Source organism: Denticeps clupeoides, chromosome 15 (assembly GCF_900700375.1).
Source record: "Denticeps clupeoides chromosome 15, fDenClu1.1, whole genome shotgun sequence".
Lineage (NCBI taxonomy): Eukaryota > Metazoa > Chordata > Actinopteri > Clupeiformes > Denticipitidae > Denticeps > Denticeps clupeoides.
Genome location: NC_041721.1, coordinates 16,792,039 through 16,864,127, shown reverse-complemented (window position 1 = coordinate 16,864,127; position 72,089 = coordinate 16,792,039). Strand labels below are relative to the sequence as shown.

General features: G+C 44.2%; 1 protein-coding gene across 1 annotated transcript; it reads right to left on the bottom strand.

Moving 5' to 3' along the window:
- Positions 1-34,410: 34,410 nt before the first annotated feature.
- Positions 34,411-53,224, bottom strand: LOC114765224 (zinc finger protein Dzip1-like). Its single transcript, XM_028955302.1, has 9 exons — positions 53,221-53,224; positions 48,438-48,739; positions 45,449-45,533; positions 45,249-45,364; positions 45,005-45,157; positions 35,996-36,128; positions 35,555-35,893; positions 35,016-35,090; positions 34,411-34,734 (listed from the first exon to the last, which is right to left on the bottom strand). The coding sequence occupies exons 1-5, from the start codon at positions 53,222-53,224 to the stop codon at positions 45,008-45,010; spliced, it is 657 nt and encodes a 218-aa protein (XP_028811135.1). The 3' UTR covers positions 34,411-34,734; positions 35,016-35,090; positions 35,555-35,893; positions 35,996-36,128; positions 45,005-45,007.
- Between the last annotated feature and the right edge of the window lie 18,865 nt (positions 53,225-72,089).

The window sequence follows — 72,089 nt, the reverse complement described above, 5'->3', positions numbered from 1 at the left end:
CACTCAAAGAGTTGTTGCTTTAATTCTCGAAGATAGATTCTCGGAACAGTTGGCTCAACTGTAAGTCACTGGGGCTCCATGGTCATCTGAAAGCCCTCATCATGGTTTTTATTTTCCAAAAGTGGGTATAACTGTGTGGGATCAACCTCCCAGGGTGATAAGGCCGTAGTGATGAGACGGTTCACAAGACTGCGCAGACAAGGAATACAACAACATCCACACAAGGTCAGAATTGCTGCAAATACAGCCATAGAAGTTAAAACAGATTGAACTAGGGCTTTGTATTTCCCGAATACATTCATCCAGGAATCCCACATCGTAGTTTCCACCCCTGAATACTCCTTCATCTTCCGGTTGAGGGTGCGCAGGCTGTCAATGGCCAATGTCAGACTGCCTCCTGCAGCTGTGTTGTTTGGTATTAACGAGCAGCATTGCTCTCCAAACATGGCGCAAACCCCATTTTTCTCAGCCAAGAGCATATCAAGCACTATTCTGTTCTGAAAAGCCATTAGGGAAGTGGCGGATAATTGCCCATGCACGGCCTCAAAACCGTCTTGTGGCCAATTTCCTAATTTCTGAACATTGTAATGGATGTAGTTGATCCTGTCTACGTTCTTATTAATCGTACACCACCAACACAAGGTTGATTTGAATCCCGCTGCTATTTGATTTGCTATTTTATATTCGTCAGGCACCCCCCTGGGAACCCCAATTGCATCTATGTAAGTTGGATCTGTTAGCTTCTCCCAGGGCGGGATTGACCGCTTCGTCTGGTGCCAGTCTGCAGGCACTAGGCTGTCTATTTTGAATAATAGGTTACTTATTGTTGTTGGATATATGGACACTGGTAATAAAAGGGTTACTAAGACACACAACCCGGTGGTGTTTGTGGGCAATCGATCAAACAACCTGATCCCAAACTTGATCCCAACTTCTGCAACGACTATCTGGTTGAGTTTTGCTGGTTTTACCTGTAATAATATTCGTGGCCCCAAACAAACCACGCAGTCTTGTTGAGTGACATTAGCTGCTTGCTCCACTAAAAGCAGCCAATTGTTGTTTTTACCACATCAAGCATGTATCAATTTTTTTTTTTTTTATATAGGCTAAAGTCATATGTAGTTGTACCAGTCCCACCATCCCCCCTGTTGAGACATGTGTTTTCCCATGGCTCAAAATCGCAGCCCATTTGTATGTAGATATGTACATATGTTTTTTTTTTCCTTAAAAAATTTGTAAATAATATAAAATGAAATTAACAGTTGTCAATAAGGTAACATCCAAATTGCATCAAAACCCGCGTAGAAACACATCCTCAGTCATGCTGAAAATCCAAGACTACTATAGCAGTAACATCCAACATCCGTTACGCACCCGATTCGTCTTCACTTAAAAATTTGCCCCTCCCAAAAATAAATAAACAAAAGAATGCACAAAAAATCAGCTACAGGACACAGTGAAGGAGAACAGAGGTCATACGGCCACAATGTGGGTGGGGAGTCTGTTTAAAGCTAAGAGGGCCTGCTCTGCATCAGGGTTCCACAGCACCTGAGAAGACATCGATTTATAATGAGTGAGGGCAGTTTAAGGCTTGCCGAACCTTGGAAGAAATACTCTATGGTAGGAACAAAAGGCAATAAATAACAACAACTGTTTTACAGTAATGGATGTGAGGAGTTTGGATTACAGGTCCTTGTCATTTTCCACTAATAATGTGACCCAGAAATATAACGGAAATGTAACAGCAAAAATGCAACTGAAATCCAAACCAAAACTGAGACAATAACCCTATTGCTGCAAATAATAATAATAATAATTATTCTTTAAATGCTCTCGGTCTGGGTTCAAGGAAACAAAAAGTGCACAGCGCAAGTTATAACCAGAATAATGTAGTCATCCTAATGCCACCATTTAAATAAAAAAACAATACAGCATCATATTGGTCATTGGCTGGGGCAACACAATGAAATGAAATAAAATCCACAGTACAATATAAATGTGAAGCATTTTTTTTTTTGGGACAATATGTCTTCCACTGTGCTTCTTTAACATGGCTGCACTAGAATCAACAATGAGAAAAGAAAAAAATTGCGTATCAGTGTGTTATGTCTTCGTATTCAGCGTGAGTGTCAGTGTAGGTCAGTGTAGGTGTGATAGACCTTATTCAAAGACACAGTAACAGAGGCAAACAGTGCAGCCGTTGGGAAATCTCCCTTCTTAAATAAAATAAAACAAAACAAAACCCAGAAAAAAGAACCCAAAGTGTACATACAATGGTACAATATTCATTTAAAATTGCACAGTTTAGATGTAATGTATATATTTTCCCCAGCTTTCAACAAACTTAATTTTAAAACTCTCAGAAAGAAAAGAAAACAAACAAACAAAATACACAAAATGTAAATTCAAAATATTTCCCATATTCCCTTTAAATCTGAATAAGGTGGAGACCCGTTGTAAATCGCTGTGCTGATGCCCAGACGGTAAAATATATTGCTAAGAGTTCCAAAACAAAACGAGAGAGAGAGAGAGAGATAGGCCCCACACACACACATACACATACCAGAGAGATAAGGTCTGCCAATGCGTGTAGACGCACATACCCACACACACACACACACACACACACACACACACACACACACAGAGGCTGGAGTGTCTCATCAGAACTCCTGTCCTCCACTTGTATACTTTGTCCTGCTGCTTGTTTTGCTATCCGGTCAGCAAAGGCATTTCCGACCGCTACTTTGTCTTTTGAATTAGTGTGCGCTACACATTTACATATAGCTAATTTCACAGGTAAGTGGACAGCTTCTAATAGTTCCCGTAGTAATTGAGCATGGGTCACCGGTTTTCCTGTAGATGTAACCATTCCCCTATTCCGCCAGTACTGAGCAAATGTATATTGGCTATCAGTATATATAGTAACATCTTTCCCTTTCATTAATTTACAAGCCTCAGTTAGAGCAATTATTTTGGCTGCTTGCGCTGAAAAAGTCGATGGTAAGTTATCAGCTTTAATCACTGCTGTCACCCGGGCGTAGCCCGTTTGTGTTTTTCCCAAATAATTTTTCTTTGAAGAGCCATCGATGAGTATTACCTCACCCTGAGGCAAGGTTGGTCACTTAAATCTAATCTAGATTTAGCTGTGTGTTCTGTGAGTGCTTGGCAGTCGTGTTGTTCTCCGTCATCAGGTAAAGGTAACAATGTGGCTGGGTTAAATGTGGTGCATCGTTTGATAGTGAGATGTGGCTGTGACAGCAACGTGGCCATGCAGGAGAGGTGCCTTGCAGGTGATAAAAAGATCATATTGGTTTGCAGTAGTAAAGGGTCAATGGGTGGAATAAAACTATTCCGGCACTTGCTTCTACTGCAATCGACGCCGCTATCACAGCCCTCACACAGTGTGGCAATGCGCGGGCTACATTATCTAATTTGGATGAAAAATAAGCTATCGGTCTCAGTTTGTCTCCATGTTGTTGGCCTAGGACAGAAGTCATATATTTGTCTTTGCAGTCCACCATTTGTATAAACGGTTTACTATAATTTGGCAAGGCTAGAGCTAAATTGGAGGTCAGCGCCTGTTTAATATCACAAAAAGCTTTTTCTGCTTCTGACGTCCAGTTTAGCAGTTTGTTTTTTAGTAATTGGTTTTGGCACCTGTAGGACCGCTGTTTTCCGTTCTTCTAGAATAGTTATGCCACCTGCACTGAGGTGGTGACCCAGGTATTTGACTTGTGGTTTCCATAATTGCAATTTGTTTTTACTAACTTTGTGCCCCTCTTTAGCTAGGTGATTTAAGAGGGCCACAGTGTTGTTTTTACATGCTTCTAGACTCGGAGAAGCCACTAATATATCATCAACGTAAAGTAGAATCTGGCTTCCCCCAGGTGGTTGAAATTTGGACATGCTGGCATGCATGGCTTGTGAATATATAGTAGGGCTTTCGCAATAGCCCAGGGGAAGCCTAGTATAGGTGTATCGTTTCCCCTTAGATGTAAAAGCGAACCAAAATTGGCTGTCTGTGTCTATGGGAATGGAGAAAAAGGCATTACTAATGTCGACCACAGTAAATATTTGCGCATCTGGTCTGTAGAATTTGGAATTTAGTAATGTGTGTATATTGTCTTATGCAAGGCCAAGGCCATTCTATTTTGGGTCTGACTTGTACCGGCAAAATTCCTTTTATCAGTCCTACATCAGACGGTTCTTGTGACCACAATGATTGAGGGATTTGTGCTAGTTCTGATTCATCTTCTTCAGTGAGCAGAAATGTCTGGTTTCTGGAGTCCATATGTACTTGTGGTCACAAGGACCGTCTGATGTAGGACTGATAAAAGGAATTTTGCCGGTACAAGTCAGACCCAAAATAGAATATTGGCCTTGCATAAGACAATATACACACATTACTAAATTCGCTTTGGATAAAAAAGTAAAGATGTATTGTCCAATACAGCCATTTCCAAATTATGCTCTAATTTTTCCCACATGTCTGCCCAATCCGTTGCGCTGTCACCTTCTTGAACTATGGTGCCCAACGACTTCCAACTCCTCTCTCTTTTTATACAGTGTGATGTGCGGTGGATACCAACCCGGAGCATTGCTAGGTAAAGCGACCCCCGCCACCACGTTACCTTGCCCGTCCGAGTAAACATAAAGAATGACTATGGTTGTTGGCGTGAGTCGTGACAATTTCTTTTTCGTATATTGGATCAGGCCAAGGAGAGTTTTTATACCACATGGTGACATGTAGTTCGTCAGAGGGCATGAGCTCCACACCTGTTACGGAGTGGAGACGAGTGCCAAACCTAATTTAATAAGCCGTCTCTTCCCAGCAAATTAACAGGGCATTCTGGGATAAAAAGGATGGACACGTTTTACATGATGTTCCTTTGGGGTCTCTCACCCAAACTGGTTTAGAAGCAGTGACTATTGTTGTACCCCCATTTGCTGATCTCCCTACTACTCCCTACTAATTCTTCTCCTCCAGTCATGCCGTGTTATCTCCCGGCCCTGCTAGACAGTCTCTGGCTATGTGCCCAGCCTTCCCACAGGACCAGCAGCCTGCTCTCCATTGGCCCTGTGTGTTCCACCCTCGTCCTTGGACACCCCCTCTTCTTCTTCCCCTGCGTCCTCCCTGTCTCCCTCTACCTCCGCCTCCATGGTAAAATGTGTCTGTATCCCGCATAGTGTTTTCCCAAAAGGTGTCAGTTTTTTTTATAGGTTTGTCTTTTCCCTTTTTAGTTCTTATCAGTTTGTCTATGTGCATGGCGTGGTCAACGTATTCCTCTAAGTCTTTAGTGGACATGCCTATCATATGTTTATCTATCCAGCTCCGCACGCTGTCCTTTGATCCGTTATGCATAGCATTTTTTAACTGCTGACAATATGCGCCCATAGCCAGACCATCATCCTCAAGGCCACTATGTTGTTTAAAAACTTTTTCCTTAACTCTCCCTATTTCAGTGTAAATTGCTCTTTTCCTGTACTTCTCCCGTATCCGTCCCAGCAATGCCTGAGTTCTGGTTTCCAATTCTGACCCATCGTGACTCAGAGGCTGTCCCCCATGTCCTAAAGGAGACCAGTCACCTTCTACATGGTGCCAGTCTCGTCCCATTATATCCTCCTGCGTCCAGGTCCGATATACCAAAATGGCAGGAGGATGTCCCCGTTCACCCGCGTTAGGAAATTTGGAAATGTGGGGGGACTTTCAAACAGTACACCCATAGTTTTAGACCAGCGCCCCACCTCCCCTTGAGATCTAGAATTCGGTCTGGGACTAGGATCACAAGTAGGGGGTTCTTCCAATTTACTGATATCCGGATACAGGGGAGGAGCTGCAGGCGCAGAGGGAAGCGCTGGTCGCTGCGCTAGCGGCCCCATCGCCTCCTCCTCTTCTACTTTTTCCTCGTCAGCCCTACACACCCCTCCCCTCTGCCTTTCCCTACTTCCAGTTTCTTCATGATCTTCTTTGCGGTGAAACAGAATAGTTTTCTCCGCTCCCATCACTTTAACTGCCTGATCCTCTCTCTCCCTTTCCTCCTCGCGTGCTGCATTCTCTCTAGTTTGTCTTATCTTTCTCTCCCTCCTGCTATCTTTATCCACTGTATTAAAGCCTCAACCCCTTCTCGCTTCATTTGCTTCTCCTTATTTTTACATGTATGTTTTATGACTCCCTGTAACTCAATTAGGCTTTTTACTCTCAATTGTCCATCAAACCTGTATTTTGTTATCCATTTATCTAACGGCTCGACGTAGGCTTTGTTAATCTGCTCTACACATTTCCAGTCTTTACATTTTAGTTCTTCTTTCGGTTCTGGTTTACTGGATCACTTACCCATTTTGACCTAAATTTGGGCCAGTGTGTTGTACCTGGGGTATCCTAAAACACTGGTATTTGTTCACAGGACAGCGTATCAAAATTCCTCTCGTGGTGTATTCCACTTGTACCTCAAATCATTTGGGGTGGAAATACCTTGCCTCTGCGTCCACGAGGGGTCGCTGTTTCCTTCCCTGTGAGGTTTTGCATGGAGTGTCCGTCTAGTGACTTTCACCCCCACTCATCCACACACTCACACCCACGCGCACGCTCATACACCTGTATGAGTTTTAAATTATTTATTTTACTATTGAACGTTCCTTTTCACTGGCAGAGGAGTCCGTCCTCCCCGCGGAATTTAACCCTTTACGGGAGGAGTCCGCCTTCCCCACGGAATTTAACTGCCTTCGTTACCTGCCAGAGTCTAGAATACCCAGGGTTTGTTTCCTTTAAGTAACCTCTTGTTACTCTTGTTACCTCTTGTAACCTCTTGTTACCATTCATTCCAATTCTTTTAAACAGAAGTCAACTTACCCCCGTGCCTTCTCTCACTCGTAAGATTCCGTCAACCTCCAGATCCCAACCGACGGGTCGGCCTCCCAGTCCCCAAAGGGGTCTGTCTCTGACACCTCCTAAGGAGTCAGCCTTGGCCAAGGAGTTCCTGGTATCCGTCCCGTCCGCTGGAATCCTTTGGTGTCTTGGAATCCGGCTCGAAGGACCAATAAAATGTTAGAGTTATCCGTCTTATCCAACACTTATAAAACAGAGAGATATGACACGAAGCAGTTGAGCTCTCTTTTTACTTGCAAGGAGAGCGATCAGAGACGACCATGCCTCCAAAAGCTCTGCCATCTCTTCCGCTTCCTCTCTTTTTATTTAATAAAGGGCGGTACATTCATCACAGGATCACACCATATAAGCTTATAATTTGCATGTAGGGTTGTCTCTTGGTAGACGCTCCATCGCAAGGTCTTCTTGTTTTCTTGCTTCGCTGCAGCTGCAGGCCTCCTCTTATCAAGTCGTGGTCATTCTGTTCTGCAAACAACCTTTAGCCCACCAGTTTCTCATCCAAGAGACTAATGATTAAATATAGTGCGTATATTAAAAAGAATAATACAGTTTAATACATGTGAGATATAAATGTCAAAAAGGAAATAAAAGGTAATTGCATGATAAGTTATATATATTTTCCAACAAAGAGACTGTTGGAAAGTAAAACATTTCACACAAAGAATTCAGTATTGTATTTTTAGGTTAAAGGAAAAATGTCTGTTGTGTAATCTATTCTCAACAAATGAGTCGTCCTTTCCGTCGTCTTTTGGATTATGTACACAGTAAACATGAAACGACATTCCTCTGGAACCAGCACAAGAGCAGCACCAAACAAAAGTAAGTCAAAAGCAGGACGAAACAGGATATCAAAAAAAAAGAACACAAGTGCAAACAGGAACAATTAAACAATACAAATGCAGTGTAAATAGCACTACTATGCTACATTGAGGGTAAATAAAATATTTTGACCAGTAAAGTATAGATGTTTAAAGAGATTCTTTGAACTCTTACTTTGGAAAACTTTATTGTATTCAGGGATTCCAATGTTAGTTGTCTTCCAGGCATGTTTTTTTTTTTTTTAATGTATGAAAAAATTTACTCAATAAAGAAGTTAATAGAATAGACTAGTTTGGGCCAGTGAATAAAGAAATTCTTGTCTATTCACTGGCCAAAACTAGTTCTTTAGAGAATCCTGTTCTTTATGAAAAAAAACTTTAATAATTTGGCTTATTTAAACTATTCAGTATAAACAACATCAATAGCAGTATATTCAGTATAGAAATGAATGAGACAAAGAGACAAAAGAAACACCAGACCATAGGTAAAAGGTTGAAGAAAATGTCAGCCAAAATTAAAAGTAATTTGCACAAGCATCCAAACACCTCAAATGCCACAGGAGACAGTGAGATTCCTGAAAGAGAAGAGCTCCGCAAAGACCTGGAAGACAAAAGATGCCTTCAAGATGAAAATACTCAACTACACATGAAGCTTAAGGATTGTGAGGATAGACTGGAGGAAGTGCAGTCCAATCTTATAGACCAATTCAGGGAAAAGCACCAGCTCAGAGAAGAGCTTGAACAGGAGCTCGAAATTGAAAGACAGACAAATACCCAAATGCAAGGGCAAGAGCTGGAAGCCAAAAGGTGCCTCAAAGAAGAAAATACTCAGCTGCACACACAGCTTAAAGATTGTGAGCATAGACTGGAGGAAGTGCAGGTCAATCTTAAGGACCAATTAATGGAAGAGCAACAGCTAAGAGAATAGCTTGAACATGAGCTGAAAATTGAAAGACAGGCAAATACCGAAATGCAAAGGCAAGAGCTTGAGGCCAAAAGGTGCCTCAAAGAAAAAAATACTCAGCTGCATGTAAAGCTTAAGGATTGTGAGCATAGACTGGAAGAAGTGCACGTCAATCTTAAGGACCAACAAAGGGAAGAGCAACAGCTAAAGGAAGAGCTTGAACGTGAGCAGGAAGCAAAACAATGCCTCCAAGAAGAAAATACACGGCTGCACATGATGGTTAAGGATTGTGAGCATAGACTGGAAGTGCAGGTCAATCTGAAGGACCAACTAAGTGAAGAGCAACAGCTAAGAGAACAGCTTGAACGTGCGCTCCAAAATGAAAGACAAGCAAATACCCAAATGCAAGGGCGAGAGCTGGAAAATACTCAGCTGCGCATGAAGCTTAAGAATTGTGAGCATGAACTGGAAGTGCTGGTCACTCTTAATGATCAATTAAGGGAGAAGCAGCAGCTAAGAGAAGAGGCCAAAAGGTGCCTCCAAGAAGAAAATACTGAACTACACAGAAAGCTTAAGGATTGTGAGGATAGACTGGAGAATGTGGAGGTCAATCTTAAGGACCAACGAAGGGAAGAGAAAAAGCTAAGAGAAGAGCTTGAACATAAGCTCCAAAATGAAAGACAGGCCAATACCCAAATGGTGGGGCTTGAACTGGAAGCCAAAAGGTGCCTCAAAGAAGAAAATACTCAGCTGCACATGAAGTTTAAAGATTGTGAGCATAGACTGGAGGAAGTACAGGTTCATCTTAAGGACCAACTAAGGGAAAAGCAACAGCTGAGGGAAGAGCTTGAACGTGAGCAGGAAGCAAAACAATGCCTCCAAAAAGAAAACACACAGCTGCTCACGATGGTTAAGGATTGTGAGCATAGACTGGAAGTGCAGGTCAATCTTAAGGACCAACTAAGTGAAGAGCAACAGCTAAGAGAACAGCTCGAACATGCGCTCCAAAATGAAAGACAAGCAAATACCCAAATGCAAGGGCAAGAGCTGGAAGCCAAAAAGTGCCTCAAAGAAGAAAATATTCAGCTGCACATGGAGCTTAAAGATTGTGAGTATAGACTGGAGGAAGTGCAGTTCAATCTTATGGACGAATTAAGGGAAGGGCACCAGCTAAGGGAAGAGCTTGAACGTGAGCAGGAAGCAAAACAATGCCTCCAAGAAGAAAATACTCTGCTGCACATTAGACTTAAGGATTGTGAGCATAGACTGGAAGTGCAGGTCAATTTTAAGGACCAACTAAGTGAGGAGCAACAGCTAAGAGAAGAGCTTGAACATGCGCTCCAAAATGAAAGACAAGCAAACACCCAATTGCAAGCGCGTGAGCTGGAAGCCAAAAGGTGCCTCAAAGAAGAAAATACTCAGCTGCACGTAATGCTTAAGGATTATGAGCATAGACTGGAAGAAGTGCACGTCAATCTTAAAGACCAACAAAGGGAAGAGCAACAGCTAAGGGAAGAGCTTGAATGTGAGCAGGAAGCAAAACAATGCCTCCAAGAAGAAAATACACGGCTGCACATGATGGTTAAGGATTGTGAGCATAGACTGGAAGTGCAGGTCAATCTGAAGGACCAACTAAGTGAAGAGCAACAGCTAAGGGAAAAGCTTGAACGTGCACTCCAAAATGAAAGACAAGCAAATACCCAAATGCAAGGGCGAGAGCTGGAAAATACTCAGCTGCACATGAAGCTTAAGAATTGTGAGCATGAACTGGAAGTGCTGGTCACTCTTAATGATCAATTAAGGGAGAAGCAACAGCTAAGAGAAGAGGCCAAAAGGTGCCTCCAAGAAGAAAATACTGAACTACACAGAAAGCTTAAGGATTGTGAGGATAGACTGGAGAATGTGGAGGTCAATCTTAAGGACCAACGAAGGGAAGAGAAAAAGCTAAGAGAAGAGCTTGAACATAAGCTCCAAAATGAAAGACAGGCCAATACCCAAATGGTGGGGCTTGAACTGGAAGCCAAAAGGTGCCTCAAAGAAGAAAATACTCAGCTGCACATGAAGTTTAAAGATTGTGAGCATAGACTGGAGGAAGTACAGGTTCATCTTAAGGACCAACTAAGGGAAAAGCAACAGCTGAGGGAAGAGCTTGAACGTGAGCAGGAAGCAAAACAATGCCTCCAAAAAGAAAACACACAGCTGCTGATGATGGTTAAGGATTGTGAGCATAGACTGGAAGTGCAGGTCAATCTGAAGGACCAACTAAGTGAAGAGCAACAGCTAAGAAAACAGCTTTAACGTGCGCTCCAAAATGAAAGACAAACAAATACCCAAATGCAAGGGCGAGAGCTGGAAGCCAAAAAGTGCCTCAAAGAAGAAAATATTCAGCTGCACATGGAGCTTAAAGATTGTGAGTATAGACTGGAGGAAGTGCAGTCCAATCTTATGGACGAATTAAGGGAAGGGCACCAGCTAAGGGAACAGCTTGAACGTGAGCAGGAAGCAAAACAATGCCTCCAAGAAGAAAATACTCTGCTGCACATTAGACTTAAGGATTGTGAGCATAGACTGGAAGTGCAGGTTAATCTTAAGGACCAACTAAGTGAGGAGCAACAGCTAAGAGAAGAGCTTGAACATGCGCTCCAAAATGAAAGACAAGCAAATACCCAAATGCAAGCGCGTGAGCTGGAAGCCAAAAGGGGCCTCAAAGAAGAAAATACTCAGCTGCACATGGAGCTTAAAGAATGTGAGTATAGACTGGAGGAAGTGCAGTCCAATCTTATGGATGAATTAAGGGAAGGGCACCAGCTAAGAGAAGAGCTTGAATATGAGCTCCAAAAAGAAACACAGGCAAATACCCAAATGCAAGAGCGAGAGCTGGATGCCAAAAAGTGCCTCCAAGAAGAAAATACTCAGCTGCACATGAAGCTTAAGGATTGTGAGCATACACTGGAGAATGTGCAGGTCAATCTTAAGGACCAACTAAGGGAAGAGAAAAAGCTAAGAGAAGAGCTTGAACATGAGCTCCAAATTCATAGACAGGCAAATGCTCAAGTGCAACGGGAGCTGGAAGCCAAAAGCTTCCTCCAAGAAGAAAATACTCTGCTGCACATTAGACTTAAGGATTGTGAGCATAGACTGGAAGTGCAGGTCAAACTTAGATACCAGTTAAGGGAAGAGCAACAGCTAAGAGAACAGCTTGAAAGTGAACACCAAGATGAAAGACAGGCAAATATCCAAATGCAGGAGCGTGAACTGGAAGCCAAAAAATGCCTTGAAGAAGAAAATACTCAGCTGCACATGAAGCTTAAGGATAGTAGACATAGACTGGAGGAAGTGCAGGTCAATCTTCAGGACCAATTAAGGAAAGAGGAACAGCTTAGAGAACAGCTTGAACGTGAACTCCAAAATGAAGTACAGGCAAATATACAAATGCAAGGGCGAGAGCAGGAAGTCAAAAGGTACCTCCAAAAAGAAAATACTCAGCTGCACACGAAGCTTAAGGATAGTAGAGATAGACTGGAGGAAGTGCTGGCCAATCTTTTGGACCAATTAAGGGAAAAGCAACAGCTAAAAGAAGAGCTTAAACGTGAACAGGAAGCCAAAAGGTGCTGCCAAGAAACAAATACACAGGTACACATGAAGATTAAGGAATATTGGCACAGACTGGAGGATGTGCAGGCCTGTACTAATCGTCTTAAAACAGGCTGTTACAAGGAGAGGTGTGGCTTAGATTTGTGATGAAAAAATCGACATTACCCATAAAACAACATACATCCTTTGAAGTCATTATCTATCAAGATAAATTGATAGATGCAAGAACAACAGCAAAGTCCTGTTTGACACAATATCTAGAATAACTCAAAGCCATGAAGAAATCTCACACCAACTCCCAACTGCTTTTAACCATGAGGACAAAATAAAATCAATACACGAAACAGTGCAAACCTGGGTTTTGTTTGTTACAAATAAATGAAACATGATGAAAGAACAAAAAAGTAGAGATTTAGGTAGTTGATTTAAACAAATCCAAATTAAATATCAGGATATTTTAGTTTAATTAATTTCTGTTGAATAAACACATATCAAATGATTTGATGTAATTAAAGATTTGACGTATGCTCACTTACATTTACAGCATTTATCAGACACCCTTATCCAGAGCGACTTACAATCAGTAGTTACAGGGACAGTCCCCCCGGAGCAACTTAGGGTTAAGTGTCTTAGGGACACAAGGGTAGTAAGTGGGATTATAACCTGAGTCTTCTGGTTCATAGGTGAGTGTGTTACCCACTAGGCTACTACCACCCTACACCTTAATGTTACTGTACTCAATTCCGGTGACGTCATCATCGCGAAAGTGCTCACGTTACATAGATGTTGGAAAACTGAGCCGGAAGAATAAGAATCAGAATTAGAATCGTATTTATTGGCCAAGTAAGTGCAAGCACATACAAGGAATTTACAAGGAAACAACAATAACAACAACAACAACAATGTGCAAGGATGTGGTGTTATTGTACAAGTTGTGGATTTGTTTGTGATTTATAAATAACTATATCTACTTTTTATGAAATAAATAGGCAAAAAACTAAATCTTTTATACAAGTGTACATAAAGTGCATTGTGCAATGATGGAGGTGATTTACAGTATCAGCTGTTTAGGAGGGAGATGGCAGGGGAAATTAACTGGTAAATATCCTACATACTTTATTATCTACAAGTAGAATATACGGCTGGTGCTAAGTATATTGTAATTTTGTCATAAGTTTGACCCAATGTTTATTTTTATGTCATTTTTAGTCATATGTTCAAATGGCTAACCAAATTTACTCTGCTTAATGTAATTAAACTATGTCTAAGTCACAAAAAGTCCTGTAACAAAGCACGAGTCCGAGCAATGCAACACACTTCACATTAGAGCTGTAAATCTTGGCGGGTTCAGGCTCAATTTTTATAGGTTTAGGTTGGGTCGGGTGGGCTCAAGCATTTTTCAGGTGATGTGTTTCCATTACATTCTACCTTACATTTACTGGGGTCAACAGCCACGGGAGATTTTGCACCCCAGTGACTGATCGCGTGGCTAATTGGGTCTGTCAGGAAGACAGACCATTTATTATTGTGCTATTAATGGCAAAAAAGAACATGTCTCACGTTAAAGACCGCCACGCGAAGACCGTCAAACGTAAAGAAACAACGGAGTGGTCAGGCCGAAGGCCTGACCACTCCGCACACGATGATATATTTTTTGCTTTGGTAGGTCGTACGGCCCGGCCACAAATCGGGTTAAAACGTGTAAAAAGTACCGTTTACCATCGTGCCGGGAACGCGTTTTTGGCTCCCTGAGGCTAACCGTTGAAGCTAGCGACCCGAAAATCGAGGCGGGGCCGAAGGCCTCGCCGAGTCTTACGATCCGACGTATGGGACGAGTCGGTGGCACCAACGGGGGTTTGGAAAACCCGGAAAAAGCCGGAAAACCGGGAAAAAGGCAATAAAAGGACACGTCTTACGTCCAAGGCCGCCACGATAAGACCGTCAAACGTAAAGAAACAACGGAGTGGTCAGTCCGAAGGCCTGACCACTCCGCACACGATGATATATTTTTTGTTTTGGTAGGTCGCACGGCCCGCCCACAAATCGGGTTCAAAGCGTAAAAAGTACGGTTTACTGTTGCGCAGAGGAAGAGGTTTTCAGCTCCCTGTGACCAGCCGTAAAAGCTAGAGACACGGGAGTCGAGGCGAGGCCGAAGGCCTCGCCGAGACACACGATCTGACATATTGGATGTGTTGCTAGCGCCAACAGTGGTCAGGAAAACATGGGAAATAGGGAAGGAGGCCAAAAAGGCCATGTCTCGCATTTGTGGCTGCCACGTTAAGGCCGTGAGACGCACAAAAAAAACGGAGAGGTCAGGCCGAAGGCCTGACCTCTCCACACACAATGACGTATTGGTTGCTTCTTTGGGGATTACAGGAGGGCCACAAATCACGTCCAAAACATTAAAAGTGTGAAAAAATCTGGTTTCCAAGAATTTGCGATGAAACGCTTCACAGCACACACACGACTCTCATATCAAATCGTGCGGCTTGTCGTTACGCACGGTTTGACGTATGGCTCGGCTCGGCCGGATTTACGGTCCGCGCGCAATTAGCCAAAAAGCGTTTTCGGAACGCGTTTATTATTCTAGCCCAAAATTGGACTTTTTTGGAGTTTGTGTCCAGACGGTTTGACATACAAAGAAGATATTGATGTCGTCTCGTAGATCTCGCCAAGGCCGACGATTTGACGTATGGTTTATCGCCGTCTGACTTACGGATCATGCACAAATTTGGGAAAACAAAAAAGTGTAAATGGGCGAAAAAAATTTATTTATTTATTATTTATTATTTCAGCCTTTTTTCGGCAATTAATGCGGGTCGTACCGAAGCACGCACACCCGCGTGTTATATATCAAAAATTAGAGCTTTGTTGCGTGAGGTGTGCTATTACTTTTATAAGCGATCGGACTGGGCCTGGCCGAGCTATTAACGCTGAAACAGGGTAATTTCCCATTGGAATGTATTGATCGCTAGTTTTAGCATTGGTAGCATTTGTAAAAAAAAACTTCTTTGAAGTGATACTGCAGTACCACATTAAAGAATTCCCATTTTACAAATTACATGCCCGCAGCTGTGACCAATGCCCGGACAGACCCATCAAAATTTCCCCTGGAATTTTGGCTTCTAGTTTAAAATTGCTCTTGCATATCTGTCTGTGTGCAGGCAGTATGTGAGATATCTTGTTGCACACAGCATCTAGTCAGAGTTTAAAAAACGTCTGTCTGAGAGGCTAAAGTAAGCTATTAGGTTAGGGCAGGTAAGGGAGTAGTTAAAAGCCGGGATGAGTTTCTGAACAGGCCTACCAGGCCCAGGGTCTCAGGAGCTCTGCTGCTCTGCACAAAAGATACAAAGATATATTCCAAGACGGCGCCAGTGAGGTTGGCTGCCGTCGCAACTGCTCCGGCCCCATTTAGTTTGTTTTTGTCTTTTAAACTTTTTTTCAACAACCCTTCACCGGCAAATACACCACCATGGAGCGCATTAAATACAGTAGAGACACTCTTGTTTATTAGTATACAATGCACTTACAATTTCGAAGATTTTAACTGCTTCGGATCCCAGCTGGCCGAATGAGATCCTGAGGAAGGACAAAGGAGGACGCCACGCGAAGCGGCGGCCTCAGGGGAAACGAGCCGGTGTCAGGAACAGCCTGAGAGCCCATGTGTAGCGGTTCTTCTTCTGCATTGTGTAATTTTTTAAGTATTTACAATTTATTATACTGCATACCTGTACAAAATCAAGGTCGCATCAGAATATCACGTTACACATTGCGTCTTTCTGCACCTCTCTACAAGTATTATAAAAACATAAACAAAAAATTCACAAAATAACACATACAATATATTCTTAATATGTACATAATTTATAATTAAAAAAGAAATAACTTTTTGCACACCAACTCCACGCATCTCACAATTCACGCCATATGTCCAAGAGAACTGAACCAGGTCTCCAACCCACTAACCCAAGGGCATGGCCGCATCCAAACAATTGTCAGGGGGTGATAAAAAAAGTTTTATAATCCACAATAACCATAAATTGAACAAACAATAATACAGAAACAAATTTCACATAACCAGAAACATTAACACACTTCAACATTCTATAATTAATTAATCAATTAATTAATTCGTTAATTAAAGTGAAGTGAAACACACGAATCGTCATTAAATCATTAAACACCCGAATTGTCATTATAATTCCCTTACCCACACCAGAACACAGATAACCAAAATAAAAGTCTTTAGAAAATAAGAAAATAAAAGACACAAAGCACACATTTAAAGAAATATACTTATAAATCTAGTGTAACCATATCACTCCGGCACACATGCACACCACATACCTCTGCCTAGCATCCTGCTCGCCAACGCCCAGTCACTGAAGAACAAGGTCGATGACCTCAGGGCCAGGGTTAAGTTCCAGAGAGACATCCGGGACTGCAACCTCCTGCATCCGGGACTGCAACCAAGACATGGACCACACCATCCAGCCGGCCAAGTTCTTCTCGGTTCACTGCATGGACAGGACACGGGACTCTGGGAAGACACAAGGAGGCGATGTGTGCTTGATGGTAAACAACAACTGGTATAACAGCGTTGTTCCTCTCACTCCTGCTCAAATTCAAAATTTATTTGTCACATACATAGTCATACATGGTATGACATGCAGTGAAATGCTTTTTGCGATTTCTACAGACCACAGTATTGCAAATGATGCAAATAAACAATGTACCAATATGCAAATATTGCAAACATAACCAAATATTACACTTTTACGTCTTTAACATAAAATATGTGTAACTGGTAGGGTGAAGTTGTGCAAATGAGTGAAAGACAATGTTTAAAGAAAAGAGCCATAAAAAGTAAAGTAAAAAGCGCAAAGATTTTGTGCAAAGTGATTTGTGCAAAGAGTCCAGAGTGATTGAAGGTGAAAGTGCTGGAGTTCTATGTACTGTTGTTGTCGAACCACCCTCTGCTCACCCAACCTGGAACTATTGTCCATCAAATATCATCCTTTTTACCTTCCTCGGGAGCTCACATCGGTCATCATCAGTGCTGCGTACATTCCACTGAAAGCGGACACAGACACTGCCATATGCGAGCTGCATGAGGCACTCACACAGCACCAGACACAGCACCGGGACACTGCGCTTATTGTGGCAGGGCACTTCATGCAGACTGGGACATGTTTCGAAGCAGTTCCGGAAGCATTAGTGAGTTTTACAGAAGCAGTTGTGAGTTTTATTGGGAAACTAACGGACGATGCCATTCAGAAAATGATTGTCAGACGTTTCCCAATCAGAAGCCGTGGGTGGATAAAACCATCCGCGACGCTCTGAAATCACGCCCCGCAACCTATAACTTGGGGCTCGCTTCTGGGGACATGGGACCATACAAGGCTGCATCATACAGCGTCAGGAAAGCGGTGAAGGAGGCGAAGCAGCGCTACGGGAAGAAACTATAGTCACAACTCGAACAGAGTGACTCTAGGAGCCTGTGGCACATTCTATGCTTGCTTCAATGCTGCAGCTAAAGACGCTAGCGCCCTGTAGCCCTCAAGAGACTTCATCATTTCTTTAATACTGGACACACTCGACTCACTAAAGTTTGTCTACTGTCCCAATCGAAGTACAAACAATGCCATCTCACATCTCCACACAGCACTCACCCACCTGAACACTTGGAAGGGAAATTATGTTAAAATGCTTTTCATTGACTACAGTTCAGCATTTAACACAATAATCCCTTCCACACTCACCACCAAGCCAGAGCACCTGGGACTCAGCTTATCTCTCTGTCAGTGGATCTCCAACTTCCTAACTGGGAAACTGCAAGCAGTAAGGATGGGCGGACATGTCTCAGCCACCATCACTCTCAGCACTGGAGCCCCCCAGGACTGTGTTTTGAGCCACCTGGTGTACTCTCTGTACACATACGACTGTACAGCCACTACAAACTCCACCACCATCATCAAGTTTGCTGATGACACTGTAGTTTTGGGCTTGATCTCTTACAACGACGAGACTGCCTACCTGGAGGAGGTTGGAAATCTGGAGAAATGGTGCCAGAGGATCAATCTCCACCTGAATGTCAGCAAGATAAAGGAGTGTCATGATCCGGACTGGCAGGGGTTACTCCGGATCCGGAGTTCGGACCGGAGTTTCATGTTCGTCTCGTGTAATGTTCCCTGATCGTGTTCACCTGTTGTATATTTATATAATTGTATAAATATACAATTGTTCGCTGTCGGGTCATTGTGCGTGTTTATGTTCCCTTGTCTCGTGTAGTTTGTATTAAACCCCTGTCCTGTGAAATCGTGCATATGCGTCCTCCTTCATCGCAATGTCCAACCCACCCGTGACAGAATGACCCAACCATGTGGACGCAGCCGATTGACGCCCCGCTGAGATCCAGGGAGCCGTGGTTGGTCGGGAGGACGTCTGCCCCACAGATCCATGTTCAAGTATGAAGTTGGGTAACCAGATAAATTTCAATCAGATTCATGGCAGCCCTGGAGTCCACCAGCGCTGGCCCCTGATGTTGACCAGGCCTGGGTTTCTTCCAGCATCTTGTGATGGGAAGCAGCAGCGGGTGGCGGAGTAGATGTGGCTGGAGGTGGTATGTTGGCTGTGACATGCATGCATCGTGTAGAAGGATTTCTTGCAGCGGCAACTATTCCCAAAGCTAAAATTTGTTGGCTGAGAGATGAGCGTGGGAGAGAGCATGTGAAGGAGTTTCTGACCACAGTGTTGTAAAGTTGCTCCTGCAACTACCAGCTAGCCCAGCCAAAATTGACTTTTTTTTATTTTGACAACCAGTCCACAGAAAGCTTTTCATCAGAAAAATAAGTAAATGACTGTTTAAGATCAGGGTATGATTCTGAATCAGTACCCAAATCTCAAAAAGATGTACATGAAATACAACACCAACTCCATCCAGTGCACCAATGGAACAGTTGTTCAATTTAGGTGAATTGGTGTGTTCCCTGAAAAGGAACAGACTCTCTGATAGAAGGTGTGGAAAAACTTCTGCTGATGCAATATAATCACTGTTTCACTCCAAAGAAAATAAAACAGGTCTTTTTCAGGGTAGCCTTAATATGAGACTGTTTTAACAATTAGCATCAGCATTTTCTGTTTTGGTAATTACTATTACTCTTGTTTTCCCTTTACCAACTGATAAAAGATGCTGTTGTTAATAGGGAGATCTTGGATTTTATTTTTTTTGGTGTATTTTACATGAATCGATTTGGGGGACAGGAAGAGACTCTATAACAAAGACCTCAATATACATATATACATATTTTTTGCTTTTACCTTTTTTTTTTTTTTTTTTTTTTTTTTGCTGCTATTCTTTTTCTATCCACTTTCTGCCGTAACAAATGCAATTTCCAACTTGTGGGACTAATATAGGTTGATCTTATCTTATCTTAGTATAAACCCAAAAATGCATGGACAATGCTAGATGGATAATGCAGAAATATAGCTTAAAAGCAAAAAGACTATATATAGTCTTATATAGTGTAATGTTCAGAAAACAGGTTTGAATGTTAAACAAATTTATCAGAGATTGTTTGTTTTTAATTACATTTTTGCATAAAGTTGAGCACATGCTCTTTCGTCTGTCCTTTCCTCATTCGTGACACTAGGTGTGAAAGCATCCTTAGGCTCCCTGTTTTTGCTTCCTCTACATGCCACTTTTCTTTGAACGCAGTTACTGTGTGCACCCATTTTGCATTAGAAACTGATATAGTTCATTTTTTTTTTATAGTTCAACCTGTCAGTTGTCTGTGCCTTGACAAAACCTTGCAGTGCATTGCCTCTTTGCAACCTTTTGATAAACCATTTGCTTTAAAATAATTTGATGGTTTTACATGGACATGCTGTTTAATTACAAGCAGATTAAGGGCTTAATCAAGAAAAAAAACTTTGAACATAAAATCAATTCAAGGGATAAATTGAGACTAATGCTCTCACCAAATGTAGTTTTCTACATCAAATGGGAATGCTAATATCTGACTCAAGCAAAATAAACTAAAATGGCAAGTGCACACTATTTGTACAAATGAAACACTTGGAATACTTGTAAACACCTGATTAGAGCACACTGCTCCCCTTTACAATGCTTCTAATCCAAATGACAAACTGACCATGTAAAGCTACCAATTTAGTTTTATGCATGCATGCCTGCTTTCAGTGTCTGTTGATGAGGAGGCAGGTAGACATGGGAGACATGTCTACCCACCAAATGTTACAACATTGGAGATAAAGGTTTGGGGCTAAAGAAGTATTAAATTAAGATTTGGTTTTGCCTTTCCATAGGTAACAAAATATGTTTATCTTGATGTTTGGTCATGAACGGCTACCAGAATGCCCAGAGGATGAAGGTCTGGACCCGGATCCTCGTGCTGGCTCCCCGTCGTGGTCCCGCATGGCGGCCCCGGACCTTCAGGCTGGCTCCCCGGCGTGGTCCCGCATGGCAGCCCTGGACTGTCGGGCTGGCTCCCCGGCGTTGTCCCGCATGGCGGCTCCGGACCCTCGGGCTGGCTCCCTGGCATGGTCCCGCATGGCGGCCCCGGACCCTCGGACCTGCACACCAAAATCAGGGCCGATCCCTCCGGGTACGTGTGGGCCTTGTCTCCACACGTCCCTTCTGACGCGTCTTGCGTCCTTCCCTGCACCGCGCAGGGAGGTGGTCCCGGAGCCTCCGGCAACCGTTCCAGGCACCCCAGACTGGTGCCTTCTGGGACCATGCAGCCCCTCTCACTGCATGAGTTTTTCCTTGTGTGCAGAAGGGTCAAGTGTGGGGGGTGTCAACTGTAGGGCCTGTCAAAGCCCATTGAGACATACTGTATGTCATTTTGGGCTATATAAGAAATAAATGTTGTTGTTGTTGTTGTTGTTATACATTGTTGAGGTGACATGTCAATACATGTCTGACATGTCAATATATCTCGCAAGTAGGAGAGATATATGTTTGTAAAGATTAGACCAACCCTCAGAAATTCTTCTGGCCAACAAGTTTTTTCAAAACTTTTCAGTCAAAAGTTTGTAAGACAGTGTTGAAATTACGAGCCTCACCAGCTATCATGTTACATGATAAAGTTTAGTTCAGATTTCACAAAGTTTTAAATGGTTTAACACCCGCGTCGACAGGGTTCATATTCCAGTTTGTAGACGAACACCCCTATGGCACTGGCGATTTTCTGAGGATGTGTGTGAATGGCCAAGAACTGATAAAATGGTTTGTGTCTGAATGGAAAAGGTTATTTTGTTAATGTTGGCAATGTAAAAATATACGTCTAGTTCATAGAGACAAGCATGCTTCGTCTGGCTTTGGTGATCTACCATGCATCCATATCAATTCTCTTTTAGCAATGATCCTTTGGAAGATACTAACCCTAACCCTAGGATTTAGCACATAGAGGCCTTTTTAGAAGTTTAAAAGTCTGTAGTGGGGGAGATATCTATTTCGTCTCCACCCCACAGATTTACTGTATGTCGTCACAGAGTTGTGTTGCCACAACCTGGACCATTTGGGTCTAAGCAATTCATCTAATTCCTGTTTACAGAATACGGATTCTGTATTCTGTACATCAAGGCATCTTGGCAGCAAAAGCCACTTGCAGGTAACCTTGAAATTAAACACAGGCCTCTCTGTGACACACCACCGGGATAGACAACTTTTTGATGTTTGTGTGTAGTGATCAATGTCTCTACACTGAACTGAATTCCACTCAGACAACAAAATGTTCTGCAACCATGGAGGGGTTTGTTCTCCATTATGGCTATTCACCAAAGATGTGCAAAATGACTCTTAAAAACACCAAACCCCATCCCCACATTTTGGCATGGCACACACTGTGCCCATGGTCGGAAATAGTGTCAGAAATGACTGAGAGCTGCCATCTATCTCCACCTCATGATCACTGGAAACCTAAACCTCCGGGCTCACATGGAGCTAGATAGCCTTTTACCAGCGGGCAAAGATCACTTCCATAAACAAGAGTCACATGGTTTGAAAGAACTGAACACTGTCTAAGCTTACAGAAGCTCATTTTGTGAAATAAAGGCTTTCAGTAGACACGTTCTTCATTGGCCACTCAGAAATTGTCCACTAGATGGCATTATTCATTCAGTAAATATTCATATCTCAGAAGTTTTGATATTCATTATTTGCTGTTGAGACTGGAGACAAGGTTAGCCTTTATTGTCTAACTTAGGAGAAATTTGCCATGGACAGGCATCCCATAAATCTTGCTTACATTACAATAGTAAATTACATACAGCACTGCACAAGATATTGCACTGTGCCTTACACAGTGAAAGTGAAGTGATTGTTATACACAGCACACGGTGATACAACGTATCCTCTGCTTTTAACCAGGAACATTGTGTGGGGACGGTGCTTTGCTCAGTATCACCTTGGTAAATCTCATCCACTCCCACGGTTCCGCCGGTGTGTAGCTGTTTGAATACCTCAGCAACTTCTGCCCCCGAGATTGGACAGTTCATAAACAGGCAATCTCTGGTTCTTCCTTGGAATGCGTGTTGGTGGGATTGAGGAGCTCCTCAAATGATTCCTTCCACTGGCTGACTATAGCCCCAGTCAACGTCAGTAGCTCCCCATCCCCACTGAAACAGTGTGAGTGAGTTGCTGCCTTCCTCTCCTGAGGTGTTGGATGGTTTGCCAGAACCTCTTTGGAGCCAATCGGTAGTCTTTCTCTTCCCAAGCCTGAGATTTTGCCTTGGTGACTGCCACTGCTGCACCCTGCTTGGCCATCCAGTACCTGTCTGCTGCTTCTGGAGATCAGCCATGCACTCCAGGCCTCCTTCTTCAGCCTGACAAGTCCCCTAACCTCTGGGTTCTACCAGCGGGTACGGGGGTTACCACCACGACTGTCACCGGCCACATTGAGACCACAACTAGCAACAGCTGCCTCAACAGTTACAGAGTGGAACAAGTTCCATTCGGACTCAATGTCCCCCATTGCTCTCAGGTCGCGGTCAAAGCTCTGCCAGAGGTAGGGAATTGAAGACCATCTTGACAGGATCTTCTGCCAGGTGTTCCCAGCAGACCCTCAGTATACGTTTGGGTCTGCCAGGTCTACGTGGCATTTTCCCCTGCCACCTTATCCAACTCACCACCAGATGGTGATCAGTTGACAGTTCCGCTCCTCTCTTCACCCGAGTGTTCAAAACATAAGGTCACAGGACAGATGATACGACTACAAAGTCAATCATCGACCTGCAACCTAGGCTGCCGTGGTACCAAGTGTACCGGTGGGCATCCAATAACGAAACACCACTCAAGTTCAGATCTGGTGGGTCGTTCCTCCCAATCATGCCCCTCCAGGTCATGCTGTCATTGCACATGTGAGCGTTGAAGTCCTCCAGCAGGACAATGGAGTCCCCAGTTGGAGCACTCATCCCAGAGACTCCAAAAAGGGTGGGTACTCTTGAGCTGTTATTTTGCGCATAAGCACAAACAACAGTCAGGCCCCATTACCCAACCTGAAGGCGCAGGGAAGATACCCTCTCGTCCCCAGGGGTAAACCCCAACAAACAGGCTGAGAGTCTTGGGGCTTACAAAAAGCCAACCCTAGTCCTCCACCTCTCACCTGGAGCAAAGGAGAGTGTCCAACCTCTCTCATTAACTTGGGTTACAGAGCCAATGCTATGTGTGAGTCCGACTATTTCTAGTCCGTACCGCTCAACCTCTTCCACAAGCTTGAGCTCTTTCCCCGCCAGAGAGGTGACGTTCAATAGCCAGTTTCCTTGTCCAGGGATTGGACCGCTAAAGCTCCTGCCTCGGCTTGCCACCCGATCCACATTGCACTGGACCCTTCATGTTCCTCTTGCGGGTGGTGGGTCCACAGTTGGATGAGCCACTGTATCCGGTTTGGGTGAAAGCCCGGCCACCAGGCGCTATATTGTTGTCCTGCCGATAAACCATGAGCATTAATTCCAAGTTCTAAACAAGACAGTCATCTCATTATTAGACACTGGAGACTGGGAGGCTATCACCCCTTTCCCCTTCCCCACTTGCACAGGCTTCATTCTTCCTTACTGGTACGAGCAGCTGCCTAAATCTTCTCTATGGCCCCTTCAAACGCAGTATGCTGCAACGGCTGATTTTCCTGCACCCAGCCATCTATGGGCCCCTCTTCTGGTTCTGGTACTCTCCCCAAAAGGAAATCAACAAGCAGTCGTGGTTCTTGGCCAAACATTAACAAACAGGGTGACTCCCCGGTAGTTTGATGAATGGTTGTATTATATGAGAAAGTCACTGTGGTTAATAGACTTCTTGGACTAAAGTATGCTGTGCAAAGTCTGATTAAAATGTTCACAGTGTCCATTACCTTGGGGGTTATATGGGATGGTGTGCGTTTTCTGGATGCCATACAAGTGACAGAACTGTTGGGTCAGGGCACTTTCAAAATTTACTGATTCTAGTTTGGTGCCTCATAGACAGGGCGGAGCAAAAAAAATTAAAGAGCAGAGGTAGAGAAAAGACACAAGGCCATATGTGCCATAATTTACATGCATTTTACACTAAAAACACGCGTTTTGTGAAAAAAGCACCGTTTTTAGCGCCTGTTGCCTAACTGCTTAACACAACCATGCGTTACGTGCATTGCAGCCCATGTGACAACAGTACGGCAAGTTGGAGAGGACAAGTGAGGTGTCTGTAGTTTGTATTTCACAGCTGTATTTCACAGGCCGGCAGCGCATAATAAACTGCGTGGCTATTTGAGAGTGGAGTTTTGCGCAATAAATTTGCATGTTTACAGTCCAGTTTAAGCTGTTACATTCTTAAATACTTTTTATCACCCTCACTGCTGTCCACAGCCAATTGAGGAACAAAGTCCTCACATACTTTAGAGAAAAGAGCCTTGCCAAAGAAGAAAACCCATTACTGCGGTGGAAGGCTAACAATGAAAGATATCCCATGTAGCAGTGGGGCAGTGGTGGCCTAGTGGGTAAGGAAGTGGACCCGTAATTAGAGGGCTCCACTGAGGTGCCAATGAGCAAAGTACCGTACCCACACACTGCTTTTAAGGCTGCTCACTCCTCCCCAGTGGTGATGGGTTAAAGCAGAGGACACATTTCATTGTTTCACAATGACAATCACTTCACTTCTTACCTTTGCATCCTTGCCACATCAATACCATCTGTGCGTGTCACCTCGGCGAGCTGACGAGGATAGTTAGCACAGAGGAGGGACACTAGGGACAGTGGTGGCCTAGCGGTTAAGGAAGCGGCCCGATCCGCACAGGTGCCACTGAGGTGCCACTGTGTGCACCGTGTGCAGTGCTGCTGTGTATCACAAGTGACAATCACATCACTTCAATTCACTTTCACTTTTCTTTGGTTGTTAATTTCCAAATATGTTTCCATCCTGGATGGAGTGAATTTGGGTTGCTTTTAAGGGATGGATATGTGCATTTCTGCAGCCTTTTCTGCTTCTTAATCTTAAAAAATAAAACAGTAATTGTTGGTCTCTGTTCTGACCGAGAAAACGCTGTTGTTTCCCCGCTTTTCTGCTGATCCACCAAGTGTGTGTGTCATTTATGGGGCATGTTCATTCCATGTTTATTATATTGTGCTGTGTTACGAGGTGACTTTTTATTGTGTTACTGTTTTAATTTTAAAGATGTTTGGGTATGAATGTCTAGTTAAGGGAATGGGTAATTTTTTTTGCTATTGTTGATTGTGTTTTAAGCCTCTTGTAAGCCAGTATTAAAGTATTTGGATGAGTGCTGTCACTTTGTCCATATCCAGTGCTGCAACATTGAATATTGACTGGAATGAATATAATGACGAACCATTGCATAGCTGTGTGCTGTATAACTGTGTGCTGTTGTGTGTACATTGTTTTTTATAAGCAATGTCCAGCTACAGTTGGAATGGATGTGTTGGCGAGCCAGTGATTCTGGACATCCATGCAAATGGCAACCTGCCTTAGCTGGTGGACCTGGATTGGACTCGGAGGATACAGATAAGATTCACCAAATTCCCAACAATGATTATACACTTCACAAAGAGGAAGGGACAAGTCTTTACAATTTTTTAAGGATTCCAAAGTTGAGACATACAGGACAGGCTGTTGGGGATGAAAATCATCATGAATGTTTTTTGGGTATTGTTTTCTTACTTTGTTGTGTGTCCATTGAGGCATACTGTATGTGATTATGGGCTATATAAGAAATAAATGTTGTTTTTGTCCAATGTCTTTTTGTATATAATCTGTAGTCATGGCCAATTCACTCCGAGAATCAAACCTAAATCTGACCCAATTGATCTGCCAGGTTGATTTATTATCTCAAACGCAACATGTTGAAAGAGCTACACAAAGAATGTGTGTGTGGTTGTTAATGATTTCATGGGTTTTAAGGTCCCTCAGAGAGAGGATGGAGGCAGTCTGCCCTTTCAACAGAATCACTTAAAGTTGAGCTTCATTCATTTCAGCTATATACAGGGAGTGCAGAATTATTCAGCTATTATTTTTAGCTATTTTAGGGGGATATCTGTGTGTGCAGGTGACTATTACTGTGCATAATTATTAGGCAACTTAACAAAAAACAAATATATACCCATTTCAATTATTTATTTTTACCAGTGAAACCAATATAACATCTCCACATTCACAAATATACATTTCTGACATTCAAAAACAAAACAAAAACAAATCAGCGACCAATATAGCCACCTTTCTTTGCAAGGACACTCAAAAGCCTGCCATCCATGGATTCTGTCAGTGTTTTGATCTGTTCACCATCAACATAGCGTGCAGCAGCAACCACAGCCTCCCAGACACTGTTCAGAGAGGTGTACTGTTTTCCCTCCTTGTATATCTCACATTTGATGATGGACCACAGGTTCTCAATGGGGTTCAGATCAGGTGAACAAGGAGGCCATGTCATTCGTTTTTCTTCTTGCCCTTTCTTGCCAGCCACGCTGTGGAGTACCTTGACGTGTGTGATGGAGCATTGTCCTGCATGAAAACCATGGCAGTAGGACTGGGAGTTGAGCTTGACTCCATCCTCAACCCGAAAAGGCCCCACAAGCTCATCTTTGATGATACCAGCCCAAATCAGTACTCCACCTCCACCTTGCTGGCGTCTGAGTCGGACTGGAGCTCTCTGCCCTTTACCAATCCAGCCACAGGCCCATCAAGACTCACTCTCATTTCATCAGTCCATAAAACCTTAGAAAAATCAGTCTTGAGATATTTCTTGGCCCAGTCTTGACGTTTCAGCTTGTGTGGTGGTCGTCTTTCAGCCTTTCTTACCTTGGCCATGTCTCTGAGTATTGCACACCTTGTGCTTTTGGGCACTCCAGTGATGTTGCAGCTCTGAAATATGGCCAAAGTGGTGGCAAGTGGCATCTTGGCAGCTGCACGCTTGACTTTTCTCAGTTCATGGGCAGTTATTTTGCGCCTTGGTTTTTCAACACACTTCTTGCGACCCTGTTGACTATTTTGAATGAAACGCTTGATTGTTCGATGATCACGCTTCAGAAGCTTTGCAATTTTAAGAGTGCTGCATCCCTCTACAAGATATCTCATTATTTTTTACTTTTCTGAGCCTGTCAAGTCCTTCTTTTGACCCATTTTGCCAAAGGAAAGGAAGTTGCCTAATAATTATGCACACCTGATATAGGGTGTTGATGTGATTAGACCACACCCCTTCTCATTACAGAGATGCACATCACCTAATATGCTTAATTGGAAGTAGGCTTTCGAGCCTATACAGCTTGGAGTAAGACAACATGCATGAAGAGGATGATGTGGACAAAATACTCATTTGCCTAATAATTCTGCACTCCCTGTACATGTTAGATGGTAAAATTTCTCTGGAAACGTTCCCTGGTGCTCCACGCATGATCAGTTAATGTTCAGTGGAGAGTGGTCTCTCCGTTGTTTCCTTAAGTCAGCAATCATCTCCTTCGTTTTGTCCACGTTCAGAAACAGATTGTTGACCTTACACCAGTTTGTCAGTCGTTGCACCTGCTGGCTCATCGTTTTTGCTGATGAGACTTACCACAGTCGTGTCGACAATTAACTTGATGAAGTGGTTGGAGCTGCGCATCACTGCACAGTCATGGGTCAGCAGGGAGATCAGCATTGGACTTAGCACACAGCCCTGAAGAGCTCCAGTGCTCAGAGAGGTGTACTGGGACAGTTACAGGGACAGTCCACCTGGAGCAATTAGGGTTAAGTGTCTTGCTCAGGGACACATTGGTAGTAAGTGGGATTTGAACCTGGGTCTTCTGGTTCATAGACGAGTGTGTTACTCACTAGGCTACTGCCACCCCCAGCAGGCCCAGCAGGCTCAGCTTCTCGACCAGGTGCTGAGGAATGATTGTGTTGAATACACTAATGCGTATGTGTCCTTATTGTCAAGTTGTGTGAGGGTCAGATGAAAGGTTGTCCGTGGAGCAGTTTGGCCAAATTGCAGTGGATCCAGGGTGGAGGGCAGCAGGGTCTTCATGTGTTTCATGACCAGCATCTTGAAGCGCTTCAATGGGACGGTAGTCATTGAAACACGACACTGAAGACTTCTTCAGCACGATGGTGGTGGCCTTGAGACACAGAGGAACAATGAGATGTTGAAGATGAGAACATCTGCCAGCTAAAGTAAAGTGAAGTGATTGTCATTGTCAGCAGCACAGCACATGGGGACAGTGGCACCTCATTGGCACCTTGGCGGATCGAGATTTGAATTGGCAATCTTCTGATTACAGGGCCTCTTCCTTAACCTGCTCGGCCACCTTTGCCCCTCCCTGCGCTGAATGACTTCTACACACAATTCAACACACAGAACTACGTGACTGCAAATAAATTCTTGTCTGCACATTCTCTGAGCATCTTCCAAAGATATTGTCTGGTCCAGCCACTTTTCGTGAGTTTTCCTCAAGTCCGCGTAGTTAGAGACAGCACCTGAACATTGGTTGGATTTCCTCGCAGTCATGTTGTTCTGTGTGTTGAATCATGTGTAGAAGTCATTCAGCGGATCAGGTAGGGACGGGTCGCTGTCACAGGTGGAGGTTTTAGTCCTGTAGTTTGTGACGGCCTGGATGCCCTGCCACATGCGCTGCGTGTCACTGCTGTCCTGGAAGTGGCTGTGATTTTTCTGCCCATGTCCCTGCTTTGCTGCTCTAATGGCTCAAGACAGTTTGGCCCTGGCTGATATTAGGGCCACCTTGTCACCCTTTCTGAAGGCGAAGTCTCGAGCTTTGAGCAGCTCATGTACCAACCACAGGTTTTGTTTGGAAAGCATTGTAATACAGGTAATTGACTCATAAAAGTTGTATACACTCCATGGACCTTCACACCTCATTCTAGATTATTTAACAGTAACACAAAGATCTCAGATTTCTCTTAGAGATAAACTGGAAGTAATTATGGTAAAGTTGTAACTGCTGCTCAGCCTCATATCCTCATAGGGTGGCTATAAGCATTACTTATAGCCACCCTACATCCACCCCCTCGACTGAATTAATGAAAGTCATTACACAGACTGACTCGTCTTTCCCCACAAGGGGGCCTCAAGGGCAGGAACACTCTTTCAACAGCAAGGCTCTGAACATCCATGGAGTTAATGACAAAGACATGTTTGGCCATATTAAAGAGAAACTAAACACACACATACACTTCTCCTTTGTGAAATCATTAATAAGCTTCAAAGCCTGGGGCGATGTTAACCTGATCAGCTCTTGGCCCCTTTTTTTGAATGGACATACCCAGAATTATACAGAAACTATCTCTGCATATGCATGGTATATTATTATCATTTTCAAAATTTGAAATCATAATGCTCTTGAAATTGCTCCAGAGTGAAGGAATCTAGAAATCAGCAATTCCTCTCGGCAGGCCATGGGAAAACCACCTAGCATTGATTCACAGTGGTTAACAGGCTGGAGAGCAAGAAATGTTGCTTAGGCCAGGCCCTCCCACATCTTAGAGGCAAACATCCTCATTCTTCACGCGATGGCTGAACAGGGAACAGAGTAGGGGGAAAAAGGTTCACCACATCAAGATGAAGATCCGTGCAATACAGATTTTGGGGTTCCTGTTCACCATGTTTGGGTGGATCTTTATTGGCTGCTCTATGACTATGGAGGGCTGGAAGGTCTCTGGGAATGGAGTGCACATACATTGGTGGAAAAAACAGGGAGAAGAACAGGACACTCTTTGTTGGGGGTCTCTGTCACGTCACTGCTGGTAAATGTTTCTTCCCATAAACCTTGTAATTACTGTGTTGTCTTATAATTACTGTGAGGCAATAAAAAGGTAGAATACATAACTGATTTTTTTTAAGCAACAAAGAATTCTACACATTCATCATATCTTGACAGGACTGCTGGCAGCATCTGGGTATGCAGTGTAATCAAGATACGTTTCAGCCGATTACTTCAACCCCTCCTATGATGGATCAAGTGAAAGTGAAAGTGAAGTGATTGTCACTTGTGATACACAGCAGCACAGCACACGGTGCACACAGTGAAATCTGAAATCTGCATTTAACCCATCACCCTGAGTGAGGGTGGGGAGCAGTGTGTGTGGATGGTGCTTTGCTCAGTGGCACCTCAGTGGTACCTTGGCGGATCAGGATTCGAACCGCCAACCTTCTGATTATGGGGCCGCTTCCTTAACCGCTAGGCCACCACTGGCTGCATGTTTGTTACATCTTTATCATTTTATATGCAAATTTAAATCAGTTTGTGTTGAAGGTATGTCCTGGGGATGCCAATTTTCATTGGCTTTAGTGGCTCCATGTTCCACATAACATGAGGACTATTTAACTTGGTGTCTTTGTGTAAAATTTGGTCTGCAAAACATAGGTAAGGTTGCTGCTGTGTGATAAAAAATGTTTTTGATATGACATTAATTTTTTCTTCCTTTTCAGGGCACCAAGCATTGTTGTGGCCACTGAAGATCCTCTGTTGTACTCAGAGCTCAATGCGGTGTCAGAGATCCGCTCAGGATCTGCAGCGTCGTCTGTGTCTGACCTTTACCCGACCAACGCAGCACAAGCCAAGCCTGTGGTCACTAAAAACGTCAAGTATCAGTCCAAACCCAAGCATTCATCAAGGTCCCCAAGGAAATTGGAATATTCTCAAAAATCTGAGCAATCTTCAGGGTCAGTCTTCCAAGTCCAGCAAGTCATCACAGTACTCAAAGTTTGATCCGAATCAGTATTTCATCAAGAACTCATACATATAGAAGAAGATAAATTAGACAATCTCCCTGTCACACTGTCACATTGTGAAATTTCTGTATTTGTGATTTGCCTAAAAACAATGTTCAAATCTGTTTAATAATTCAGTTAAGGTTCAGTTGAATTAAATATATTAAAATATGATGTTTGTCTAATTTAATAATCAACAATAAATAAATGTTATTTGAAAATACGGTTGTTCTTGTGCCTTTACATGCTTATATGTTTAATGCACATTTTGACTCAACTTTGACTCAGGAATTTATAACAATATTAATATGTTTTATTTTACACACACACACAGCATGAGGTTTCCTGTACACTGTTGCCATTATTGTACCTTTAAACACTGAAAACTAGTTTATTTATTTAGTTTATTGTATGCAATATATATCTGTACCGAATATACATTTGCAATAGAAAGCTTAGAAAATTGCTATATGACGTCATTTTTTACGAACACATACCAGAATTCATTTTCAGAAGACGTGTTCATGCAAAGGAAACACTGATTAAGTAAACCACTTTAAAATCAGGATGGATCTGCAACTGATACTGTCTAATGAAGCATCATCATGATGAACATTGACTACCAATCTACGCATAGATCACTCACCTTGTTAAGCACCACTTTAATTTGCTGTTGCAAAAGTGCATAGAATGTGTGAGTCTGCATAAAAGCTAGAAATTATGTCCTTATCAAACATTTAAGTTAAGTTGCCATTTTGGTAAAATACTGAAAAAACATGTGTACTTCTAGGCCACAGCCCCCACGAAACTCAAGCCCTCAGTAAGCACATAGGGTGTGGCCAGGGTGTTTATCCAGTGTAAATGACACTGCAGTAATTAAAGTGCACACCACAAGGGAGATATGGAAGGTTCATCAACGACACAGCAGCCTTAGAAGTGAAACAAGGGGAAAACATAGAGTCTGTTCAAAAAAGCACCGCAGGACAGACATTCTCGCAAGAGCCGTCAAAATGTGTCCTCTTGTTGGTCACCTTTTTAATCGATCCCAGGACAAGTGACCTCCATGAAGCAAAGGACTGTGGTGATGTATGTGGAGATTTCCTGCTTTGTAGCCTGCCTTGCCGGCTGGATCTTGATCTGCTCCACGTTGGCTACAGAGTACTGGAGCTACTCAGAAGTAGGAGGCATTGTCCTCACAACCTCCAACTTCTACTCAAACCTCTGGATGGACTGCGTCTCTGACAGTTCTGGCGTGTCTGACTGCAAATACTATCCTTCTATGTTGGGGCTTTCAGGTGAGGATACAAACACTTTCTTTCCTTTACACTATTAGTCAAAATAGGTGACTTAAATGTTCATCAAACATACTTCACTTTCTCCTGATACCAAAAACAAGAAATATCTTGCTTGCATTAGACTCTTTAAAATGACCTCCATCTTATTCTGCATAACCGCCAAGCTTTTGACTGGTAGTGTACATCTATTATTATTGTTGAGACCATTTAAGTTGAGAAAAGAAGTGACATACTCATGGATGCAGGTTTGATTTTGACAAGGAATCAAATTGCCAGGACAATCATTTGGAGTTTTAAACCCTATGTTACTCCGGCGTCACAGAAAGCACTCATATGGACCTTATGGGCACAAACATAGCACAGAACAAAGATAAGACAGTGGACACCAGTCAAGACACAGGCGTCATGAGGCAAGACCTCCAGCTCAAGGGGGCATGAAGAGGCACCAGTATTCCCGGGTGGGATGGCTACTGGCTAAAACCAAGAGAATGGAGATAACCTCACATAACATTTTTTTTTTGCAAGTGTTTCTCCACGTGTGCCGAGCGTTGTTTGTCATCTCGGTCATCCTTGGGTTCTGGGCGACTGTGCTCACCCTGATTGGAATGAAGTGGTGGGTAACACACTCGCCTATGAACCAGAAGACCCAGGTTCAAATCCCACTTACTACCATTGTGTCCCTGAGCAAGACACTTAACCCTAAGTTGCTCCAGGGAGACTGTCCCTGTAACTACTGGTTGTAAGTTGCTATGGATAAGGGCGTCTGATAAATGCTGTAAATGTAAATGTAAATGAAGTGCACAAAGATTAGGGGTTCAGAACAATCCAATGCCACCATCGCCTTTGCAGCCAGCATGACCTTCAGATGAAAGAAAAATATATTTTATTTTTAGATTTGAAATAGTTGCCGCAGTGCTGCCTGGGGAGGATCCTGTCTGATGATCACATCAGAATCATGGCGTTTTTCACCGGTCGGGAGGCAGTTTTTAGTGAAGTGAAAGTGAAGTGATCGTTACATGTGATACACAGCACACGGTGCACACAGTGTGCTTGATCATGATACCGTCCCCACACACTGCTCCCCGGGAACCTTTCATGGCTGCCAACGCATCACCAAGGGTGATGGTTAAAGGCAGAGGTTTGTTGTGTCACCTTGTTCTATGCTGCAGTGTTTCACAATGACAACAAAAATCTTTCTATTGTTTATATATACAGTACAGGTCAAAAGTTTGGACACACCTTCTCATTCAATGTGTTTTCTTTATTTTCATGACCATTTACATTGGTAGATTCTCACTGAAGGAATCAAAACTATGAATGAACACATGTGGAGTTATGTACTTAACAAAAAAAGGTTAAATAACTGAAAACATTTCCCATGGACCATGGACTCGTTTGTGTAAGGCTGAAACATTGAAAAACACCAACATGGATACTGGATTTCAGCATTTTGGATTTCATTTAAGCAGAGAGAAAGCAAAGCAAAATGACACAGGAGACTTTTTGAGCATAGCTCTTTTTATTTAACGTGTAAATATTTTCATTTTTCACAAATGAAATGAAAATTATTCATTAAAAATATCTGATGTACTAGAATTCCAAGTGCAACATCACATATTGAATCAAATACATTGTAATTATGAGTACCATAGCTTATATTGCTTTAAAAGCTACCTGTCATGTTCAATATTTTTAAAACTGAGAAGGCTGAGTAGGTGACAAGTCCTTCTTGATAATTCGCAGCTTGAAAATGTAGAATTTGTGTTTACATTTACATTTACAGCATTTATCAGACGCCCTTATCCAGAGCGACTTACAATCAGTATTACAGGGACAGTCTCCCTGGAGCAATTTAGGGTTAAGTGTCTTGCTCAGGGACACAATGGTAGTAAGTGGGATTCGAACCCGGGTCTTCTGGTTCATAGGCGAGTAGCCACTAGGCTACTACCACCCCTGATATACCATCAGTCACTCCAGTCACTGAGAGAAACCAGGCTAATCTCCCGAGTTCTGCCAGTCCCAGCCTTGGTTAGCCCTGAGAAACAGCCAGACAATCCTCGTTACCATTTCTACAATTATCAATATTGTATTACTATACATTTCAAAAGTGCACAAAGTAGAAACAGAACGCTACCATTTTTTCATTTCTGAACTAACCGAGGCGCCTCACACACAAGTTTTAGGAAGTGAGGTTTGAATCTGTTGCTTTATGGGCCACCCATGGAAATCACGTGAAGAATTAGACAATCACACATATTTGGAGCAGGAGAGGAAATGCGCAATTCTATGGAAAATGTAGAATTTGGGTTTATATACCATCAGAGTCACTCCAGTCACTGAGAGAAACCAGGCTACTCTTCAGAGTGCTGCCAGTCCCAGCCTCGGTTAGCCCTGTGAAACAGCCAGACAATCCTCGTTACCGTTACAATTTCTACAATTATCAATATTGTATTACTATATATTTCACAAGTGCACAAAGTGGAAACCGAACGCTACCATTTCTTCATTTCTGAACTAACACGCCTCACACACAAGTTTTAGGAAGTGAGGTTTGAATCTGTTGCTTTATGGGCCACCCATCAATACCCAGCACCCATGTAAATTACATGAAGAATGAGACAATCACACATATTTTGAACAGGAGAAGAAATGCACAATTCTACATTTAAAAACAAAATAGTGTGGGTTTCTTTCCACCACCAGGCTACATTGACCCGGCTACCATTACAATTCCAGGCAAGCTGCTTCTTCAAATTCCTGGTCAGGTCTTTGACAAGATAACCTGGAAAGGTTTGGCCAAGCAACTAAGTTCACAACTCTGTTCTTTATATAGAAAATAAGACAGAAGAACTCACCATGGACATTGTTGTGGTTCATGTTCCCATTCTGGCCGTGGTTATGGGCACGCTGAAGCTGCTTGGGGTTGATCTCCTCCATTTCACTTCCTTCCGTCCACTCGCTCTCGCTCTCCACGGCCGTGACTGTTGTCTTGGTCACCAGAGCTGCTGAGGATTTAACTTGAGGCTCTTTGGGTGGAAGGGCAGAAAGTTTCAAGCTCTTGGTTTGTGGGACTTTGGCAGCCTGAGGAGCAGTGCTGAGCTGAGCTGAGCTGTAGGGTTTTTGGCTGTGAATGGAGATGCTTCTTTGGAGGCATCTCTTCATCCGATTCCTCATCCGTACTGAAGGGGGACGTCCTGGAGGAATAAACCGATATAAACGAACAGGTATAAAATGATGAGGTAACCTTTAACCACTGTAGCTGATGGGTGTAGAGAAGAAGCTGAAGTAAAAATTACATTGGCGTGGAGGTTTTGGGAAGGGTGATTGTCCTGCTGCATGGTGCTCTTTTTGGGGTCAGCAGCTGTTTAGCGACTGGGCCTGAAACCACACGGGTCACCCTGGAGGGAAGACTGCTTGACCTTGTCCTGGCTTGGATCAATTCAACAGGAAAGAGGCAATCCGTGAGGTTCATCCAATATTGATGTGTCGACATTTAATGTCGACACATCAATAATATATTTTATATTTAACAATAATCATGAACAACTCAGTATACAGTTGATGTATGTGTGAAGGTCTAAATAGGAATTTTGACCTAAGAAGTAGAAGGCCACAAACTCCAAGGTTCAAACCCCACCCACTACCATTGTGTCCCTGAGCAAGAAACTTAACTCTGAGTTTTCTGGCGGCGGTATAAAAACTCTTGTTAAAAAGTAGTGCCACTTCCATGCAATCAAGCTGCTTGATCAGAATTCAGCAGGATCCTCAAATCCAGGTAAACAGAAAGATTTTGAATTCAGTTGGATATTAATTGATCCCTTCATGCTACTGCGGCCATATTGAGCATTTTAGAAGGACTGGATTTAGTCTTCTCATGCAGTGGGGTCAGAAGAAACACAGAAACAAGCTGACATACCATAAGTAACTGGAATTGAGGCTTCAGCTGTAATCGAACATAATATATATATATATATATTCATTTTTGGTCATATAAAACAATCGCTTTATATGCATTTAACTTTGTAACAAGTGTATGATACCTGGACGTTCCATAACTATGTAAACCGGACTGGAGGTCATCTGCCTCATTTGTGAATTAATCTGAGAGAAACAGAAACTGGCGTGAGATGGTTTTCTTATCAGGGATTCTACCATGGATTCTCATATGACATCAGAAATGGTACCAACTAATTCAACATTCATTTCCTTCAAGTATTTTCAGAACTTTCTAACTGCACTCAAAATGTTACACAGACAATATAGACCGGCCCAGCTATCAGAGCTATAAAACCCAGGCTGTAAGGAATCTGGAAAGCAGCACTAATTCAGGATTTCCTGTACGAGTGAACCACTTCCTGTGATGGCCCCCCGTCATTTTTCCACTCACTCTACACTTTTTTACGTAATAGCCCTAGCTCATAGCTCTAAGACAGCTCTGGCTTTCACATTCTAGTTCATTCAAAGCTTGAAGAATGGTTAAAACATATTAAACATATTAAAATGAGAGACATTCTGTTCCAGCACACCTATCACATTACAAATTCCTTTGAATTTTAAATTAGTATTTATCTCTGTATCATTTTTCGTCTTCACTTTATCCAGTTTAGATGTCCACTTCTCTTCCTACAAATGACAAAAAGAATGATGGAAGAATAATGTACACATTATTACAAACATATATACATAACAATAAACAAGTTTGTGAACAGACAAGCTGAAGTTTGGGTGCATAAAATTGTCGGGTGTGGCACTCGGGCATTATCATGTCAGATGATGAGTTCATTTCTGACCTGTCTCTGGAGCAATAAGATGAAAAAGCTAAGATGAAAAAGCATGTTTTATTGAATTCATTTTAAGCCCAAATTAACACATGAATAAGGTTGACATTGGATGCATTTATCATTGACAATTTTTATAAAACCATATAAGCCAGCTGTGCATGATATTTCATACATTAAAAACCCCATTCATTACTAAATGATTTGCTGAACCACATATCAGGACGAATGTTTGAGAAAGCTGCATTTTGTAGACCAAATATTGCATTTATGAAGTATTTTTAACTTTGTTTAAATGAAATCATTAAATTACTTGCACTCAAATTTTACGCAAATTGGTCACGACTGTCTCAAAAATTGTTAACTTTATATTAGTGGTGTGTATTGTCAAGGATTTCACGATACAATAGGTATCTCAATCCGATTATATTATGATATATTGTGATACTGTACATATTGCGATATTCTACATTTCACTGAAAATGTAAAAACCGCTGACATAAAAGATGCTGTGATCGCTCTGCCATGCGACTTCACTCTGCCTGAAATGCAAGCAGTAATTTAAAGAGCCCAGCTGTACAGCGCCATCTACAGGAGTGAAGGTTGTAGTCGCACACTGATTCTCATCTCTGCTGACCTCCCTAAGGAAAACGCTAGTCCACCCGATGGACTAAATTTACATAAAAAAGATGCTGCCCCTGTATCAATACAATGTCACCACGTAAAATATTGTGATATATTGCTGTATTGATATTTTGTAACACCCCTACTCTATATTAAAGCCTCACGTCTCGGGTGTGAAGGGGAAAGAGGCACAGAAGCAGGACATTGGGATCCAAGGGTTTTATCATAGCACAAAACAATGAGGCACAAGGGCCAAAAAGGTAACAGTTACTAGTTAAAAGGTTAACTTTAATCCTAAGGTGTGTGACGGTTGTCAGGAACTGAAACATAACTCAACAGCAAGAATTCATGTTCCACATTAATGTTGTAGCACCTTACTGTCTGACAAACAGAATTGCAGCTTTATACCATTTACAATACACTACTACACACACCAACATCGAAACTCTTTGCACATGTTCAAACTACATCACACCTGCACTTTACTCAAAATAGTAAAATGCACTAGCATGTAGATTAAATTATCTTTCTTCCACTGATGTCCTCAATTCTACATCTAACCTATCTAAATTCTAAACTATAATGCGCAGTATCATTCAACAAGGTTTACATTCTCCAACCTCAATAGTATTGGAGTGTTGTATAGATCTGTAGTTCTCTTTCAAACATTCGCTCGGTATCTCACTATGGGAAACGCCCTCAGCGTGACCGATCGCGGAAGCACCAATGACACCACGTCCGTCGCAGACGGACCAATGGCAGCTGCACCCCGGGAGCCCCGCCTCCCTATATCAGGTGCCGCCACCCACCGGAACGGCCTTCTCGCACTCTTCCCCGTGAAGATCTGCGGTCTTTCCTCAGTGCCCGGATTGTGGCTGCCCCCTGCTTACAGTTCACAGGCGAACCGTCAAGGACCTCGCCGCAGAACGCAGGTCTGCGGTCACCCTCCACGTGGTACCGAGAGGTCTTCCTTTCTCTTAGTTTCTGTGGAGGAACAGTGGGCTCACCCCCTCCGAATACCGCCTAACGCGTCAAGGCGAGGGGTAGGAAAGCAGAAAAAAAGCGAAGGGACGCAATTCGACGCTAACGCGTTGTGGCGAGTGTCCCCGGCCATTTAGAGCTCTCACCAGGTTCTAATGGCCAGCCCCTCTCCCGCCGGGTCCTCCGGGACAAAGGGCGTCGTGTCCCGCTATTGCCCCGCTGCCTGTGGTTTCAGTATCTCAGGCAAGGACCCGCACCCCATGTGCATCACGTGCATGGGGGTGAAGCACGCTCGGGCGTCGCTTGCGGACCCGGATGGCTGCGCTCACTGCAAAGCCATGTCGGTGAAAACCCTGGAGAGGAGGCTACGTATCGCCGCGTCCACACGCGCCGACACGTGTCTGCTGCCTAAAACCGCGGCGGAGGGCGCCTCAAAACCCCCTCCACCCCGCGCCTCCACGAGTTGGGCGGACATAATGGACGTCAAGTCCCCTATGCTGCCCCCGCTGTTCGACGAGCACGTGTTCGCGGACAGGGAGGAGGCAGACGTCGAGGAGGAGGATGACGATCAGCTCCTCCGAGACGAGCCAGAGGAGGACGACGAGGATGCCATTCTCCCGGATGCGCAGCCCTCTAGACCTCCCAGCGCTCAGGGCAGCGAGCCCTCCACGGGGGACTTCGGTTTGGTCGAGGTGTGTAAAAGAGCCGCGGCCAGGCTGGGCATTGCATGGCCAGCCCCCCGTGGTGACCTCGGGGTTGAGAGGGACTTTTTCGATGGGAAAAGACTCCCTTCTCGTCCGCCCGCATTCAGCCAATCGCTTCCCGCGGTGCCTGCGTGTGTGACCGAGGTCAGACGGTCCTGGGATAAACCCTTTTCTAACCGCGTTCCCGTCAAGGGCTACTCGGGTTTGGATATTGGCGACATGGAGGAGCTGGGGCTCTCCAGCCCCCCCACGGTCGAGGCTTCGGTGGCTCATCACCTCCACCCGACCAGGAGGGCTTCATTTTCGTCAACAGGACCGTCGCTCCCAGGTAAAATGGATCGCTTTACCGCGTCCATTTATCAGAAGATTTTTAAATCTTCCGCGCTTTCCGCCAGGGCGCTTAACGTGACCTCGCTCCTGACGGCGTACCAAGCCGAACTGCTCGAGGAGCTGGGAAAGCAGCTGGACTCTGGCAACCCCGATCCAGCGACCTGGGTGGAGATCTGCATGATCTCAGACCTGAATCTGCGCACTTCACGCGGCGCGATTCAGAGTTGTGGCCGTACAATGGGTCTCACCGTCGCGGGTGAGCGCTCGTTGTGGTTAAACTTATCCAGTCTCACCGACTGGGAGAAGGTTGAATTTCTCGACGCGCCGGTAGACTGTAAGAACCTTTTCGGCCCAACAGTCGAGGCAATGCGGCAGAGGTGCGATCTCCAGAAGAAAGAAGGAGAAGCCTTCAACTTCTGTCTGCCTCGCAAGCCGGCGCCGCGCCCCCCCCCCCCCTCGCCCGGGACCCCCGCTCCCCCGCCCGGGACCCCCGCCTCAACACCGGGGTTTCCGATCTGACTTCAGGTCACCTGGCCCACGGGCCACGGGGAGGGCAGCTGAACCCCGAGCTCAACACCGGGCTACCAGCTTCAGACAGGGGACAAAGCCGTCATACGCGGAGGTCGCTGCACAGCACCGCCCGGCTCCTCCCCCCAGCGGTAAGAAGAGCCGGCAGACCTAGGGATTCGTTTCCCTCACAGCAGGGGCGTCGCCAGCACCACGTGGTCTCTGGCCTCTCCCCTCCCTTGACCGACGTCACACTCGCCCCTCCCCCAGCAAAACGGGCGACGGTGTGCACGTCGGCAGTACGTTCTGTTCAATGTTCAGCGGCCACTTTTGTTCCCCCGCTTCATTGAAGGACCAAAGCACCAGTTCACATCGTGCTTCCACTTACGCCCTCCCCTCAGCTTGTTCGGTCGAGCTTGAGAGTGGAGCAGGTAAGGCGGGTTTGTCCCTGTTCATTTTCCCCTTGACGTTCTCAGGGTTCATTAAAAATGGCGCTGCCGCATCCACGCCTAGGGCTGAGGGCGCAGGCGCACGAACGAAAACGAAACTTAAGCGGAGAGTGTCATGCCTCTGCGCCTCCACCAGATGGTGCTCACGCGCCGCTGGTGGGGCAGATGAACCCCCTTGCGCGCCGTTTCGACAGCTGGCGCGCATGCGCAGTTCACCCCTGGGTCCTGGCGACGCTAGGGAAAGGTTACAGGCTGCAGTTTGCGGCACGTCCCCCCGCGTTCATCGGGGTGGTTTCGTCGCTGGCAACTGGGGATGCCGCTCAGGTTTTGGAGGCAGAAATAACCTCCCTTCTGAGCAAACGGGCAATAAGGCCCGTCCCCATGGAGGAAATGCAGCGGGGTTTTTATTCTCGCTATTTCCTGGTTCCAAAACGGGACGGAGGGCTCCGCCCTATTCTGGACCTGCGTGTTCTCAACAAACACCTCAGGCGGTTCAGATTCAGAATGCTCACTCACAAGGGCCTGTTTCGCTCGGTTCGTCCCGGCGACTGGTTCACTACAGTGGACCTGCAGGACGCGTATTTTCACATCGGAATCTATCCTGCCCACAGGCGGTATCTCCGGTTCTGTTTCCACGGTGTGGCTTACGAGTTTCTCACGGTTCCGTTCGGCCTGAGCCTCGCGCCCCGTGTGTTCAGCAAATGTATAGAAGCAGCTCTGACCCCGCTCAGATCCTCGGGCGTCAGGGTTCTGGCTTGTCTGGACGATTATCTGCTCTGCGCCCGATCGCGCGAGCAGGCAGTGCACGAAACGAAAGTGCTGGTGACCCACCTCACCAGCCTGGGTTTCAGTATAAACTACGCCAAGAGCGCACTGGTTCCGTCCCAGACCGTAGAATATCTGGGCCTCCAGATAAATTCTGTGTCTTTTCGCGCTTCACTATCCGAGAGACGCGTACTGTCGTTAAAACAGTGCGTTGGTCTGTTCAGCAGCGGCAGAGCGGTCCAGTTCAGGACCTGCCTGCGCCTGCTGGGGGTCATGGCTTCTACTGTGGCAGTGGTCCCGCTGGAACTGTTGAACATGCGTCTCTGTCCCCGTCGGCACCTCGGCCGTTCTGTCACGGTCTCGGAGGACTGCCTCACGGCTCTCCACTGGTGGCAGAGGGCGGGCAATTATTTGTCCGGCGCGCCACTGGGTGTCGTGTCCGTAAGGAAGACGGTGACCACGGACGCCTCCCTCACGGGCTGGGGCGCCGTGTTCGAAGGCAGGACGGTCAACGGGCTCTGGCCATCATGGCTTCGGGACGCCCATATAAACTACCTGGAGCTGTTGGCAGTTTTTCACGCTGTGGTGCATTTTCTCCCCCACCTGCGGGGCTGTCATGTTCTTATCAGGACGGACAATCCAACCGCGGTGGCATATGTCAACCGGCAGGGCGGGACGCGCTCATGCCGTCTGCACGGTCTGGCGTGGAGATTAATGCTTTGGAGTTACGCGCACCTTGCGTCACTGCGTGCGACGCATGTGCCGGGTTTGGTGAATTCGGGGGCGGACCTCCTCTCCAGGGGGAACCCCCTGTACGGCGAGTGGAGGCTCCACCCTCAGGTGGTTACTCAGATCTGGGAGAGGTTCGGCAGGGCTGCCGTAGATCTCTTCGCCTCGCGCGGAGACGCGCAGTGTCCCCTGTTCTTCTCTCTGAAAGACAGCGACGCGCCGTTGGGGGTGGACGCGCTGGCGCACCCGTGGCCGGACGCGCTGATGTACGCATTCCCACCCCTGAGCCTGATTTGCCCCACACTCTCGCGAGTGAGAGAGGGCGGTCTGACTCTCCTGCTGGTGGCCCCCCGCTGGCCGGGGAGGCCGTGGCTGGCGGAGATATTTCAGCTTCTGTGGGACGAGCCCTGGCAGCTCCCGCCACGCAGGGACCTTCTGTCACAAGCACGCGGGGAGATTTTCCACCCCTCTCCAGGTCAGCTGAATTTGTGGGTCTGGCCCGTGAGAGGCTGAATTTGGACGCGGCTGGTCTCCCTGCCAGGGTGATCACCACCATCCAGAATGCCAGGGCTCCATCCACGCGCACACTGTATGACAGCAAGTGGCGCGTTTTTGAACAGTGGTGCGAACAGAGGCGGGTTGTGCCCTTTGTGTGTTCGGTTACTGCTGTGTTATGTTTCCTGCAGGACATGTTGGACAAGGGCAGGGCGTTTTCCACTGTTAAAGTGTATCTAGCTGCTATAGCAGCATGCCACATGGGGTTTGACAACACGTCTGTTGGTCAGCATCCTCTCGTGCGCCGTTTTCTGAAAGGCGCCCGCCGGCTCCGGCCGGCTAGTCAGCTTTTCGTCCCTTCGTGGGACTTGCCCCTGGTCCTGCAGATGTTCTCAGAACCTCCTTTTGAGCCTCTGGAACAAGTGAGTGTGAAACTCCTGACCCTCAAGACAGCTTTGCTTCTCGCGCTGTCCTCAGCGAAGCGGGTGAGTGAGATTCATGCGTTCTCTGTTCATCCTTCTTGTATGAACTTCGGCCTGGGCGATGCTAGAGTTGTGCTGTTACCTAACCCTGCATTTGTTCCCAAGGTTGTTAACTCTGCTTATAATTGTAGCGCTGTGGAGCTGAGCGCTTTTCACCCCCCTCCATTTGCTTCAGAAGAAGATCGGAGGCTGCATTGTTTGTGTCCGGTACGTGCCTTGCGGGTTTACACGGACAGAACCAGAGCTTTCAGGAGGAGTGACCAGCTGTTTGTGTCCTGGGCTCCTCCATACAGAGGTAAGCCGATTTCATCTCAGCGGTTATCGCGCTGGCTGGTGGAAGGTATCGGCATGGCCTACCATGCGCGGGGTCTCCCGCCCCCGCAGGGGCTTAGGGCTCATTCCACTAGGGCCACGGCTACCTCTTGGGCTTTATTCAGGGGTGTTTCTGTACGTGATATTTGTGCTGCTGCTAGCTGGGCTACGCCACACACATTTATTAGGTTTTACCGACTCGACGTCACAGCCCCGCCGCTCGCGCACGCTGTGCTTAGTGTCGGTGCCGCTGATTAGAGTTGTTTCGGCTCCGTGTGCGTCCGGATGGAGGTACTTCGGAAAGCATGCAATACGGGAGTTGGCCATATCTTTCCCATAGTGAGATACCGAGCGAATGTTTGAAAGAGAACGTGAGGTTACTTGACGTAACCCCGGTTCTCTGATAACATGAGTGAGGTATCTCACTGCTTTCCCCTCCTTGCATTTTGGCACGGGGAAGAGCATGCTAGAGAAGGCCGTTCCGGTGGGTGGCGGCACCTGATATAGGGAGGCGGGGCTCCCGGGGTGCAGCTGCCATTGGTCCGTCTGCGACGGACGTGGTGTCATTGGTGCTTCCGCGATCGGTCACGCTGAGGGCGTTTCCCATAGTGAGATACCTCACTCATGTTATCAGAGAACCGGGGTTACGTCAAGTAACCTCACGACCTGTAGTTACTTCACTGGTTTTCCAATGAATGTCGCTTTTTCACTGAATGTCACTTTTGCATTGCACTGTGCTGCTTGTTTGCACCTTTTGTCCTGTCGAAATCAACATTCAATGTTGCAAAGGGGGCATCTACATGTTATATAAAGCTACTGATGACAAATTTACATTTACAGCATTTATCAGACGACTTACAATCAGTAGTTACAGGGACAGTCTCCCTGGAGCAACTTAGGGTTAAGTGTCTTGCTCAGGGACACAATGGTAGTAAGTGGGATTTGAACCCGGGTCTTCTGGTTCATAGGCTACTAGGCCCACTAGGCTACTACCACCCTAACCAAATTAACCTTGAACCTAATAGATAATCCCTTTATGGTGGACTATCCTTTGTTAATCCTGTTTGCAGCAAAAACAATAAAATATCTGCAAATATCTTTAATGTTGTATTTTGCAAAATCTCTCTTTAATAAAAATGGTAGACCTACCTTCTACAGTGTTGCGTTCCTCTTGTAAAGTGAGTCCATATCTCTATTGTTGCACTCCCTGATTTCATCCATCTGCCTGTTCATGTTCTTCCTCTCCTCCTCTTTCCACTTCTCCAACTCCTTCATCATGTGCTCCTTCATCATCTGCTCCTGCTTCTCTCCCAGGGGAATGAGGAAGAGCACGAATAAGACCTTGTTTGTTTCTTCTGAACATTGCTGCTGTTGTATGGAACCATATGGGCACCTGTGAGCTTTTAGTTATGTAGGTCTGCTGCTGCGCCTCCAGCTGATCCTTCAGCTTAGTGATCTCCTCCTGGAACCTGACAAACTGGAGCTTCCGCTGGTTCTCAGACATCAGATCTAATGAACAAAAAGAAAATGTTGCATTTCATTGATCAACTGACGTTCATTCAGTATTACTACTGTACAGTGGGTGTTACTTACTGAAGTCATACTCCTCAGGGTGCCTGCGCTGCATGTGGCTTTGCAAATAGGATGCATTCAAAAAGGCTTTGTTGCAGTGTTGGCACTGAAAGAGACAAATAGATATTTATTAAAGTATTTTCTGTGTACTTTCTTTGTATACATTGACAAAAGAATCTGCTTGGACCATCATTGGGATTTTTCCCTAAGCCTACATGCTAGTATGTGTCATGGCAGAAATGACAATCCTCAGACAACGGATCGAACAGAAGTGTAGAGCAGTGGCAAACCTTCACTCCCCCTCCTCACCCTTTCCCAACGTCAACCAATCATTTACATTTCCAGTCCAGAGTGACTTACAACGTGCTTTCAAGTTACCATCGGTGAAGTGATCGGACCCCCAACTATGAATACAACCTTTTTATTCACTCTTGTTGTAGATTCTGTACATAAGTCAGACAATAAGAAGGTTACAAGTTAATCTAAATATTCTCTAAAGAGGAATGTCTTGAGCTGCCGTTTGAAAGTGCTCAGTGACTGAGCTGTTCTGACCTCTGACTGGTCATTCCAGTCAGAGTCTTGATGAATGTCTTCCTTTCACCTTTACCGATGGGGGGACCAGGCGAGCAGTACTGGAGGCGATCAGAGTGTGAATGTGGGATCTCTGGAGCGTTTCCAGGGAAACGGAGCGTTTTGCCCCCTCCGCTGCACGTCAGAGCGCATCACAGCACTGGACATGTTGACAGCAGGCTACACCCATCATACAAACCAGCAACTGAGCCCTTCATCCATTTTTAAAAGGAAGCTACTGACACCCACATGTATGTGTTGCATTTGTGTGCCTTTGTGGCTTTTGTGTGTTCGCCTGACTCCTTGTCCAGGTCGCAGGACGCCACAGCCACTTGTCTGGGGAGAACCCAGTACTGTCAGTCATGGACAGTCAGCATAAGGCACTTCTTGTGTTGCCATAATTGCATTGCGGCGCTGTGATAACTTCCCTAAATCAGCGGTGAAATTGGATTAGTCATCTGAAGAGCGTCTACAGATACAGAATCTGTTAACTGGCAGTATCAGTTCACAGCTTATGGTTGCATGAAAAATAGAGATTATATTTATATTATAAATATAATATATTATATTATAAACACACACATACATACATTAATGTGGCACTATTTGCATACAGGCAACAAACTAATAAGTGATAATAAGTCGGTATAGTATATAATTGCCACGAATGAATTTAAAATGTGCTTATATTAAGTGAACATCATTCTAAATAAACAGATGAAGGAATTTTACTTTACTGTATACACCAGTCAGACATTACATTATGAGCAACCTCTTGCTACCGACACAGCCCGAGCGGCCCACTAGACCTCTGTTTCTATGCTAAGCTATCTGGGACTGTCCCTGTAACTACTGATTGTAAGTCGCTCTGGATAAATGAGGGCGTCTGATAAATGCTGTAAATGTAAATGTAAATGTTTACTCGTCATCCAGCTTGACAGGCATGACAAGTTAGCGTTAGCGCATTAATAACAGTAGTAAAGCAGGGGTGCTATAGGGGTGCTATAGTTACTTTGCATTAAAAGACTAAAGACATGTTTTTATTCACTAGCCTTTTTTGGACCATTCATTTTTCAATCTGTTGTCATGTATAGCTACACTGCAAAAAAAGCTTTTCTTACCTAGTAATTTTGTCTCGTTTCCAGTCCAAATATCTAAAAAAATCTTAAATCAAGATTACTAGACAAGAAAAATGGCATGAGAAAATTAAGTGATGCTTAAAACTTCTGTTTGAGATTATATATCATTAAGATTAGTTTTCTTACCCCATTGGCAGATAATTTTGCCTGTTTTAAACAAACAATCACTTAATTTTGAGATGTTTTATCAGAAAACAAGACATCATTTCTTATGCTATTTCATGTGTCTAGTCAATGTATCTTGATTTAAGATTTTTTAGAAATTTGGACTGAAATCAGGACAAAACTACTAAGTTGGAAAAGCATTTTTTGCAGTGTGTGTCAGTGTGAGAGTTTGTGAGTGTGTGCATCTGCGAGTGTGTGCAACTGCAGTGTAGTGTAGAGAACAAGTTCTGACATTCAAACAAATCCTGTTAAATTTTCTGATTTGTATTGTTCTTTGTTTTTTTTATAAATTATTTATCGTTCTGGCAGCTCAGGTGGCACTTTATTTAAAAAAAAGTCTATATTTGGCAGATGTAAAGCATACATGTGTATGTTTTTTGTGTTAGTCAATTTTTATTTTATTTTATTATTATTATAACAGCACTTTCTAAAGATTTTGGTTCTGTTTTTGAATAAAGGGTTGGAAATGAACGCTTTTCTTGTTTTTTTGTTTATCCGATTCTACAATTGATAAAAAAAGAATCTACAGATTAATCGGTTATTAAAATAATCGTTAGTTGCAGCCCCATCAGGGACATAATGGTAGTATGTTCGGTTTGAACCTGAGACATTGTGTTCTTCTGGTTACCCACTAGACTACTACCACAACTCTGATCTTGTGAAGTGTTTAGATTCAGGCAGGGCCAACAAATTCTAGAACTAGTTCTAGCTGTTAATGATTAGCTGTTGACCGAGGAGAACCGGTAGTGTTAGGCTGACGCTAGCCTCTGACGTAACACCCCAAAAAAAAAAAAAAAAAAAAAAAAAAAGATCACCCGTCACATGCTAATAAAAGACAGCGGCAGAGTAACGACCAGGAACAGCCTGCCAGGAGTGTGAAGGTGGATGGAGGAGGAGTGAGTAATGGTGTGATATCACCGTGGGAATTAAGAATAGGCTTGGGGGGGCATCACCACCTGCTAAGCTGCTGGATATCCCAACTAACTGCTCTGCCATCTCAAAAGCAGAATCTGTACTTCTGTTTGCCTGATGAGAGGACCTTGTTTGTAAAACACAGGAATGGATGAGGTGATGGAAGATAACGGAAGATGATGGAAGATGATGGAAGGTGATTGTGTGAGGGGGAACAGACACACCTTGTGATAACTGGCCATTCCAGCGGTTATCATGGCATGCTGGGATGCAATGATCTCCTTCCTCTGCATCAGTTCGTCTTTCAAGGTCTTGAGCGACTCCGTCTGCTTCTGCATCTTGCTCTGGAGGTCGCTGCGGAGCTGCTCCCGCTCCCTCTCCACCGCCTCGACCTTGTCCTTGACCACCCTGAGACTGTGGCTCTGGTGGTCCTGAGCATGAAGCAGGTACTCCACGGTGAACTGGGCCAGTCGGAAGAGTTTGAGCAGCACCGGGTCCACAGGGGACTGGCAGCGCTGGCACTTTTCTCAGTTCATGGGCAGTTATTTTGCGCCTTGGTTTTTCCACACGCTTCTTGCGACCCTGTTGACTATTTTGAATGAAACGCTTGATTGTTCGATGATCACGCTTCAGAAGCTTTGCAATTTTAAGAGTCCTGCATCCCTCTGCAAGATATCTCACTATTTTTTACTTTTCTGAGCCTGTCAAGTCTTTCTTTTGACCCATTTTGCCAAAGGAAAGGAAGTTGCCTAATAATTATGCACACCTGATATAGGGTGTTGATGTCATTAGACCACACCCCTTCTCATTACAGAGATGCACATCACCTAATATGCTTAATTGGTAGTAGGCTTTCGAGCCTATACAGCTTGGAGTAAGACAACATGCATGAACAAAATACTCATTTGCCTAATATTTCTGCACTCCCTGTATAAGATCAGAAATGCTATGGGGCAATGCAAGGTTGTGCACAGAAACCTTCTGTTGGATTTAACTTTCCTCCCAGTGACCAATACACTGCAAATTCAATCACAGGAGGATTCATTCAGTGATGATGATCTCAGAGAGGGTAAAGAATTAAGTGAGCTTAGTAGTTTGGACAAGGAATCTTCTCAAGCACAAACATCGTTATGGGTGCTGTCTGACACAAATTCTGAAGATGGTGAAGACTGTGCAGCAGAAGTGCCTGTTTCACAAGCCATGGGTGGACAGGATGTTGTGCCAGTTGCTGGTCCATCTAACACTCAGTCCAACTATGAAGAAACAAAGTCTGTTACGGATCCTTCTCCAGACACCAATAATAAACAAACTAACATTGTTCAAAATAGTGACCCTGGCCGAAAGACCAGGCGTTCCTAATAAAATGGCTGAAGGACCGGGTGTTCTTAAAAAAGTGGCTGAAGGACCAGTAGGTCTTAATAATGTGGGTGATTGAGCAGGCATCCTAATTAAATGGCTGGTCATTTTAATGCTAGCATGCTAACAGGGCGTAGCCAATGAGGTGGCATTCCTAATAAAGTGGCCGAAGGACCGGGCGTTCCTAATAAAGAATACAGAATCATCTTCTTTTTTTTTTGTCCATGTTAAAAGAATGAACAGTTGTTATATGCGATGCATCATCCAGATAAAATGTGTTGGATCTAAAATAAACTTGATGTCAGCAACAGCTTTGTCCTGAAGCTGCATTTTTGAGTTGATAGCGCCCCCGTGTGGTTGTAACCATGCACTAGACATTTTATTCTAGTACACAGGTTACAGTAAAATATAACAACTAAACATACACTAGTTTTTACTGAAAACAATGACATTAGTACAATTGTACTCATTTTACATTATACATATACAGATGTACAAGTATCACAAGTTTCACAATGTCAATCATTTCACTTTCATGCCATAATATTTTATATGAAACTTTATTTAGATTTAGATTGAGTTAGGTTATGTTGCATGGGTCAATAAAAGTTCTAGTTTTGAACTGAATAGGTATGATTCTTCATTCTCTAACATATACTGACTCAGCCAGGACAGTGGGTGAGTTTGTCACTATTTTTAATGTCTGGTTAAGTATTAGACACAAATAGCAAGATTGTTGTTCAGTGGTTGCATTTGATATAGTTTAGTCATATTTATAACAGCGAAACGCCTATTATATGAATGATGACGCGCACATCCTGCCGAAGTCTGTTTAATTTAGGTATTTAAATTACACTTTTATGTATCATTGAGATTAATTTGTAATTGTGAGATACTTACCTGATTTGTATTTTGTATTCTTTTGTTTACAGTTTTATAATCTAAAACTTGTTTCCCATATTAAATCCTGCCATACACAACAATCAGCCTGTTTCATGGAGGAAAAGATGTTGGGAGATGAGTGTGTTAAGCTAGCTGTGTCACGTTCCCTGCAACAATCTTTAGCGAGGACAGTAAGAGGACGACCATTGAACATGGACTTTAAGATAGATCAGGATTTCTACCTGTAGTTTTCAACTCTACCATGGAAGACACAGTCATCACAGGACGAGCTCCAGTTGAAGACAGAGTTAGCTAAATCCCAGCTTGTTTCTTCAGGTCTAACAAAGTTTGATGACTTACCTGAACACTACACTCTAAAAAACGCTGGGTTGTTAGTTCAATCCAAATGCTGGGTTGATTTAACCCTATTTGGGTTGAAAATTGGTCTTGATCTATAACCCAGCCGTTTTGGGGACCCTGCTGGGTTGGGAACATGGACGGGAAAGATAGCACGAACGTCACGTCAACTTCCAGGGACATCAGCAAGAGAAGCCGCCATTGTCTTTGCACCGTCTTTAGTTTCTAAGGGGCAAAAAAATAAGAATCTGAAGGGCAAAAAAATAAGTTCCTGAAGAGAAAGCCGTGGGGGTAGGAGATGGGTGGGGGAAAAATCTGAGGGAAAAGCTGCAGGGGGGAAGGAGAGAGGAGAAATTTTGAATTTTTCTGCAAGCTTTATTTAACACTGCTTAATATCTTGAAACTGCATTGGCGCCACCAATTTGTGTGTGTATTTACTCACATGGAGATCGGTAAGCTATTTTGCAAATACACTGTGAAAGGGGGTTTTGGGTTTAATGTTGTATTTTAGAAGTAAACCTTTCTGTCTACATTGGTCTGTTTCTCTTAAGTTTGGACCCTTTTAAAGGAATTTTGCTTGCTGTAATGAGGAAACCATTTTCTGGATGAACAAGGTGAGTTGTTTTCTCTATTCAAATACTACTAATTAAAAACTGCTGGAACATTTGTAGTTTGAAACGGGCATTTGAATGTGTGTAAATTATGAGGTCGTCTTAAGTGAACAGTGAGCATTTGATACTTGCAGCATTGTGTTGTTAGAGTTGCTCTCTACTACTCTACATACAGTTTTTCAAAAGTAATGTAGAATACACATTATGTCAATGTAGGTTTGAAAAAGTAAATACCCACTTTCAACATATGCCAAATTTTTTTTACACTACTAGTTTTGTTTAAAGCCACCTTAAAATGCTTTGGAAATGCAAGTACTGCTCTGCCATCTGCGAGAAGAAAACACAGCTTTTTAAACATTTTTATGCAAGAACTAAGCCTTTTCCTTGCTTGCATCAGGAATCACATTTGCTCTTAGATGAGAGGAGGTTGTAAAGGATGAGCCTGACATGAACCAGATGATCCAACGCTGGTCAGCGCTTTTCACTGAAAGGAGGTTTGTGAATGTGTCCTTTAATGTTTTTTTTCTTATTTGTTTTACATACATTATGTTTAGAGAGGTTTATTTGTGTTATAAATAACTGCCTGAATATCAGAACTGAGCATAACAGTTTAACAGGATTGTTGGTAGAAATTTTAAAGAAGAGTTCTTTGGTGTTCTTGATGGGTTGTGTCCAAGTTTGATGGAAATTTTAATAAGAAGACAGGTCGGATAAGAAAGCATATAGCTGACCTGCTACAACACACAACGGTGGGTTGATATTTCTCTTTTCTTCTTGTAATGGTATTGATGTTTAGTTCAATACATAAACTTGTTCTCACGCCTTCCTTTGTGGTATTTCTCTATATGGACAAATTAACTGATATAAGATATATTTCCTTTGTTCTACATTGAAGTGTGTTTTATACCTCTTTGCAGAGCACAGAGCCAACAGCCATTAGATTGCTGCTAACCTGAATATTCTCTTTTTGTCTTGTTTCTTGCACTATGTAGACTCCATGGACATCATAGTGGGAATCTTCTGCTACGAGGACAACAGTTCAGCAAGCCCAGCATTGCCACAACTCAACCCCTCAAGAGTGGGTGTCATCCTAGAGGACAACCTTGCAATGGAAGCACTCACCAACCTACCTTAAGCAATGTGCCTCTTGTTTGGCTTTACCTACACACTTCACCTGCAGCACCCCAAGTGCTTGAAAAAGCAGGTAATGCTAAATTTAGGTCGAAGTGAGCTACCTCCAAAGGTTCATAAGCTGAAGAATAAGCTAGCAGGGTAAGACACAATTATGCTTATAGCACAGCTCTTCATGCCTGTGTCTGGATTGTTGCACAATTACTTTGCACTGATTAGAGCAAATAGGCTTGCAGTTGTTCATTTTGTCTGCTTCTTCTTGTGCTAGATGTGTCTAGTATTGTATTTATTTATTTTTTTACAGAGGGCACATTACTGCATAGTTGTTCTTAAGTCTGATGTTGTGTGTTTCTTACAGATGACTCTTATATCTTAGTATCTATTGATGTTTATGTAAATGTAATGAAGTTTTCATGTCAAATTGTGTTCATTTGTCTGACTTCAGTATGATGCATTGTTACTGACTTCAGTCACATTGTTTCTGTGATACAGTTTGATACATTTTCATACAAATTGCTGAGGTGGAGATGGGGAAAATTTTCTTAAATAATTTATTTACAACAAAACATGTTTTGTTATAAATAAAATTCCATTACTGAAGTATGTATTGCTGTAGAATTGTTTTTATTTTAGTAATTTTAATCTCAAATTTCTAGATTAAATTTCTGACCCATTTTGGGTTTCATTCAACCCAGCAGCGTAGTCATTTTTAACTAATAGTTGGGTTAAAAACCACAACCCAGCATGCTGGGTTAAACGTGTAACCCAACTTGTTGACCCAGCGCTGGGCTACAAAAATAACCCAAATTGGGGTGTTTTTAACCCAGCAGTTTTTAGAGTGTATCAATGCTGGAGGGAGACATTCGTCAGCACAGCCGAAAACCTCAGCCTAACACCAAGTGAAGAAATTAGGTCTGTGAAAATCAAACAACCACTCATTGGGCTTAAAACGATCTGGGAATGACTAAATAAAAATATGGTGCTCCAAAGGTTATAGAAAGAGCTCTGTTCAGTAAAATAGACGGCTTACCCAAGATCCATAATAGAGAGAGTCAGAGACTACAAGAACTGGCAGATCACCGAACTTGATGTTGTCAAAAAAGATGGTTAGCTTATCTTGACACAGCAGGGGGGGTGGAAAAGACAATTGTGGAAAAACTTCCTTTATATCTTCAGGACAAGTGGATGTCACCAGGAGGTAAATACAAAAGGGATCATGGGGTTGCCATCTGCAGAGAGGCTGACGAGAGAATAGATCCCAGCTTTAACCTTTCAAATCGCTCTATGAATCCTTATAGAAAAACCTAAAACAGGAAACGTTGAGAAGGTGTGTATACACCAAAAACCCCACTCTTTAAAGAACTGCAGAGGTTTTCGGAAAATGCTGTTGGAAGAAAACAATATATGTTTCCGTTGCTGTGAGTCATATTTGCATCAAGCCAAGTCTTGTGCCCATCAAATGCACTGAAAACACCTGGCTGCATTGCAACTAGACCTCTGCAAACATGCCTAAGATTCACCCTGAGACTAAAGTGTTGATTATCAGTCCAGATTCCCTGCTGATGTGGCAGACATCTTCAATGTGTCTCAGTGTCAAGTACAGATGATACAATTTTTTTTAAAGAGACTGGAGATGTTTTTGACAAATCCAGGTCAGGCAGGATTCTGTCTTTAAATGGCCTTCATCGTCGAATCAGTGCCCAGTAGCCAGCACTAAATAAAAGACATTTGAAAAACGTGTGGCATTTGCAAAGGCCCATAGCCTACTAAAAGGATGGATGCTGGAAAAGGGGGTGAAGGTGGATTTTTCAGATTAATCTTCTGTTGAATGACACCACAGTCGTTGCAAATATTGCAGGAGACCTACTGGAGCCCGAATGGATCGAAGATTCACCCAGAAAACAGTGATGTTTGGTGGCAGAAAAATCATGGTCTGGGGTTACAACTGGGGTGGTAGTAGCCTAGTAGGTAACACATTAGTATAAGAACTAGTATAAGAACCAGGTTCAAGAGATCTGCAGGGTGGAAGGCAACATCAATAGTCTGAAATACCAAGAAATCTTAGCTACCTTTTATATTCCCAACAATAAAAGAGGCCAAATTCTGCAGCAGGATGATGCACCACCACATACTTCCATCTCTACATTAAAGTTCCTCAAGGCGACGAAAATCAAGATGCTCCAGGATTGGCCAGCCCAGTCACTAGACATGAACATCTTTAACTATGTGTGGGGTAGGATGAAAGAGGAAGCATGGAAGACAAAACCAAAGAATATTGATGAATATCATGCAGGCAAGACTGCTTTCTTTGCTATTCCTAATGACTCCATCAATAAATTGTATGAATCCTTGTCAAACCGCATGGATGCAGTCCTTCAAGGTCATGGAAGTCATACAAGATATTAAATTTGGATCTCACAGCACCACTACTTAATTTGCTGACACATTTTTGTATTTGCAGTAAATTTGTTCAATTTCTGTATAGGAGACAAAATTTGCCACAATTTTACCTTTCTGTCTTGATTGAATGATAAATCTTTTTTTCAGTGAAACTAATTCATTTCAATGGATTAAACATCATTTGGTAGGGTTTTAGCTATTTCTAACACCAATTGATTCATTAAAAGTCAGGTTAATAGCAGTTGTTTCTAAAAGCGACAAGACTTTTGTCAGGGACTGTACAGTGAATGTCATGAAAACTTGCTTATTTGACAATCTCAATTAGCTCCGTGCAAAAATCAAATACGAGTGAAGTACTCTAAGGGACTGCAAAGTGAGAGCCAATTACAAGGAAACCCTATGAAACAACAATACCTCAGCAGTGTCAGACAATAACCTTGGAGATGCAGTCTTTCGCATTACAGAAAGTGATAACCAACTAGTATATTCCATTGAGGTTTTGACCTTTCTTCAAATCATGGAACAAGACTTCTACCAAGATGATGCAAACAGTTGGGTTGCTCTGCTTCCTTTTCGGCATCCACGGAGGCAGCTGCCTAAGAAAAGATGCTATGCTCATCGTCGGTTGATGTCACTGCAAAAGACTTTAAGAAAAAAAAATCCTGAAAAGAACTTCCACTTCACAGAGTTTATGCAAAAAATCTCCCCACATTCTATCCCCACAAAAACCAAACCAAATTAGAGTGGTATTTGATTCCAGCACTCAGTATGACGGAATTTCACTAGATGATGTGCTGCTTTCTGGACCTGATCTTAACAACGGTCTTATTGGTGTGCTCCTCAGTTTCAGAAGATAACATGTTGCTGTAACTGTGGACATACAACAAATGTTCTACTGTTTTGTTGTTCGCGAAGACTGTACAGATTTTCTGTGGTACAGAAACAATGATTTCAATAAAGATGTGGTGGATTACCTTATGCAGGATCATGTTTTTGGAAACAGCCCGTCCCCTGCAGTGGCTATCTGTGGTCTGAGGAAAGCAGCAGAGCACCAAGTGGCAGTGGCAGTGATGCAAGGCATTTTGTGGAAAGAGACTTTTATGTAGATGATGGTCTGTTGATGTTCTGCAAATGCTGGCTCCACAAGGTCGCTTCAAACCGAGCAGAAATGATGAATGCATTTCCTGCAGATCAAAGTGCAGACAACATCAGAGATCTCAACCCGTCTGTGGAAAATTTGCAGCGTAGTCTTGGCATCAGCTGGAGCATAATGACTGATAGTTTTGCCTTCCGCATTCCTGAAATTCAGAAACCATTTACGCGTCGAGGTGTACTGTCAACAGTAAACAGTTTTTTTTCGATCTTCTAGGTTTTATATCTCACAGTTGAAGGCAAACTGATTGTAAGGGAGCTGATGACCTGCAATGTTGAGTGGGACACAGACCTGCCTGAGCCAAAAGAAGAGGATTTGAGGAGATGGACTGAATTACTTTTAGTGCTTGAAAAGCTCCAGATCCCAAGGACATACACCACCTCCTCTATCTCCAAAGCTCAGCGCCTTGAATTGCGGATCTTTTCTGATGCTTCTGTAATAGCAATATCTGCAGTTGCTTACCTCAAGGTCATAAACAAGCATACTGTTACGTCCTGGTATATTGGGGTGTGTTTCTGTTCTGTGTTTTGTGTTGTTTGCAGGTGCCTGGTGATTTGTAAATTGAGCCCACCTGTACCTGCTGTGGGACAGACAGAATAAAAGGAGCCTCAGTCTCCTTTTTCGGGGCTGCGCTTGCCGTGCCATCCACCCACCCGCCTCCCTACCCTTTCCCTTTGACATCACTTCCGGTTTCCCCTGCGCTTCCCCTAGGAGGCGACGCAACTTGTTGTGTCGGCCTGCTTCGGTGTTTGTTTGTTTTTCTCTGTTTTCCTGTTTTGTTTGCTGTTATTCGTTGTAATTCGTTTTGTATGTATTTCTTATTTATTTATATATTTAGTTAATAAAATACTTGTTAAAAGTATCCGTTTCGTCATAGTAGGGTTACGTTTGTGTCCTTTCTTTTGTTACGGGCCGGAGCCCCTAGACCGGTTCGTAACACATTCTGACAGCAGAGTTGTTTTGGAATACATACACAGATTATGGGTCACGGTCTGTTCCAGCAGCAGAATTGACCAAAAGTACATGGCTGACTGGACCAACTTTCCTAACTAAGCTGACAGTGTCAGAGGTCAGTGGTGAAGAAGGCTTGACATAAAAACTTGTAGACCCAGACTGTGATGTTGAAAATGTGATGTTGAAAAAAATGTGGTGGGAAATTTCACGTCCGGGGAATATAATAAAGGAATTCAACTGAGTTGATTACCAAGTTTTAATCCGCCGTGCACGGGGGGGAGCTTGCTAGAAGAACTTCCATCCCCTGATAACAGTTCACAGCTTTTATACCACGGGACATACAATGTCGGAAAACAAGCTCACCCCAGATGGTGCCCAACAAGATCACAGAACCTTCCTTTTATCAGCTTATGTTCTGCATTTGCATCAACAGGGTCAGGCATAAGATACACAGTCGACTTCTAATTGTTTCATGACAACAGGTGTTGCTCAAATAACACGAGAGAAGTTCAGGTCATACAATTTTCCTCCACAATAATCATAAAAGGTGTGAAACAAGAAATGTTCTCAGAAGAACTAAAATGCATAGCATCAAACCATGACCTTTCTAAAACTAGCGTACTTTACAAATTCCAACAATTTCTCAACAGTGAAGGCATGTTGAGAATAGATGGACGTATCGAACTAGAAAGTTATGAAGCTCACCCACTGATTATACCAGGCCATGTAGCGAGCTTTCTTGTCCGCCATCATGAAGGTGTGAAACATCAGGGCAGGCACTTCACTGAAGGGACAATACGTAATGGTGGTCTGTGAATAGTTGGGGGAAAACGTCTGATAAGCAGAATCATACATGGGTGTGTAACCTGCAGGAAACTGAAAGGAAAAACTCAAAAGCAACAAATGTCTGATTTACCAGCTGAGCGTCTCCAAGTAGATCCTCCATTTTCTCAAGTCGGTCTGGATGTCATCGGACCATGGGAAGTTGTGATGCGCCGCACCAGGGGTTGGCAAGCCAGGGACAAAAGATGGGCAGTCCTGTTCACGTGTATGTCTACTCGTGCTGTTCATGTTGAGGTTATTGAGACAATTACTTCCTCAAGCTTTATAAATGCAGTACAGCGATTTTGGAGGTAAGCACCTCCACTCTGACTCCAAATTTTACTGGAGCATTCAAAGAACTGAAAATGGAATCTCAGAGTTCCTGTGACACAAGTGTGGAGGATCTTTAGCGAAAATGCACTTGGGTGTTCAATCCACCACATTCCTCTCATATGGGCGGGACCTGGGAGCGTATGATTGGAGTTGCAAGGAGGATACTGGATTCTATGCTCTCTCACGTTGTCACTCAAAACTCGCTCATGAAGTCCTAACCACATTTATGGCAGAGGTTAGTACCATTGAGAATGCCAGACCATTGATACCAGTGTCCACTGATCCAGATTCTCCTTTCCTCCTAACTCCTTCCAAGTTGCTGACTCAGAAAATGGGTTCGCCTCCACACAGAGCTTTGGCTGAGACTTTTGGGCCAGATGGCGTCGGGATTACTTAAGTACACTACAAAGTGTAAACAAAGGCTAAACAACCTAATCTCAAAGAAGGGGATGTTGTTTTAGTGAAGGACAATCAGGCCAAGAGGAATCAGTGGTTGATGGGACTTGTTGTGAAAGCTATTCTCAGTAAAGATGGACTTGTCAGAAAAGTTGAAGTTAAGAAAACAGACTGCCAAAGTGTTCTACAGGCCTGTTTCTGAGTTAGTTTTGTCGACATCCCAGCAGGAAAGCAGGTCAGATGAGGAGTGTGCTGGAACTTTTATTTCAATGTATACAAGCGAGTTTGTCACTATTTTTAATGTCTGAATAAGTAGTAGACACAAATAACTAGATATTTGCAATAGCAAAACTCATATTATGTTATACACAAGATTGGGTGTTGCAATATGAGATCAAAACAATATATCCAATATTTTATTTAAAAACCACACACATAAAACAAAGGTTTCTTAATATATATTTGTATAAATGCTACAGGTATGTTGAAAAAAGAAACACAAACCACATGGGAATGTCATAAAGTCTCAAAGTAGCACTCATTTGGTGAACACAACTTTTGACATCTGATTATTTCTGTAAAGTGAGGGATCTTTTGTTTCTGATGATTGTTTATGTTAAAATATGTTGTGTCATGTCTGTATTGGTCACATGATGGTTAACCAAATCAACCAGAGAGTGTAGTTTTTTCCGCTTTTGAGTTTTCGCCGTTGAGTGTGAAACGGTGTGACCTTCATACATGTTTTCCCTTTGGCTGTAGTGTAGCCGTACATTTTTGGCCCAACTGAACAAAATTCAGGTAATCTGCAATTCCTACCTCGTCCGTAAGATCAAACAAATATGGTCCAAGGGGTGGCTCTCAGTCACCACTTTTTGAGACAAAGTTTAGACTGTCACTGTAAAGGTCCCCCAATTTTTCAATTCAGAGTACAATTCAAGGCTTCAACGAAAATGTTATCGTCCCACATTTGAGAACCATACCTATCTGCATAACGCCACTGAACCAGTGCCACGTTGTCCAAGACAAATGCAAAGTGTCTAATTATGGCCCAAAATGTTTTGTACAACTATCATACAAATGTATTAGCATCTCAATATATGGAAGATTCACTCTTATAGCTTGAAAACAGACCCCAAAGTGAACCACATACCCCATTTCAATAGTTTTCAACATCTCAATGTCGACCTTGGTGACCACATACCCCATTTCAACAGTTTTCAACATCTCAATGCTGACCCAACAGCCCAAAAGATCCCTGTCTTCATCACCATGATCACAGGTTGCTGTTTGATTCTTATGTATGCAGCATGTTCTACAGTGGGGAAACATTAGCTTACCATTGCAGCAGAATGGAAGAAATGGGTTTAAGAGACCCTGTAGTAGATATACTGTCACTTTGATTAACCCGTAGTAATTTCAAGACTATCACAGTCTTTCAAAATGATCTGCAGGTGTCTGATCAGGTATTTTTTTTATCAATTGACAGTATGGGTAAAGGCTGGTAAAATCAACATGCCTGATTTTTTCGTCATTTATGGTTTTGTGACAGCCAAAGAGGCTGTCTCTCAATTTCAGACAGTCAGGGTGTGTACATAAAAAAACGTGAACACAATGACTCTCAAGTCTACCTGTTTTAAACGATGTCACTCACACTCCTTTGTGACGGTTTTAATTTTATCATCAAAGTGTCTTCTTAAAACACTGTACGATACCTTTGACAAAGCTTTGGTGGGTATATATTTACAACCATGCCCATGATGCACACACATCCGGGGTTCTGCTCCGCTGCTTGGTCGCCATCTGGTGGAGACAAAGAGGGTAAGTGGAGGCGATATATGAACACACACACAGACAGACAAAAGAGAGGGTCTTCTGGCTCCATCTCTAGGCTCTCCGGGATCTCCTAAGGAGGTGCAGCCAGGAACACGTGAGGTGTGACCCTCTGGCCACCCACTAGTGCTGCGTCCCACACTGTGGGGTCTTCCTACACTGGATCCTGGCTGGTTCTGGGTGTGGTGGTGGGGCAGGGAATTCTGCCCTCAGTTTTCTCCCACTGCCACAGGGCTGCACCCAAGCTTAAGCTGACCCAGTCAAACGTGCGAGTATGGTGGTAATTTTTTCCGCGTCTGTGAGCGAGGTAAGAGCAGCAAAGTACACGCCACAGGATGTTAAGAAAAGTTGGCATGTACCTGCTACTCCTGAGAAGGGTCCAGGCACACTGGGCTACAGTTGCACGGTTCACATAAAATGTCGGAGCCCCTATCGGCTGCTCAGAAGGTTCTTATAACAGTGCTCCAGCCACGTACACCGAATTACTCACACTTGTCCATGGCTGAAGCCCTGATGTCAAGCAGATTGGTGCCAGGTGTGTTTACAGTGTGTTTACCAAACGTGACAATAGTGTTTCAAAAGAGGACTGATTTGCTGGACCTTCCAACGAATCTAGGGAATAAATACACCTATTAAGCAAAACCAAACATTATATAATTTATTTAGGCTATATAATATAATACTTAGGCTTGTATATTATAAAAATATAAAGAGAGACTTACTGAAAAAGTTTGATCCATCTTATGCAGCAGAGTTCTGTTCAAAACCTCCTTGATGTATGGGTTAGCCAATAGGGTTGTTCTACCCAAACACACCTCCCCCTAATGATACACGCCCCTCTCTAAAACACACCTCAAATGCTTTTTTAGATTTTTCCTAAATAATGTTAAAAACACATCTGATTCAAACAAACTTAAAAAGTGTGTGAGTGTATTTTAATATTAAATAGATAATGCTACATTTGTAGTAGGAAAATGTGTTAGCCTCTTAAAAAGAATAGTAATTTTCAACAGTTAAAGTCTGGTTTGTTTTAAAAGCTTGCCATTTTGTGTTTCTGAAAAGAACATAAATATGTGTTAATAAATGATATTTATTATTAAAAAAGAAGTCTTATTTGTTTGTCTGATGTTTTATTTAGAAAAAAATGGGTATACTGTTATGTTCATTCATAATAAGCAAAAATAATTGTATTTAAATGTATTTTAAAAAGAGACTGTTGGAAAGTAAAACATTTCATACAAATAATTCAGTATTGGGTTTTTAGGTTAAAGGAAAAAATGTCTGTTGTGTAATCTATTCTTAACAAATGAGTGTCCTGTGTCAGGATGTTGTGGGGGCGTAGGCTTCAGGGACTAGCAACGCTGTTAGAGGGGCCTTTATGTTTTCTGAAAAGAACATAAGTGGACAACAACAGGGACCCTAACCCAAGAGGGGAAGGGTGAGCAGGGTGTATCAAAATATGCATCTGCACTGAATGATAATAAAGTGATGTGAGATGTAGTTTAGTAGTAGTAGTTTCTGCAGGTTTTTCCATTGTCTTTTGGATTATGTACACAGTAAACACGAAACAACATTCCTCTGGAACCATGTTGCAACACAAGAGCGGCACCGAACAAAAGTAAGTGGACATTAAAAAACAGAACACAAGTGCATAAAGAAACAATTAAAAAAGACAAGTGTCACATGATTCCATCATGTGACTGGGAGTAACACGGAAACAACTCCTATAAATTGGCTAAAGAGCAGCTGCCACCTGCTCAGTCATTACGTCATCAGTGACTTACGTCATCACGACTCGGCTCCGTTCTCGTCAAGACCTAGTGAGACCATTCCTGCCCTTTCTGCGATCCTGAATCCTGAACTCATTCCTTTCGTCCTGTCACGTCTTTTATTGTGCCCTATTGTTCACAGATTAACTCGGAGGGAACTTACCTGCCTCCTTGGAACGGGACCGAGGGGAGTCTCTCCTCTGAGCTGCAGCCTCTACGCTCTCCTAGCTCCCGATCTCAGATCACCCTGCTCGCTGGTCCAGCGGCAAGTGGGCGGCTGCTCGACTCAATTCCCCAGTTCCGTGTCCATGACCTACTCCAAATTCGTGGAGGAGTTGAGAAACACCTTTTGCCATCCGGACAGTGTCGAAGATGTCGCGTCGCAGCTCTACAATCTGCGCCAGGGTTCCTCATCTGTCAGCCAGTTCACCACACGATTCCGGACCCTGGCTGCAAAAACTCCGCTGGACTCCCACGCCCTCCGGATGATTTATTATGAAGGACTGGCCCCGCAAATTCGAGGTGAGATGGTCAGCCGGGAGATGCCAGCAACGTATGAAGCCCTCATACAACTTGCGTTGTGGATCGATCGCCATCTGCTGGCACACCCGAGAACTGCGGCCCCCACTCCAACCATGCACCGGACTCCCTGACCTCCCTTCTCACCACCTCAGTCCACCATCATTCCTCCAGACCATCGGGCGGAACCCATTCAGCTTGGACGGACAACCTTCACCCAAGAAGAGAAACAGCTATTTATTCGGGAGGGTTTGTGTGCATTCTGCGCTTCCCCTTCACACATCCGCTTCACCTGCCCTATTTGCCCGGGAAACAGGACGCCCAGCTGATCAGAACGGCACGATCAGCTGGGTCACTTCCTTCTCATGTTACGACGCCGACATCCCGACTCACTCTTCCGGCTGTCCTGGAATGGAATCAGCGTATCATCTCCACCACCGCCTTTGTGGATTCCGGGGCGGCTGGAAATTTCATAGATCACTCCTTCATCAGATTACATAACATTCCCCTGGAACCCCTCACAACTCCACTCACGATAACCTCTGTGGACAGTCATCTGGTCTCCTCAGGACCCATCATTCACTGCATGGTCCCTCTCCAGCTCCGGATCGACTCCCACGTGGAAAAACTCCAGTTTTTCGTGACCAACATCATAACCTCACGCACTGTCCCAACAACACGCTCCAGACTCACAATCATCCGACCCCTAACCCATTCTTCCTCCTCACCGCATCCTGGGTCCCCTCCGGTGGTCCCTAGAGACTAAGGTCCGGGCCGCCCAGGCGTCCGACCCTGGTCCAGCTAACACAACACCAGGGTGCCTGTACGTCCCAAATACCTGCCGGTCCGATGTGCTGCATTGGGGCCGTTCCTCCGTACTCTCAGGCCATCCAGGACGTCAACGGACCCTCTCATTCATTCGCCGGCCGTTCTGATGGCTTTCGGTACGGCAGGACGTACAGGCCTTTGTTGATACCTGCGACGTCTGTGCCCGGGCCAAGACTCCCAACACTCCGGCTGCTGGGCCCCTGCGTCCTCTTCCCATTCCTCATCGCCCCTGGACCCACCTCACTTTGGACTTCAACACCAGTCTCCCAGAAGCCAATGGTATGACCACCATCCTGACCATAGTGTATCGTTTCTCCAAAGCAGTCCACTTGGTCGCCCTGCCCGGCCTACTGTCCTCTGCCACAACTGTTGACCTCATGCTTCAACACGTGGTCCGCCTCAATAAGTTCCCCCAGGACATTGTCTCTGATCGGGGACCTCAATTTGTCTCAGCTGTGTGAAAGGCATTCTGTCGCCTCATTGGTTCAACCTACAGTCTCTCTGGCTACCATCCTCAGAACAACGGCCAGGTGGAGAGAGCCAAACAACAGCTGGGACGATACCTGCGGTGCTTTGCGTACGAACACAAATGCACCTGGCCTGGTTTTCTCTTTTGGGCGGAGCTGGCCCATAACCTACAGGTCTTCTCCACCACCGGCCATAGCCCTTTCGAAATCTGCTATGGATATCAACCCACCATCTTCACTCACCAGGTGCCCACAGGTGGGGTCCCATCGGCCCATCAGATGATCCGTGGCTGCCGAAATGCCTGGAAAACCATGCAGTCGGCCCTTCTCACCGCCTCACGCAGGATATCCGCCCAGCACGACCACCGGCACCCCCGCAGACTGCGCTTCCGAGTGGGACAGAGAGTAGGCTATCCACCCAAGACCTTTGTCTCAGGACTGAGTTGCACAAACTGTCCCCTCGGTATCTCAGGCCATTCCGGATTCCTCAGCCAGATCAACCCCCTCACCAACCGTCTCCAACTCCCTCCTACCATCTGTGTCCATCCAGTCTTTCACGTCAGCAAACTGAAACCCTTCGTACGATCCTCAATTCATCCTCCGGCTCCAGATCCGCCCCCACCATATATATAGTGGTGGGCCGTAATCGGCGTTCACGTGCTGTGTTAACGTGAGACTCTTATTGCGCGATTAAATCGTGCTGCGTTAACGTGAGACTCTTATTGCGCGATTAAATCGTGCTGCGTTAACGTGAGACTCTTAGCGCACGATTACAGTGAGATTTATCTAGATTAAGAAAATTAATCTATGCCCACCTCTAATATATATATATATATATAAAAGAAAAAATGTACTCAATAAAGAACTTGATAGAATGCTGAAGAAGTATTGAGACTGGTTTTGGCCAGTGAATAGAGAAGAATTTCTTTATTAACTGGCCAAAACTAGTTCTTTAGATTATCTCATTCTTTCTGAAAAATTATTTATTAATTTTGCCTATTTAAACTATTCAGTATCAACCACACCAATTGCAGTACATTCAGTGTAGAAATGAATGAGACAAAGGAACAAAACAAACGCCAGCCCATAGGTAAAAGGTTAAAGAAAATTTTAGCCAAAATGAAAAGTAAATTGCGCAAGCATCCAAACACCTCAAAAGCCACAGGGGACAATAAGATTCCTGAAAGAGAAGAGCTCCGCAAAGACCTGAAAGTCAAAAGATGCCTTCAAGATGAAAATACTAAACTGCACATGGGGTTTAAGGATTGTGTGAATAAAGAAAAAATGCAAGCCTTGACTGATCATCAAAAAACAGACCTTCAAATCCAGCATCATAAACAACAGGAGGATCATGAATACGCATCGTCCACACAAAAAAATACTCAAACGCAAATGCGAGAGCTGAAAGCCAAAAGATGCCTGAAAGAAGAACATACTCAGTTACAAATTAAGCTTAAGGACTGTGAGAATAGACTGGAGGAAGTGCAGTACAAACTTTTTGACCTATTTACGGAAAAGTACGTGATAAAAAAAGAGCTTGTATGTGAGCTCCAAAATGAAAGACAGGCAAAGATCAAAATGCAAAAGGAGCTGGAAGCCAAAAGGAGCCTCAAAGAAGAAAATACTCAGCTGCACATGAAGCTTAAGAATTGTGAGAATAGACTGGAGGAAATGCAGTCCAATCTTATGGACCAATTATGGGAAAAGCAACAGCGAAGAGAACAGCTTGAATGTGAGCTCCAAAATGAAAGACAGGCAAATACCCAAATGCAAGGGCAAGAGCTGGAAGTCCAAAGGTGCCTCAAAGAAGAAAATACTCAGCTGCACACAAAGCTTAAAGATTGTGAGCATAGACTGGAGGAAGTGCAGGCCAATCTTAAGGACCAAATAAGGGAAGCGCAACAGCTAAGAGAAGAAATTGAACATGAGCAGGAAGCAAAAAAATGCCTCCAAAAAGAAAATACTCAGCTGCTCATGATACTTGAGGACTGTGAGCATAAACTGGGGGAAGTGCAGGTCAATCTTAAGTACCAAATAAGGGAAGAGCAACAGCAGAGAGAAGAGCTTGAAAATGAGCTCATAACTGAAAGACAGGCAAATAGCTAAATGCAAGGGGAGCTGGAAGTCAAAAGGTGCCTCAAAGAAGAAAATACTCAGCTGCACATGAAGCTTACGGATTTAGAGCATAGACTGGAGGAAGTGCAAGTCGATCTTGAGGACCAAATAAGGGAAGAGCAAAAGCTAAGGGAAGAGCTTGAATGTGAGCAGGAAGCAAAAAAATGCCTCCAAAAAGAAAATACTCAGCTGCTCATGATGCTTGACGATTGTGAGCATAGACTGGAGGAAGTGCAGGTCAATCTTAAGGACCAAATAAGACAAGAGCAACAGCAGAGAGAAGAGCTTGAACATGAGCTCATAACTGAAAGACAGGCAAATAGCCAAATGCAAGGGGAGCTGGAAGTCAAAAGGTGCTTCAAAGAAGAAAATACTCAGCTGCACACAAAGCTTAAGGATTTTGAGCATAGACTGGAGGAAGTGCAAGTCAATCTTGAGGACCAAATAAGGGAAGAGCAACAGCTAAGGGAAGAGCTTGAATGTGAGCAGGAAGCAAAAAAATGCCTCCAAAAAGAAAATACTCAGCTGCTCATGATGCTTGACGATTGTGAGCATAGACTGGAGGAAGTGCAGGTCAATCTTAAGGACCAAATAAGACAAGAGCAACAGGTGAGAGAAGAGCTTGAACATGAGCTTCAAATTGAAAGGCAGGCAAATACCCAAATGCAAAAGGAGCTCGAAGCCAAAAGGTGCCTCAAAGAAGAAAATACTCAGCTGCACATGAATCTTAAGAATTGTAAGAATAAACTGGAGGAAATGCAGTCCAATCTTCTGGACCAATTATGGGAAGAACAACAGCTCAGAGAACAGCTTGAACATAAGCTCTTAACTGAAAGACAGGCAAATACCAAAATGCAAAGGAAAGAGCAGGAAGCTAAATGTTGCCTCCAAAAAGAAATTATTCAGCTGCACATTAAGCTTAAGGATAGTAGACATAGACTGGAGGATGTGCAAGCCTGTGGTAATCGTCTTAAAACAGATTGGGGCTTAGGTTATTGATCATGAACATTACCCATAAAAGAACATATTCATAAAAATCTACATCCTTTGAAGTCATTATCTAGATAAATTGATAGATGCAAGAACAACAGCAAACTTTTGTTAAACACTATATCTAGAATAACTTAAAGCCATGCCAAAATCTCACCCCAAATCCCACCTGCTTTGAACCCTGAAGACAAAATAAAATGAATACATGAAACATTGCAAAACTGTTTTTTTTTTTTGTTACAAATAAATTAAACATGATGTAAGAACTAAAACGTAGAGATGTAGGTAGTTGATTTAAATAGATCCAAATGAAATAGGATATTTGGTGGAGTTTATTTCATTTCTGATTAATAAACCCATATCAAATGATTTGATGTGATTAAAGATTTGCGTTACCGCACTCATTTCCGGTGACGTCATCATTGCCAAAGTGCTCACGTTACATAGGCGTTGGAAATCTGAGCTGGAAGTGAGTTGCCAGGGGAAATTAACTGGTACGTAACCTACATACTAATTTATCTGCAAGTAGAATATACGGCTGGTGTAGAATATTGTAATTTTGTGGTTAACCAAATTTACTTTGCTGCGTAAATAAATGAAATCAAATCTGGTTCGCACATTGATCTGAAGTTATGTCTAAGTCACAAAAAATCTTTCACAAAGCAGTAGTCCGAGTAATTAACACACTTCACGTTAGAGCTGTAAATCTTGGTGCGTTCAGGCTCAATTTTTATCGGTTTAGGTTGGGTCGTGTAGGCTCAAGCCGTGTTTCCATTACATTCTACCTTACATTTACTGGGGTCAACAGCGACAGGATATATTCCACCACCTTGACCGATCGCGTGGCTAATTTAAACTTGCCCTTGCATATCTGTCTGTGTGCAGGCAGTATGTGAGATGCATTAGGGCAGGTAAGGAAGTAGTTAAAAGCACGGATGAGTTTCTGAACAGGCCTACCAGGCCCAGGGTCTCAAGAGTTCTGATGCTCTGCACAAATATACTACTGAAAAATAGGCTTATACTGGGTTTGTCTGTTGTCCATTTATTTCCACAAAATTCACCAGAATTTATCATTTAAGGGGTTACTTTAAAAACAATTCTCTCACGTGAGCATACACGGACCCGGCTTGACAATAATGACGTTCATGGTTGTTATATATCAGGCTGTATATATGTCTGGGCACAGGGGACAACAAGTTATGTCTTAAAGTGTGTTGCTGCTCACCTCCCAGACATGGAAAAAAGTTCACGCTCAGAATTTTTTTCTCAGTATCAGCCCTGAGGATGCCTATGACATAACAAGATTTTAAGCAGTTCTCCATGTCCTACATCCTGAAGCTGATGCCCTGTGACGCCGATATGTCTCAGATGCTGATGACAGTCTTTCCTCCCCCATTCTAACACAGCCCTTCCGACATGACAAACCAGTGACCGGACACCCCAGACGCCAGCACACTCTGACCAACGTTCGCCAGACGTTTTGGTCGCCAGGTCTCGTCACTGATGCATAAGACATACGTCACTGCCTGTTCCACCAGCGCCTCACACAAGGCCGACACCCAGAGACCACAAGGTCTTCTTCCTTTACCTCGCCCCCTTGTTCCCATGTCTCCATGGATTTCGTCTCTGGACTGCCACGATCCAGGGGTATGACTACCATTATTGTCCTCGTCGACTGCTTCTCAAAGATGGCCCGATTTGTTGCCCTTCCTGGACTCCCTACCGCTGCCCAGACAGCCGACATCATCCTCCAGGACTGAGAATTAAAAAATTGGTCGGACTGGGTCCCTTCCAGCCAGTGTCGCCCATCCTCCAATGCTAGTTTTATGGCCAGGAGTTCTCTGTTACCAACATCAGAATCTTGCTCAGCAAGGTTTAGTGTTCGGGAATAAAAGGTGCAGGGATGTAATTTATTGTTTAGGGGCTTGAATTGGGACAGTACTACTCCCACACCTAGACTAGATGTATCAATTTCGATGATGAAAAAGTACCTGATCTTCCCTCTCATCCTGCCCCGTCCCCTATTCAACCAAAAACATGAACACAACACTGGTGTTGCGGCTCACGCCGGCTCTGGTTCGTATATAAAAGTGGAAGAAAACATACCTTCCTCTTTGCGTCCCACCGCACCAGGGTTTTTCATTACTTCGAACACACGATCACGCCCGGACTGTGACAGAATGACTGAGCCATCTGTTAACCCTGAGGTATTCGCCACTGTCACGGGTGGGCTGGACATGGTGATGAAGGAGGACGCATTCACACGATTTCATAGGACAGGGGTTTAATACAAACTACACGAGACAAGGGAACATGAACACGCACAATGACCCGATGCCGAACAGACACGAACAGGATAGTTTTTTTTTTTTTTTGCGCCCCCAGCGAGTGGCAGCCTGTTACGGCAGCTCTGCTCATTTCTGAGCTTCTTTCTTATTTTTCCTATTTTATTCTCTTACTCTTTTGTTTTTATAGCCCGTAACTCAAATCCGACATCATGCACTACCGTTTCGTGCTAGTTTTAAACATTTTTGTCTGGCACTTTTTACTTTTTTCACCCGTGTTTGGAGACCCGGCACACTGCTCCTTTGTTTACACTCATGATCAACTGTTGGCGCTGCGCCCCGCAGCGGAGCTACCGGCGGACAGACCGGCGGAGGGAGCTTTGCCGTCCGACAAGGAGACGATATAGACCATCTCTACCTTCTGTAGTCATGGGCAACGTGAGATCTTTGCCCAACAAGATGGACGAGCTAACGGCGCTAACCAGACGGAATTCCGGCAGTGTAGCATCATGATGCTAACGGAGACCTGGCTAACACCGGTAACTCCGGACACAAACGTGGCTCTGCCCGGATTCCAGCTGCTGCGGGCGGACAGAACAAAGGAGAGCGGTAAGAGGAAAGAAGGGGGACTGGCAATGTTTGTGAACGACAGTTGGTGTAACCCTGGGCACATCACTGTGAAAGAGCAACTTTGCAGTAGAGACATTGAGCTGTTAGCCGTTAGCATGCGACCATACTACCTCCCCAGGGAATTCTCGCATGTTATCGCGATAACGGCGTATGTCCCCCCCTCGGCCAACGCGGAGGCAGCCTGTGACTCTCTCCACTCTGTGGTCAGCAGACTGCAGACACAATCCTCTCAGGCTCTGTTTCTAATATCGGGTGACTTTAATCACGCACCACTGGACTCTGTGGGGCAGTGGTGGCCTAGCGGTTAAGGAAGCGGCCCTGTAATCAGAAGATTGCCGGTTCGAATCCCGATCCGCCATGGTACCACTGAGGTGCCACTGAGCAAAGCACCGTCCCCACACACTGCTCCCCGGGCGCCGGTCATGGCTGCCCACTGCTCACTCAGGGTGATGGGTTAAATGCAGAGGACAAATTTCACTGCACCGTGTGCTGTGCTGCTGTGTATCACATGTGACAATCACTTCACTTTATACTTTATACACTGCCTACCTTCACCCAGTACGTGACATGCACCACCAGAGAAAATAAAACATTGGACTTACTGTATGCCAACACAAAAGAAGCATACAGTTCATCACCTCTCCCTCCCCTGGGAAGATCTGATCACAACCTGGTGCACCTTGTCCGAGTGTACGAGACCTTAGTGAGCAGGGAGCCAGCAGTCACCCGCACAGTACAGAGATGGTCTGAGGAGAGCGAGGAGGCTCTAAAGGACTGTTTTGAGTCGACTGTGTGGGATGTGCTGTGTGACGACCATGGGGAGGACATAGACAACATTGTGACATGCATTACTGAATACATAAACTTCTGTGTGGATAACACAGTACCCACCAAGACTGTACGGTGCTACCCCAACAACAAACCCTGGATTACTACAGAAATCAAGGCCGTCCTCAAGCAGAAGAGGAAGGCCTTCAAGTCAGGAAACAAGGAGGAGCTGAAAAGGGTGCAGACTAATCAGGGATGAAAAGGACAGCTACAGGCAGAGGATGGAAAACCAGCTCCAGCAGAACAATGTCTGCGGAGTCTGGAAGGGCCTCAGAACCATCTCAGGCCACAAAGAAAAGAACTCTCTGCCGGTGGGGGATGTGAGGTGGGCAAATGAGCTGAATCACTTTTTCAACAGGTTTGATTCATCTGCCACTGACTCTCCCCCCAAACTGTCCTCTCTGATGCAGCCCTTAACACCTGCTGCAGATACCCCCACCTCTATTCACACCTCCTCTACACCCCCCAGCCCCACCTCTATTCACACCTCCTCTACACTTCACACCGCTGACTGCTCCCCCTCCCCAACCACGGCATCCAGCACCCATCCAGCACACGGCTCCAGCCTGTCTCTCTCAACCATGCAGGTTAGGAGAGAACTGAGGAGGATGAAAGCCAGGAAGGCAGCGGGCCCAGATGGAATCAGCTCAAGGCTTGTCAGGTCCTGCGCAGATCAGCTGTGCGGGGTGTTGACGCACATTTTTAACCTGAGCCTGAAGCTGGGGAGAGTCCCACAGCTCTGGAAAACCTCTTGTGTGGTACCAGTGCCAAAGACTCCACATCCCAAGGACCTCAACAGCTACAGGCCGGTGGCGCTGACATCCCACCTGATGAAGACCCTGGAGCGGCTGATCCTGACCCAGCTTCGGCCTATGGTGAGCTCATCACTGGACCCGCTTCAGTTTGCTTACCAGCCTGGCATTGGAGTGGATGATGCCATCATCCACCTCCTACATCGTTCCCTCTCTCTCACCTGGAGACCGCTAGGAGCACTGTGAGAATAATGTTCTTTGATTTCTCCAGTGCTTTCAACACCATTCTACCCACAATCCTGAGGGACAAGCTGGAGCACACAGAGTGGACCATCATCTAGCCACATGGATCCTGGACTACCTCACTAACCGACCACAGTATGTGAGAACTCAGGGCTGTGTGTCAGACACAGTTGTCTGCAGTATGGGGGCTCCACAGGGAACGGTTCTTGCGCCTTTCCTCTTCAC

Coding starts and splice junctions, on each gene's coding strand:
- LOC114765224 (XM_028955302.1), bottom strand. Junction 45,534..48,437: donor GAATGGCCAGTTATCACAAG/GTGTGTCTGTTC, acceptor TGTCTCTTTCAG/TGCCAACACTGCAACAAAGC. Junction 45,365..45,448: donor CCCTGAGGAGTATGACTTCA/GTAAGTAACACC, acceptor TTTGTTCATTAG/ATCTGATGTCTGAGAACCAG.